Raw genomic sequence first — 72089 nt, 5'->3', positions numbered from 1 at the left:
GGCAAGATCTTCTTCACGCTGAATGTGAGAAGACCAAAAGAGAAACCACCAAGTTTATCTGTAGTTTCTACTAGGATGCAGGACTTGGAAAAAGTCATTCATTACATAGCCATGTGTGGGGATATCACTGTGCATGGCCATTCCTTGATGTATCAACTTCTCATTGCTGAGAGACTCACAGTGGTCCACAAAGCCCAATCCTACATTTCTTCTCAGGTCTGCACAGTCCTAAGCTCACCCAATCAAGACTTTTCTAGAATGAATCTCCCCTAACTACTCTGTTTTCCTAGGAGACTAGCTGTGCTACCAGCCCTTGTGAAAGGACCCAAGGTACAGCGCTGCAGACTGTTCATATTCAGGGGTCCCAGTATGAGTCTTGAGCCCACCTACTTCCTAGCCTTCAGACTTCAGGGAAGATCACCTCGGTAGGAAGGGTAGTGATTAGAGAGCATAGCATCATGGGAGGGAAGGCTGTAGGGTGAAATATCAGAGGAAGATTGGTGTTAGACTGCATGCATGGTAAAACCTGAGTAATGGACTTGAAGGGCATCCAGACACTGAGGACCTGGTCGCCATATTAGTCATCACTTTGCTGTTGTGACAAAGTGCCCAAGAGGTGTTGACTATAAAAGGAATATTATGGCTCATGGTTCCAGTTTGAAGCCAGTTGGCTTGTCGCTTTCAGACCTGGAGGAAGAGGAGGGAGCAGAATAGTCTTGAAAGATGTGACCCAGTGACACCTCCTCCAGTAGGTAGACTCACCCATGCGCTTTCTGTCACCTCCCAGTGGATCAACACATTTGGGGACTGGTACCTGATTCTGTCAGAGCCCTCACAGGTCAGTCTCTGCCCAAGGCCATCTCTGAGTTGTGCTTTATAGGGAACAGCTTTCAACACATGAACTTTCGGGGACATATCAACTCTCTATCTAGAGCAGTCTCTGACCACAGAGTTTTGTCATGGGGAGAGTCAGAGTTCTATCTTCTCTGAAAAGTCCCTGGCTTGATAATCCATTAAGGTGAATTTAGATGCTTTGAACATGACCGTTCCTGTGCTGTCCTAGTTTCTTTTTATTGCTGTGATAAAATGCTCTGACGGAAGCAACCTGGGAAAGAAAGAGTTTCTTTTACTTCATTGAGAGAGAAGTTAGGACAGAAACTCAAGGAGAAAATGGGCAGCAGGAACTGAAGCAGAGACCATAGAGGAACACCTTTTGCTGCCTTGCATCCCATGGCTTGCTCAACCTCCTTTCTTAAATAATCCAGAACTCCTCGTCTAGTATTGCTACCACCCACAGTGGGCTGAACCTCCCTAAATCAATTATTAATCAAGAAAATGCCCCACAAACAGGTCATTCTGATGAAGGCAATTCATCAATTGAAATTCCCTCTTTCTACATACATCTAGGTTTATGTCAAGCAGACAAAACCCAATGTGGTGGGATTTACCTGGGCTAGGCTTGTCCTTGTTCTGTCCTCTGGATCCCTGAGACAAGAAAACAGCTGTCTGGATGCCAGAACTCAAGCCTTATACAGTTGGGGGGTGTCAGAGGTAGCTCCAAAGTCCACAGGCGTATCCCCATCCTGTAACTTTTCCATTCCTGCGTTTTCATGAGGTCACCAGTTGCCTCCCGAGTATTCAGCAGGCAAGGTTTGCATTGCTAGTCAGTGTCACCAAGATTAGGGATATTTCTGTGATTCATGAAGCTTAGTCTTGGAACACTGACTTTATGCAGTGAGGGAATTAATCCTTTCCACCTCCCTGGGTACCAGGCATGTATATGGTCCCTACAGATGCACAGAGGCAAAACACTTGTAAATATACAATAAAATAACTAAGGCTAAAAGTAATTCTTTAAAAGAGAAAGAAAGGAAGGCAAAAAGGAGGAAGACAGAACGAACGAAAGAAAGAAAGAAAGAAAAAAAGGAAGAAAGAAAGAAAGAAAGAAAGAAATAGGAAGAAAGAAAGAAGGAAGGAAAGAAAGAAATAGAAAGAAAGAAAGAAAGAAAGAAAGAAAGAAAGAAAGAAAGAAAAAGAAAGAAAGAAAGAAAGGAAGGAAGAAAGAAAGGAAGAAAGAAAAAAAGAGAGGAAAGGAAGGGATTGTTGAAGTCAGGTGTGATGTGCATACTCTGATAGAATTACTGTCTTTGAAACCCAGCCTCCCAGGGTGTTTATTAGGTACAGTATAGAAGGAGACACTAGCTAGTCCGGGTAAGAGGTCTCTGAAGACAGGCTGTCTCCTGCTGTAAGCATCTGGGAGGAGGAAAACACTGTAGTTGCTAGTTTTTCTACACTGATCAATAAAGCAATAGTCTATAAATACTTGTAGTTGGACCAGAGGAAGAAGGTTTTGCCAACTTCAAGCTTTTCCCAATGTGGAACAGCTTTGCCAATTATCCCATGGGTCTGGTGCCTTGCTCTTCGTCTTGACTGTGCCCATGTTAACAACGATACACGTTTACTCAGGACTTCGTCTGCTTTGTATAGAACATGATGGTTTTCCTAGAGTTAGGGGTATGGTCTGTTGCATCATTCAGGTAGAACATATTTCTGAGAACCCATGGAAGCAATGCCAGCCAGCACCTTGTGTGCCCAGCATGCTCCACACCTGCACAGGTGAATGCCAAGAGAAGGGTGGTCTCTGACTTAGCACTAACAGTATTCTGGGCTCTGGATCTATTCTCTCATTACCATCCAGTAAGTCTTGTAGGACATAGCCACCATTCTATGAGACAGGGCGTATATCAGCTCAGACTCAAGATAAAGCTGGCTTCACTCTCATCTTCTCTCTTAGTTAGGGATTCCATTACTGTGAAGACACAACTTCTGCCATAGCATCCTTTGCTCTGACTCTATCATTGCTACTTTCAGGGATTGTAATATGTTCTCTACTTGTCTCAGGGCTCATGCATGCACTTTCACAGCAGATCTCAGTCATCGGGAAGGCATGCCACATCATACAATGGAGAAGGGGGGTTGGGATTTTATCACTTGCCGCAAGGATGCTTTACTCTTAGATGCCTTGTCCTTGATTGCACATCTTATAACCCATTAGTAGGAGCCTGCACACCATCTGAACCATGTGTGAAAAGTAGGTGCTTCAGGATGCTCTAGCCTCAGAGAGATCAGCCTTAGCTGCACGTCTTATCACCTATCATAGAGATATAGGGATAACCATGGCTTGCTCTCTCTCTCTGTCTCTCTGTCTCTGTCTCTGTCTCTCCTATCTCTCTCTCCTCTCTCTGTCTCTCTGTCTCTGTCTGTCTTTCTCTCTCCTCTCTCTCCTAACTCTCTCCCCCCTCTCTCTCTCCTCGCTCTGCTCTCTTCATCTTCTTCTCTCCTTCCATCCTCTTCCCTCTCTCTTCCTTCCTCTCTCCTTCCCATTCTCCTTTTCTCTCTCCTTTCCCCTCCCTCCCCTTCCATTCCCCCTCCTCATCCACCACTCTCTTTGCCAACTATGTTCCATGACTTTTTTCCTGTGAAACCATGAACAACTGTCTTTTCACCCCAGATTGGTATCAACAATGAACAAAGAAATCATTCAATACAAGTGCAATATGATGAATCAATAGAGTTACAGGAACATGCCTCTAAGTGTGTGTGTGTGTGTGTATGTGTATTATTTACATGATCATGAGAGACTCAACGTAAACGAAAGGCCTAGCCTAGTGCATGGTGTATGGAGCACCTCAAGCACTAGCTTTCTTCCTCCTCCTGTGTACACTGGAACACACAGGAATGGCTTTCTTGGACTTCACAGTACCAGCATGTCACTTTGCTAACTGCTACAGAACACCATCCCTACAGTAGGGTTTGGTGGCTTGAGACTCCCAGGGTGAGGACATCTCCTGGGGGTCTTAGCTGGCTCTGCAAGAAACATGAAGTCCCCATCGTGGCTATTGGCAGAGTCACGACAAGTAGGCAGGATGGTGTCTGATTTTATTGCCTTGCCTAGGTCAGCGGTTTCATTAACAATTCGAATTCTTCTTAATCATCGTTGCAGCTCGGACTCACATCTGTTGAGAGATATTCATGATCACCCATAAATCCGAACGCTTATTGAAGAAAAATACTCTGTGCTTGAAATTTATGACCAACGATGTAAGTTTCTCTAAAGCAGCCATACACTGCAGGGACACAGGCTAGCTCCATCTTCTGGGAAGGACTCAGAGCCCAGGAGCTCCAGACTGGGCACTCACCTTCTCCTCTGCTGCTCTCTTGTCAAAAGCCACTGAGGACACCATGGAAAGGCTGACTTCTAGTGCACTGTAAATCACTGTCTTTCCAGCCAGAACACTTGATCAGGGCAGGAAAGGACCCCTGTGTCTCCCCAGTGTTCAAAGGGGGGGGTGGCTTTCTGCATTGTCATGTTCCAGGGAAAATGGGAGACAAGAGGCGAGGTCTGTACTTTCTGATGATGCCTCTGACAGAGATGTGTAGAAAGTGTCCTGCAGATGGCTATCAGAGCCAATACAATCTCCCCTATATCTCCTACCCCATCAGGACTCCCCAAAGCTACCATCCTTCATAACTATACCTTCCTTTCACCCTGACTTATAGTGTGGTCCAGGACTAGATGTGGAAGGGTATAAATGCAGAACAATATATCGATGCAGAAACACTGGCTGGCGTTCACTCAAGTTCCATGGTACAGCAGAGACAGTACATAGCTTCTGTGTACAGAACTGGGAGAGAGGACATGACTTGTGCAATGTGCCCACACCATCAGGGCCACCAGCTAAACCATGCTCTGAGCTGGCTTCCTATCACACTGAACCTGTCTTTGTTGGCTGTGACATGTTTGTTTGTTTACATTCCTATATTTTATGATGTGTGAGGTATTCATCTCCCACCTGTGACCATGGTTGGTGTCATGGTTTGAATATGCTTGGCCCAGGGAGTCACACTAATTAGGAGGTGTGGCCTTGTTGGAGTGGGTGTGGGCTTTAAGACCCTCATCTTGGCTGCCTGGAAGTCAGTATTCTGCTAGTAGCCTTCAGATGATGTAGAACTCTCAGCTCCTCCTACATCATGCCTGCTTGGATGCTGCCATGTTCCTGCCTTGATGACAATGGACTGAACCTCTGAACCTGTAAGCGAGCCCCAATTAAATGTTGTCCTTATAAGAGTTGCCTTGGTCATGGTGTCTGTTCACAGCAGTAAAACCCTAACTAAGACAGTTGAGAAAGGAAAAAGAGCTGCAGGCCTGAGAAGGCAGGATGCTGGGCTATGAGCTTCTGTGAGCTCCCGCATATGATAGGATGCTTACAGCCCTCATTGCAGAGCAACCATGCTGGGGAAAAGAACCCTAGACTCAGGCTAGCTTTTCTCACACTGGTCCAACAGAGGCCAATGCTTATTGTGGGCCCAGGGCAGCTGCTGATACAAGGCCAGTGCTCCTCACAAGTCCCCCAGATCTGCTTTTTTTGGGCCCCCACGTGTCTGTGCTGAGCCTGCGGGGTGTGAAGGACCGTGATTCACTCCCTTCCTCTGGGCACAGTCAAGCTTCAGCTGATCCATGGGCTCTGATGCATTAATGATAATGTCACCAAGACATGGCGAGTTTGCCTCTAAAGCAGTGCTGGGTCATTTTTCATTAAATAACATAATTTGTTGCATTGGTATGCAAGGACAAATGGCACTGCCGAGCTGAATGCCTGGAAAAAAGAAAGAGTAATACAGTGTTGTTATTCATGGGCTGACGCCACGCTCCCAGAATATTCCTCATTTTGACTTAAATGTATCTTCTGCCCACTCAAAGCAAATGCAATTTTCCTTTTTATGACCGCCGGTTATTTACATGGAAAAAAGTTTAAATAAGGCTGGAGCTACCAACAGCTGCACCTTCCGCCACACCTGAAAGGGACCCCATGCCTTATAGCACCCAGAGCCCCCATGAACACGGCAGACACCCCTATAGCCTAGGTCAGCTCCCCTCATTCAACAGGGAACTCTTGCGCTCTCTTCTTTGCCTTACTTTCTCTCCTCTTTCAGTTGCTGGCTCCAAGTTTTCAATATCATATAACCAATTGTTCCTCATGGAGATTCTGGTAACTGAGGATGAGGGTGGCACAGAAGCAATGTGGACAGTCTATGTTGTTCCTCATCCTCAGAAACGGGGATGCAGTGTGCAATGCACATCCCTGTCCTTGGTGGCTGCTGCTTTCCTGGGAGTGTTGGTGCTGTAATGGCTGGGGCAGCTCTGCAGCAAGGCCTCACTCTGCAGACTCTGCCTCTGCTGGGAACAGGGAATAAGACAGAGGTGGGAATATGAGCCTGACACTGCCCTTTCTAGACATCTGCTGGATAACCCTGAGGACATAGGCACTCAGCCAATGTCTGCCCCTTTCTTATAAGACAAAATGATCCTCACATGTGACTGTGGGTTGTGGGCCAATTTAGGACAAAGAGGTAGTGAGTAAGGAGTAGGGTTAGCTGTTAACACACATGAAGAGCTCTTAAGTTACTGTCACTTGCTGTCTGTCGTCTGTCTGGGCTAGCAGCATGAGCAAGAACTGGAGACTTAAGTCTGGATTCAGGCTGAGATAACAGGACTCCAACTTAGAACTTAGGATTCAATACTCAGGATAAAAACTCTGATGCAGCTCTTAAGACTTGGAGACCAAGGGAGAGTGATTGTGTTTAAGGACACATCAATAGCCTTCACCAACAGTTGCTCATCATTATCCCCCTCAAGCTGAATGGAGAGGGACACATGAAAAGCCACCAGCTCAACATCCTCCTGGAACTCCACCGTGCTCCGGGTGCCTCAGAGTCACATGCCTGGGAAGGCATAAGTAGCCTGTCTACCTGTCCTGCTCAGCAGCGGGGGTGCAGTAGCCAGGGGCCACCGTGATATGACCCTTGTTCTACCTGCTTCTCCATCAGCTTCAGTAGCGTCTACTTAGCTGAGCTAGCATCAGCAGCACTGGGTCCTCAATGGTATATGGGCTTCCCTAGGCTGGCTGCACCTCACTCTTAGGTGTTAGGACCTATGCTTATGCTTCACAATTCAGAGAAGACTCAGGCTTGCATCTTAAAGTTAGGACTCAGTGAAGTGAAAACTTAAGGGTTCTTTGGAAAGTCGGTTGAATGGTGGTTTGCTGGGGCAAACACGTGAAGGAATGTTTAGCTGAAGTGGACACAGGTGAAAGACTGAGGCAGACTCGTGAAGGAACATTTGGCTAAAGCGGACACAGATGGAGAGATGCTCTGCCAACGCAAGCATGTGAAAGGACACATGATGGAGTCTTCGCTAACAATATGCTTGTATTGGTTCACCTTACATTGCGTAGTTGCGCTACATTGTTGGGACTCCATAGAGAGAAATGCACCAAAAATCTTCTGGTGGTTTGCAGAGATGATTTTTTTTTTTTGCTACTTCCACAGACGCAGGCTGATTGAGTGATGTCAGTTGAGACAGATGCATGCGCTGAGGCAAGACCGATGGGGGATACATGATGTTTGGAGGGTATAAATAGGACTCAGTGGATGGTGACAGAGGCTGAGCTTTCCTTGCTGGTACAGCTAGCTATGCAACACTTGTGGGTCTCATGTCTTTGCCAATCTTCACTTTCCTGAGAGAGGCACAGCTGAGAACTTCTCCTGGTGTCCCTCCAGGTCCCTCCTGCCAACTGTAGCTGAGGCTGAGGCCTGGCTGTCTCTGCTAGGTCATGTCACTGCTGTTGCTAACCTGACTCTACCGAACTGTACTCCTGGTGTAGCCATGAGTGTTTGCGAGTGGATCGAGCTGTTGCTGCCTGCTAACCTGTGAACTGAACTGCTGGTTTCCAAACAACACAGACGAGAACAGGTCCACTTCCGCCATATCCTTTCTTTCCTTACCTCTGGTGGGTGGTGGGCTAAAAGGGAAGATAAAGCATCTAAAAACCATCATTAAAAATAGGTTTTAAAAGAAATTAAAGTGACAACTCGGGACTCAGAACTTAGGACTCAAGTCCTGGTCTCAAGCTCAAGTCTCCAAACAAAAGACTCAGGACTCATGTTCAGTTCTCTGGGCCCAGGATTCCATACTCAAGTCTCAGGATATAGGACCCCAGGCTCACACATCCTCACACTTCTGTGTAGATCCAGAGAGAGCCAGAACATAAAAGCATCAGCACTCAATGGCCTTGCCCCCTGGGTATCCACAACCTGTAGTGACACAGGGCTTCATCATCATCATCACCACCACCATCATCATCATCATCACCCTCCTCCTCCTCCTCATCATCATCATCATAGAACCAGCACTATGGAAGGAATTCGAGATAACTGGATCCAAAGTTTCCCTCCAAAGCGATGGCTTTGTGGTGACTTTGGAAAGAGGTTCAGCTACCATGAGGTTCAGGGGTAAACCAGAGCAGTCACAATGTAAAGTACCTGTCAAATAGCCTCAGTAAGATGGAAATGCTTTGGACAAACTTTCTGAGGGTGATCTATGGGCAATAGCCAGTGGGGACCAGCAAGGGAGGGATGGAGTTGTCACCTGATCCTTTCTCTATGTGCCAGGCTCTGAGCCATAGCTCCATTCTAGTTTTATGAATTGTGGTGATTTGATAAGAATTGTCCCCTTAGGCTCATATACTTGATTGCTCAGTCATCAAGGAGTGGCACTGTTTGAGAAGGATTAGAACAATCAGAAGGCGTGGCCTTGTTGGAGTAGGTGTGGCTTTGTTGGAGGAAGTGTGTCACTGGCTGGATGAGGGGCAAGCTTTGATGTTTTAAAAGACCATGCCAGGTCCAGGCTTTCTCTCTCTATCTCTCTCTCTCCCTGTGCCTATGGATCAGGATGTAGCTCTCAGCTAGTGCTCCAGTGCCTGCCTGCATACTGCCATGTTTCTCACCATCACTGACAATGGACTAAGCCTCATAACCTGTAAGCAGGTCCCAATTAAATGCTTTCTTTCGTAAGAGTTGCCTTGGTCATAGAATCTTTTTATAGCAGTAGAACAGTAACTAATACAAGCATCAAGGACATTAGCCTGGGGGTGGTGTTTTCAAGATCCAGCTGCCATGGTCAACCATATCAACCCAGGCTGCATTGTAAGTGTGCGGGGAAAGTGACTAGGAGGATGGGTTTCAATTGGGACTTGTGGCATGACTTTGGTCCTCATTGGTTATAGGGATGCAGCTGGCATATAGTGGAGCCAGGAATGCTGGCAAATACCTCCATAGAATTCTGAGCCCCCAGAGAGCAGTGGTGGGTGGAGAAGGAGCTGCAGAGGGTCCCACAGCACAGAAAAGGAAATATTCTCTGCTCAAGAAAAGCCAGTATCCAGGAGGCTGAAGCAAGTCCCAGAGGGATATGTGACCTCCCAGCACCCCGAGGAAAAATGAACAGAACAGCCAAGGAGTCAGAACTGTTGGCTGTGGAGTCTGTGTGGCTGGCTTCCCTGAAAGCTTTGTGTGTATTCTTCAGAGACGGTGACGATACATTAGCCTCGGGACCCCTTTAAAATGCCACAGAAAAGAGACAGCAGGAGCTGTGTCTGAACATCATAAACCAGCGGGGGAATGAGAGTTCAGGTAAATTGTGTCTGCCTTACTCTTAAAAAGCACGTTTGGAAGCGTGCATGATGAATTTGGGTGACTCCCTGGATTCCTCTGATAAAGCTCCAGCTCTGAGATCCGGGCCGAAGATGTCAGATGTGTGATCGGCTTGATGGCTCATTTGTTCTTCAGGAGACCTTAAACTTGGTAAGATCAAGTTATCTTGCATTAATGCAAAGATAAAAGACAGAGGAGAGGAAATTTTTACCGTGTTATAAAAATGGGAAACACAGGAGATGTCAGTCTATCGCCTGAAAGGCAAATACTTCATGCTTTTCAAACAATTCTCTTGTCTCCTACCAAGACTGAAAAGACACTGTGCTGGCTGTGGGGCTCCAGACAGACAGACAGACAGACAGCACTGTGGAATCTCATATTTCTAAGTTTAGCATAAGGCTTTGGAATTATGAAGGAATTAGGAAATCAAGAATCCACTAATTAACATCAGCACTGAGGGGAAAATAACTCAGTGAGGCCTGGGAGTCTGTGTGTGGCTGAACCCAGTTCAGAGTGGCTGGCTACTCTTTGTCCATACTTGCAGCCAATGCCTGTGACTTCAGAGATGACATCCTCCCTACTCCACTGAGTATTTGAGTATCTTATACCCCATCTCCTCACTCACATCCATGACCCTCTGAAACATGTTTGGGATATCTCTCTGAGTCCGGCCAGGGATGGTTCTTTTAACCAGGGTTCCTGGCTTTCCAGCTGACTTTCTTATGAGATACTCTTGAGGTGACCCAGTGTCAAGCATTTTGGGTTCTGTTTACCAATGTGAGTGGCCAACTATGTCTCTCAGACCATTATCCCAAAGCTCTAGCCCTCAGGATTTTGAATGTAGCTGTGCTGGGAGACATAGCCTCTATGGAGATTCAAATGAAGTCACAGAGGCAGGGGATGTGTCCGGAAACATTACGATGATCTTATGAAAAGAGGGTCAGGACACACTGAGAGATGACCATGGAGGAAACAGGAGGAAAGTGGGAAGAAGACATCTACAGACCAAGAGGAGAAGACTAGGAGAACCAGCTGTGGAATACCTTGGTCTTTAGGTTCCCACACCAAGAGAGGTTAGATCTACTGTTGAAGCTGTTCTGCCGTGATTGCCATGGAAGTTGTCCAGTCTGTGGTACTTTGGGCTGAACCAGAGTGAATTTGCTCCCACTCTATCCTTCAGGGGAGCAAGCCTGAGTCTGAGTACCTGGTCTGAACATCTCCCTATCCATGCAAAATGGAAGAGTGGCAATTCACTGCAGGTGTGGGGTACCGCTGGGAGATTCTCATGAGGTCAAGGGCGAGGGACCCGCGTTTGGATCAGGGGCCATCCAAAGTGTTGGAAGTATGCTGTGAGGGAGAGAGGGTGACCTGACTTTGTAGCAGCTGTAAGTCAGTGGGGAAGGCGATGTGTCGGAGGTGCCCTCTGTGGGAATGCGTTAGTTAATTGTTTTACCTCTGAATAAACAGAGCCCATGAGTGGAAATGTCTCAGATCCCCACAGCTAATCATTCTGTGTATTGCCTTTTGTCCTTAAAGTCACTTATCAAATAGGAACTGCAGGCCTGACGAGCCAGTCTATGGGTGTCCCCACAGGCAGAGGTCCCAGCAGCCTGGGGAACTTCTTTATAGTATGACATAGTGGTCCAGGCCTGACTTGACTTGGATTGTTCAGCACATGAGTGTATATTGGAGGCGGGGGCAGGGGGGACTCTAGTTGTCAATCAAACATTTCTAAGGCTCAGTGCAAGACTTCTGATTCTTGAAAGTTCTGTGTTCTGAGGTATCATCTCTGGCCTGGGGAGTAAGGTCAAGTGTCATGTTTCTGATGATCTCTCAGTTTGGGGGAAACTAAGATGCATCAATACATAGGTTTGGGGCAGAAAGAAAGCAGAAACAGGAGTGCCTATGAGATCAAGGCACTGGTGTGATGGATAGGTTATCCACTCCCATGTTTGGATGTTGTGAAGGACCATGTGCCATTCCTGGCAGCAAGGTGGCCTCTTCCATCACAAGACTGGAACCAAGAGCTCTCTCAGTCCCTGGGAGAAGAAACTTATGCCAAGACCCTCTGAGCATGTGGCTGTGTGAAGGTGACTCTCAGCAGAGGACATTGAGGCTGAGAACAGACTGTTCACCACTGGAGCCTCTGATGCTAAAAACAAGGTACTCCCACATATGGCCAAGCCCTCCTTTGCTTGGTGACCCTCTGTATTTGGGACAGAATGAGATCCATTCTCTCCATATCCTTTCTCTAGAGTTTAATCCTAGCAACCTGTTCTGTGACCTAGATGGCATTGAAAATGAAGGTGCTCCCTTGAGACCCAGCCACGCCCGTGAAGACAACAGAACCTATGAGCCATGTCTCCAGGTCTCTCTTTTTTTTTTTTTTTTTTGTGAAAGCACACAGTACAAGCCACATTCTGTCTACCACAAACTGTAGAGGTTGGAGATTCGAGTCAGTCTTGCCTGCACAAAGCTGCGTACTGGGGACTTAGTTGGAGGTTAGTGAGACATGGAGGGCTGTGCATGGCACACCACATGCCAGCATCCTGCTTTTACTACTCAGTCTGCATTCATTGCCCTCCCTCTGGATTGACTTCTCAGTTCCCTTCTTCTGTCTCCTTCTTGGTTCCCCCCTTTTTTTCTCTGCTTCTGCCCACTTCTCCTTTGCCCCCTTCTTCATCTTCCTCTCTTTCTTTCCTATCAAATTTAGGAACATCTCCCTTCCTTTGTGAGACAGATGTAGACCTTCTGAGAACAATTCCTCTCTTTTACATATGAGAGAAGAATGAGAGGACTAGTGAAGTTACCAAGAGTATCGAATAGCCCCATGCCTGGCAATTGTGCAGGCTAAAGACACGAAGAGTCTAAGACCCTTTGATTCTCTTGGTTTTTCCCTCCACCCCCACCATCTCTCCTTCATCCCAGGCTGAGATTGATGCTTGTCACACCCTTGCTTCTCTTTAGTGTGGCTCACCCATTCCTATGTACCAGTGGTGAGGCAAATGTTACACTCAACTTAGCTGAGATGAGTACGCCACCTTTCTCAGGAGCGCTAAGCTTCTCGCTTAGTGTTTTCTTCTCTCTGCGTCATGTGCCTGGGTCCCCATACTCCAAGGTCCCTCATGTGGGCAGGAGAGAGTGGAGGTAGCTAAGACAGGATGTTGATGGAAGCTCATCTTGGGTGAGGATCAGGGTAGGTTGTTTTCTGAGGCTATTTTTCTGGAATGGGGGTTCTCCAATTTCTAGAGATGGGGAGAATCACACCTCTGCTTGGATTATGGCCAGTCCCTGTGTAGGGGTATGGGGGCTCATCTATGCTCGTCCCTTTGCTATATACATAATAGCTGGTATGGGTGCTATATACACAATACCAGCTTCTGGTAACGTGGATATGCCTAATATGTTTCTAAGTAAATTTTAGGAGCCAATGCCACTGGCAGGATGGGGCTGACTCTATCATGGGACACTTACACCCAAGTGAAAAATAGCACAAACCTTCCTGGTTCTGTCTTGTATTCACAAAAGTGCTAGCCCCAAAAGAACCTGGAGAAGTTCTTAGAGTCTTACAGGGATTGGGAAGGCTCCTGCCCACCCCACTCCTTCTGAACAATATCTCAAGGTGGGATCTTCACATCTTGCCCTGCGAATGGTGGACCATTCAGAGCGGTGGCCAGAACCAGGGTGCAGTTCCATTTGGTCTCAAGAACCAGCTATAGATTTCCCCAGGGTTGTTCTAGAAGTTCAGTTCCAAACAAGTACCACATGCCTCCAGATAGGTCAGAGTCATTGAGGGTTCACAAAAGGATAGAGACATGAAGTGTCCGAGACGCTGACCCCCCAGGACCATCAAAAGGTGGATGGAGGGCCAGAGCTGCTGTGGCTATTTCTAGTGCTAGAAGACCTCTAACTACATGTTCTGTTTTTAGTAAAGGTTCCACGGGCTGGAGGCATGCAGCTGATGAACTAGTTCATTAGCAGAATCTCTTGCCCAGATGAGACTACCTGTTCCTGGTCACCCCAGCTCATTCCTGGGTGTTCAGCTTGGTAAGATGGGTCAGGGGCCAGCATGAAGGATGCAGTGATGAACTTGACGGTCCATTTCCTCATCTGTACTACCTCTCCCTGGGCATCAAATTATGGGCTTGTATTGAATCTTTTCCCTTTAGTTGGAAGGGCTTCTCGGCATCTTTTATTTATATTTTGGGGCAAAATTAGATGAGAAAAAGCTCTCTGTGTATGACAGTCACTTCTGGAAGGAAAAAGCAAATGAAATTATCCCTGTGTGGCTCTGGGTCTCCTTTCACATAGGAAGAAATAAAATTTGCATGGAGTGTTTCCTCTCAGAGAGCAGACTGGCCTGCTGAGGACGAAGAATCCTAAGTCCATTCGGCCAACTCCTCCCTGCCCTAGAATACAGTCCTGGGGTATGTGTGCACATAGACTTTGTGTGCATCTGAGAAGGAATATGTGTGCATGCATGCTTGTGCATGCATACAGGTGAACTTGGGGCGGTGGAGGGAGGTAGTGGCCATAGCAACTGTGGTCCAGGGAAGAAGAAACCAGAGTTTGGTTTTCTTCAGGAAGAAGAGGTGACCAGTATAAAACAACTTCTTTTTATTTTTTTTAAGTGAGAGACAATAGAGGCTTTAAAAACATGTTGGGGAGGAAAACACATGTGCAAAAATTAAATGGAAACAGTCTCTGTCTCTGAGCATAGTCTTGCACATGTGTAAGGAGCAGGGCCAGATACTCAGGGGCTGTAAACTGGCATTTGGTCATAGAACCAGTTCCAGGTGGAGTGTGACCCCAAGGTCCATCTGTGGCTCAGAGCTGGGCCTCCAGAGATGGAAGAGCGTGTCTCCAGGGAATAGCCCAGGCAGTGTGCTGCTGGTCACCGAGATCAGAGAGCAGCTTATGCTGGCTTTGAATCATGATTGGGGTGGAAGCAGGGCACAGGGGTCACCAATTCTCTTCCTGCCTCCATTCCAGAGAGGTGATCACAACCTCTGCGTCCCAGGACTACTGCCCAGATAGTTGTGGCCTCTTGAATTGAGTGGAGGGCTGAGCCCAGATCACACAGAAATTGGATGTCTTAGCACCTCACACTGTATGTATAGGGAACAGATGCCCTGTGCCGTGTCCTGCCCAGCAATAGTCTGGCTGACTTTCCGACTTCCGTCTTCACTCTTGGGGTCCTAGTCTCTGCTAGGCAGCCTCAGTTCCAAGTCATGGACCCTCTTTCTCATCTGATTGAGGGGCCCTCTGGACTTTCTTATTGCAGCCTTCTTTGTGCTGCTGCACACTGGATGCTCATGTAGCTATGTGTCCCATAGTTCTGCTAATCTCACTGTTTGGTGTCCCTCTGTGGGTTCCTTGCCCACTTTCCCACTGTTCCACGATGCAAACGTGGCCACAGCATGATCTGCCAGGATCTTATCGGCTCAGGTGAACCTGTTCAGCCCTTGGGAGCTCAGGTGCCAGCCACTGGAGGCAGGGGGCTGACTGTACGGAGCATCTTCTTGCTCCGTCCTCAGATGCTTTGCGTCACGAAGGATGTTATTTTGGTTAAGGACATCTGCAGAACACATCTGTTAATTTTCTGTATTTGTTTATCCACAGTAAAAATCTGAATTAGTAACTGTTTCACGCTGCAGATCACAAATAAACAGGGAAAAGGCAACACAACAGAAAACCTAAGCAGAAACTCAACGAGGCTCCCGGCAGCCTCTAGGAAAGGACCGAAGTAGGGAGGGGCTTCCTGGACAAGCCTGCTTCCCTCCACTGGCTGGGTTAGATAGCCAGGGGGACACGGGGTCCTTCTCAATACCTGGCTCTTTATCATGGCTGCCAAATACTGTCAAGTACAGTCAACAGCCCAGAGATGGGGGTGGAGTGGGTGGAGGGGAGGCAGCCTCAGCACACGGGGACCAGAGCTGGCAGAAAGGTGATCTCTAGCAGGCAGTTTCCTTCCCGCATCAACTAGCTCCTTCTTAGCCCATCCAGGTCAGCCAGGGCAGTGGCTTCTTTGTGAGTCTTTGGATTTCCTGGATGAAAGATTTTACTCCAACTGTGTCCCAGCTCAGTTTCTGAAAGAGAAAGGGTCAGGGTGTGTGTGGGGTATCCTCCTGCACAGCTACTATACTGCAGTCTAGAGGGTTCTCTTGCTATCTCAGCATACCAGTTTAGAAATGAGAAAACTGAGGCTGAAGGAACAAATGTGTGTGTGAGTGTGTGTGTGAGAGAAACCAGCTACAGAGTGGCACATCGAGAAAACCCATATATACATATGTATCAGATACATATACATATGCACACAGAGAGAGACAGACAGGCACACACACACACACACACACACACACACACACGCGCGCGCGCGCGTGCGCGCACGCTCGCACACACACAAATGCACACATGGCCGGAAAGAGATAAAGGAGCTAAGCATTGCTGTTTGTCACAGAGATAAGTGTTGCTGGGTTGTCTCATGCGCTTGCCAAACGTCCTGTAGGGCACAGCAGCCTACATAGGTCACAGTTCTGAAATGAGACCAAAAGCCTCTCCAACTAGTGGAAGGGCACACCCACATTGAAGGAAGGGGACTCTGGCTTTCAGGGGGTGGGGACTGTCACCATCAACAAGTGACAAGCCCTCTCCTCACAAACCTATGTGGTGTCAGTTGAGCAATAAAAGAATCTCTCTCAATAAAGAATTACACATCTTCTGAGTTTAATTATAAACAGCCCTGTCATTGGGAGAGTAATGGTGAATGAGTCTCCCCCTCCCCCTTTCCTTTTCTTTCTTTTTTTAACTTCAGATGACTGCAGCTGAAGGAAGACATTCCCATTATTCTCTAGGACATGAAGACAAGCATTCGTGGTATTGAGGGCTGGAGGGGGACAGGGGTGTCATGTCTCAGCAGCTAGACAAGGGAGGAAGGGAGGAAGGTGACAGGGATGTTCCAAGGCACTGAGGTCCTCTGGGTCCTTGGGCAGTGAGAGAGACCCTCAGGCATGGAAGCCCCACCTGCCCGTTCCCCAGTAAGACAACAGTGACTTCAGGGAAGACTACAGTATGCCACACATACACAGAACGTTCTGGGAATGAGATCGCTTAATTCTTGTGGTGGCCCCGGGAATAGCTACCACTGCTCGCAGTACCCACCAGCCCCTAGTGAGTGCGTCCCTTCCCCTGGGCTGGGTTGTGCAAAGATATTACACGGTCCTCCTTCTATGTGATGTAGTCATAGTCTGACCTCAGGGAGATGCATTGTGTTCTGCCATATCAAGGCAAAGATCCTCAGCGCCGAAGGAGATCTTTCACAAGACCTGGAGACCACCGAATCCTCCACAGAAGGAGCTGTGCAAGACAGCCTCCCAGAGCAAGGTTATAGAGTGAAGGGGCCAGGTATGACCCACTGTGGAACAGATGTGTGGTCTTGTGCAGCCAAGCTCTGTGGCCTGAGAGAGTAGCAGGGACCTCAGAAATGTGCCTCTAATCTAAGCAATAGGCAAAGCACATAGCTACTGAAATACGCTTGGTGTTTGTGTTATTACGTGTCAAATGAAAGTAAAGCTTACATGCAGATGTTGTATAGCAGCACAATTAAAAGTAGCCCAAGTGGAAACTTTGCAAAAGTTCATACTGATAACGAATTGACAGAATAAGGCATACTTATGCATAGGCCTAAGGGGGGGGGGGGTAAAGAAACCAAACTTCCGGACACATTAATAGAGCCCGTGAGAAGATTAGCAAGTTGGAAGAAGCCGGTGTTAAAGATGGTAGGGTTTCAGCTGGACGAGATGTTCAAAACAGACACATCCACAAATAACGGAGAACGGGCTGGGGGGATGGGAGCAACTGTATAAGCTTCTCATATACTATAAAATACTATCAAATTAAGACTGGTGGTGGCTTGGTCTCGGGGGCTACAGGCTCTGTCATTCAGTTTTCTGAGGAGCCCAGGCCTGGCAAGGATTCCATCAGGGCTCGGAACTTCAGTTCTCAGACAACACACTATTTGTGCGCGTGTGTAATGGCAGCCTTTGAATTGCCAGATTGTAATATTGTATCTGGCCCCTGCAGAGATCGCATTATCCACTCCATAAACAAATAGCATGGACTCATTAAGTTATTAATATCGTACAGAGCCACAATCACCCTGTTTACATCTTCGAGCAGATTTATGAATAACACAACCATTAATCACCCCGGAACGGGCGGGCTCAGAGGAAGGAGGCCACTGTGAGCTTTCCCACCCTGAGCAGGAACCCTGAGTTCTGGCCAGCCTCCTGCCTGAGCTTCCTGCCCCAGTTCCCAGGCACTCAATAGACTACAAGTGTCCTCTCCCACCTGGCTGATGGTGAGTCCAGCTACTTCTGCCCTGCTCTAGATGTTACACTTGCACCAGCCTCTGATGAGATTTTTGAGGGAAAGGGCTGTGGGTCCCAGATGGGTGTGTGCATGGCTTGCTTATCAGTCTGTGAAGGTTGGTAATCGTGCCAGCAGTTAATCCAAAGTAAAGATGTAAATGACCTAAACATCCCAGTATCCCTGTGTGCTTCCCATCTCTGTGTGGTTTTGATCAAAGCCAGTTCCTGCTCCATGCTCTTCCAGCTGTGAGTGCCCTACCCCACCCTGCCCTACCCTGAACTGTGCTGGGTTAGGGAGTATAACATAGAATGGATTCTAGCAGCATAGTGTGCCCCTAGCTAGTCTAAATGTTCTTTGTGGCCAGTAGAAGACATAAAAACAAATCAGTCTCAGGAAATAATTTAACTCATGAAAGAAGAGGGGTTTTTTTTTTAAGTTTTATTTTTTAAATCTTTAGCTCCTACAAACTTTCCTTTCAGCATTACAATAGAGACAGGATCTCCTGTTCTGTTTTTGAGAGTGTTGGACTTTCTCAGTCTCTTCTTATCTATCTTATCTATCTTATCTTTTTGCTGTAATCTACCTATCTTTCATATCTACCTACCTATCTATGTATCTATGTATCTATGTATTCATGTATCTATGTATCTATCTATGTATATATCATCTATCTAGTCTATTACCTATTTATCTATCCATCAGTCATCTATCTATCTATCTATCTATCTATCTATCTATCTATCTATCTATCTATCACCAGGATCATGTATCTGTAGATCTATCTATCTATCTATCTATCTATCTATCTATCTATCTATCTATCTATCTATCTATCACCAGGATCATGTATCTGTAGATCTATCTATCTATCTATCTATCTATCTATCTATCTATCTATCTATCTATCTATCTATCTCTTAATAGATGTATGTATCTTTTTACCCATCCACCACCACCATCATCTTGTTATTGCTATCATCTATCTATCACCTTTCTTCTATTATTACATATTTACCTTCTTTAGTAGTACTGGGATTGAAGCTAAGACCTTGCACATGCCAAGCAGGCCACATCTTGTCAGAGAGATCTCTGTGTCTAATGGGTTAGTTCATTTCTTTGGTGCAAGATTGTGGCCAAGTCACAGAAGCCTGCATACAAATCCCCTGTCAAAGAATGTTAGATGATTGTATTATTCTTGCAGCCCTGTAAGATTATATCCACACTGGCAGAAGATGGGAGATAGCAGGATCGATAAAGGAAGAGGAATCAGCAGAGTGGTGTAGGACCAGGAAATGACCCGTGTCTGGGCCAGGACATCACCAGCCCCAAGCTTTATTTACAGATCTGTTGATGTCAGAATTACTCTGATGCACACCTTGCAGTAAACATTCACTTATTAGGACCCCTGTTCCAACAGGCAGTGGTGATTATAGCCTCTCCCCAGTTTACCTCGCGGGAGTCTCAGGAGGGCAGACAACTACAGGACACCAGCCCAGTCTGAGTGGGATGTGGAAGTTGGTAGGGATGGGAAGAACTAGCTTGTCTTTCTTGGCTGGGCTCCTTATAACCCACAGCTTCCCCAGGCAAACATTTGTTGGCCAGGTAGCACTAGCGTGTCCAAATCAAAGCAGCCTATCTCTGATCCCTGACATACTCCACAAAGCCCCTACTCAGGTCCTGTTCCCGGGAGCTTCATCCTGTGAGCACAGAAGTCTTCTGTCTCCAATTCCCTCTTCCCTCTCCTTCTGGCCTTCCTTCCTCCCTGACCCTTCTCTATCTGCAGGTCAATTTTCCTATGGAAAAACCAGATGCCAGATGGCTCTTTTTCATTGGAACACAATTTCACTCCAGGGCCACACCTCCTTTCTTTAGCCTCCCAATGCAAATCACCCCCTGAGCTAAGATTTCTACCTCTGGTTTACTCTTGCACTTGATGACTCTACTCAGTGGGATCTTTGGAAAATTCTGGATGTCTCACTAAAATCTTTGATGCCACTGTGCTGAATGTCAACTGTTCCCGGGGAACAATATAGACTACGGGCTGGGCATGACTGTGTAGACGTGTGGTAGGGTCATGAGTATGGTCTTGTCTCACTGCCTATATTTGAGCACTCCCAAGAGAAGGATCTGCAGAGACCAGAAGATGAAACAAAAAGGTAGGATGCTTGGTACCCACCCCACTACCGCCATAGAGACTGGAGCGTGAGGCTCCCCAGGGATGTTCCAGAGCCCTTTGCCCCTCACAGGGCATCTGAGAGGGCGCTCATGGATCACAGGGATGACGCAGAGAGCCAATTTAATTACAAAAACCTGATCCGAAGCCTTAATTAAATTTTTAAAAATGTAGTCTGTTCTTTCTGGGAGCAACAGGGGTCGTTTTTCCACCCCACTTCCTGCATGAATTAGCTCATCTGCTGAGCGAGCTCCCGGGGAGCCATTGGAAATGCAGATCACCATCTCCAATGTCCCCCCTGGCTCTAACAAGTCCTCATTATCTGGAAATCTCTGCACCCCTGACTGAAGCCTTAACACATACACCTTTGATAGGCGCTCAAGAATCAGGGACAGTAGCCCAGGAAAACTATGCTATTTGTCAATTTAATCTCCTAAAACCAACAGCCTGAATCTCTGTCAACAACCATTACGCAGGATCATATTGTGTTTCCTTTCTATAAATCCGACTCATTACCGTGCGTGGCAGATCTCGGCCTGTTCCTCTTGTTTGCCTTTCGTGGGCTCAGCCCCTTCTCTTCCTGGGAATGTGCTGGCAGGGAGCAGCGACTCATGGGATCGTGCCTCCTTGTAGCTTCTTAGAAATTCTCCTCTCAAAGCAGAGACCTCAGCTAGTAAGAGACCCTGGGTGGGAGGTGGGTGCCCCCAGCATGTCCCCCAGCTATCCTCTCACCCACCCTCCCTCTCAGTGCCACATCTGGAGGCTAGTTTCTCAGTCCATGGGCACAGACACTTCCAGTGCCCCTGGATGATGGCTGTGGCCAGAGATTGAGGGTTGGATGGGCCATAGGTCATTAGACTTAGGGGTTGGTCCTAGAGGCATTCAGACACAGTTACTTCTGTATCTATTCTGTTCCTGATGGACAGGGCTGGCTTTGTCAGGCTTGGCCCTGGCCAGTATGGGAGTACGGCACCCCAGGTGTACTTGACTCTTTATAAAATTTGGTTGTATCCACTTGAAGATATACTAGCTAGGCCTCATGGTCTCCAGCACCAAGACATGCCAGTGACCCTCCCATTGTCGCAGTACTCAGACAGGCCAGAAGTTTGCCAGGTCAGGAACGAGTGTCTATGTGGGCCTTGGAGTTTAGTCTGTCTTTCCTTGTTTTCCCAGGATGACTATGGGGGCTTGGAGCAGCCTGCAATCCTGGGGCAGCCAATGGCTTGGACCATGGTGTTAGAGTTGACATTTGAGGCAAATGGTAGACAGAAACACCTGCTGGGGACATGAGGTGTAGCTGGTCACATCCATCATGGACAATGGATGCAAGTAGTATTGGGGGAATCCGAGGACTACTTCTATGGCCACCAGAAACATCTGGGTCCTGAAGATGCAAGCAGAGAGTGGAGTTAAGTGAGGCAGCAGGGTACAGAGGGAGAGCTGAGACTTTCTTTTGACAGTCAGGTGCAGCATCACGGTCTCCAGATACGTGTACACTTAAAAAACACTACACTGAGGGATTCACACACATTATACACAGGCATACAGATGCAAATGTATGCATGTGACATACAAACACACATACACTGACACATACAGACACACAGAGATAATCACAGTCACATAGCATGTGCAGGCGTATACATATTCATATATGTCACACACAGATATTATACACACACACAGGTATGCACACCTTGCATGGACACATATATGAGCACTGCACTCACAGAGATGACACAGACACAAGTGCGTGAACACACGTACAACCTCATTAGTTCCGGCCTTTCAGGTGACAGTGGGAATCTTACTGTTTGGGGGAAACTGACAATGAAAGGGGACACTGGAAAAAGAGTGGGAGCGGTCGGAGCACATAAAGGAAGCTGTGCACCACATGGAGCCTAACTCCTCATCCTGTGCAGAGGACAAAGAAAACCCAAAAGAGGTCAAAGGTTTCAGCAGGGTTTGGGGAGGGCACCAACAATTTTCTAGGCTGCCTAAGGCCAAATCTTTCTCTGTGCTCCTGACAACCTTGTGTGATCCCAAACTCAGCTGTCCAAACAAGGTCAGCAGGTGTCTCCCAGGGATTGAGGAGTCTACTGCATTTATGACACACCCAGTACCATCCAACAGGGAATTGGGTTAATGGGTGCCTGGCTGGCCTTAGTACCCCAATAAATCCACATCTTTCCTGCCCACAGTAGAGAGCTGTCTGCAGGTCTCCTGGCCTGGGACCATGGACCTAGCAGATTTAGAGCTAGCCTGGGGCCAGCACTGTTTATGCTACAGTTTAGAGTTGTGGCTTTCAGAACTGTAAGATTTCAAACCTCATTGTGGTAGGGAGTATATAGGACATAGTCACTGTGCCCAGGAGGCTTGGTGGTGACTAAGCCACATACTGTCCCAGAGTCAGACTCTCCGCTCTAAGACAGATTCTGTTCCGCTGTTTATTGTCTCCCCATGCCCATGAGCTTGGTGCATTGTCAGCTCTGTGGTCATGGGCATCTGTGCCTGTTAGCTACATCACTTCTCCAACATCCTTCCCTCCTCCCCTGCATCCCCCTTCACACCCCGCCCACACCATCTGTGGATTACAGTGAGGGTTTCTGTGATGTGATGAGAATTCAGAGAATGGCCACCCAGTGTTAAGACCTACTAGGGCTTCAGTTTCACCCCATACTTTCCATTCTATGCATCCAGAAAAAGAGGCTAAACTGAAAAGCGGACTTCTTGACTTTTCATTCAAACTCTGCATTTCTGTTGTTGGAGAGAGAAGTCCTGCAAGCTCACTGAGCTCTCTGACCTAGGGCCTAAGATGGCAAGTTGTACTGTCACAGATGTGGTGGCACCTTGCATCAGTCATGGAGACTCACAAGGGCTGGGCTGGTACCTGATGCTGGACTGCACTGCATGCTGTGGGGACTGTGGGTGGAAGGCGGGTCCATCTCAGCTGGGTATGAGACCTTAGGGCCCTGTCAGCCTATGGGCAGTATTAATGCTACAAACCACACCTCCTTCTTGATGTGGTGGATGCTGGGGTGTATTGATTAGCTTTCTGTCAACTTTACACAAGCTAGAGTCATCTGGGAAGAGAAAAGATCACTTGAGAAACTGCCCCCATCAGATTGGCCTGGAGCCTTATCACTTGAGAAACTGCCCCCATCAGATTGGCCTGGAGGCAAACCTGTAGGGCATTTCATTACTCAATGACTAACAGGTAAGGCCCCAGCCTGCTGCTGGCCATATAGTCCCTGAGCAGGTGGTCCAGGTTATGGAGAAATAGAGAGCCATGTTACAAAGCCTAACTTCTCATCCTGTGAGTGCTAGAAACAAACAAACTGTGCAAGCCACAGGGAACAGGCAGTAAGCGGCACTCCTCCCAGGTTTCTGCCTTAGTCCATGCCTTGGCTTTCTCTGATTGTCAGCCCTATCAACCCTTTGCTCCCCCAGTTGCTTTTGGTCATGGAGTTTTTAATCATAGCAGCAGAAACCCCAACTAGGACATGGGGAGACCAAATGAGCTGATGTCTCAGAGCTACCCTGACAACGGTCAACCTGCAAGACCTGGTCCATGATGGAGATGTGGCAAACTGTGCAAGTCTCCATTCCCTATGGCTCTGTGACTCATTCATCAGGCCCCGAGTGACACTGACAGGTGCCCTGAGGACCATGGATCTGGAGCCTTCTGCACTGTTTTATCCCAGTCTCCATTGCTTCCTCAGTTTCCCTCCAGACAAATTCCATGGTGGTAGTTACTTTGATTTGGAAATGACAGACCCTTTTTCCTTTGTCAGGAGCATGTCCACTTAAGGCCATATCACACCCACCAGCTCCCATAGGCTGCCAGGTTGGGTTTACTTCTCAGCACCTCTAAATACACTGGGGCTGCCCTATCCTGCCTAAAACTCTCTATTTCTCCATCTCCTTTTTAAACCACCCTTCCTTCCTTCCTTCCTTCCTTCCTTCCTTCCTTCCTTCCTTCCTTCCTTCCTTCCTTTTTTTTTGTTTTTTTTTTTTTGTTTTTCAAGACAGGGTTTCTCTCTGTAGCCCTGGCTGTCTTGGAACTCACTCTGTAGACCAGGCTGTCCTCGAATTCAGAAATCCGCCTGTCTCTGCCTCCCAAGTGCTGGGATTAAAGGCATGCACCACCCCTGCCTGACTGAACCACCATTTCTTTCTCAGAGCACCCAGGAGATCCCTCCATGTCTGAGTCCCTGTGATCTGGAGGACTCCAAAGCCAGGCTTCAAGACTTGTGTCTCACAACCCACTCCATGCCTCTTTCTTCCCTAGGATCCTGGGTCCAGGTGATGATCCGTTCTTCTATTGTACCTGTCTGTGGCCTCTGGAGCAGCCTCCCTTAAAGAACCAGAAACAGATGTAGACACCAGCGATTGCATTTCACCACAACACTGACCCCAGATCTGCAGTCTAATTTGCATGAACCCTGTGCTCTCGAGAAGGAGGTCAGCCTTTTCTGCCCATGTAAGCTGTTTCAAGAGCCATTGTTGTGCTCACAGATTTATAGAAATCCATTTCATGTCAGCAGAGCTTGGACAGGTGGCCCAGAGTCCTATGAGAGAGCAGACTGAGCAAGCCCTGAGGAATAAGGCAGCAAGCAGAATCCCCCCGTAGCTTCTGCTTCAGTTCTGTTTCTGGGTTTCTGCTTTAAGCTTCTGCCCTGACTTCCTTTCATGCCGGACTATAACCTGTAAGCTAAAATAAACCCTTACCTCTCCAAGTTGCTTTTGGTTACGATCTGATCTTCCTTACAGCAACAGGAAGCAAGCTAGGACACTACCAAAATTTTGACATTTTTCAGTCTTCATAACTGCAAGGTCAGGTAAGCTTCTTCTCCCAGTCAGCCTTTGGTCATAGAAGGAAACTCTAGAGTAGACAGGCTGATTTTGGCTCCTGAGCCCAAATGCTCAAATCCAAGTTTACATAGTCCCACTGGTCTGGGTTTTTGCTCAGAGTGGCAGGGGTGCATGTCAGAGGGAAAGTTCACATCTCCAGCCAGAGCCAAAGGAGAGAGAACAGGTCCCCTCCCTCTTCAAGGCACATTCCAAAGACCTAGGAGTCTCCCTTTAGATCCTACCTCCTAGTAGAAGGCTCAAAACTCTGACCCATGGGCTTCATGTGGCCCTGGGTAGCTGAGTATAATTATGAACCTAGTATAACTATAACCAATCTCAAGCAAGAGCTTTGTATTGACATCATTGGGTTGCAATGCCAAAAGATTGGACATGGGTTAGGGCAATACATCATGACAAGCATGAAGATCATTTAGATCCATTCACTTGGAATCTCAGCACTGAAGAAGCAGAGAATTGAGGATACCTGGGGTTTGCTGACCATCTAGCTTTAGCCCATTCAGGGAATTCTCGGCCAACAATCAGAGACACTAGCTCAAAAAAAAAAAAACACCAAAACAAAACAAAACAAAACAAACAAACAAACAAACAAACAAAAAACCAAGGTGGACAGTGACTAAAGAATGCCTTTGTACACATATGTACACGGGTACACAAAGGCTGGACACACCAGTGGGAATCTATTGCTTCATGGAAGTATTTTCCTCAGGAGTGTCTACAGGATCAAGCCTTCAACACACAGCCTTTGGAAAGCCTCCACGGTCAAACAATTGTACTTCTCCTTTTTAAAAAGGTAAAAACACAGTTTTTAAAAATGTGTTTCAGTGTTTTACCTACTTGTATTTATGTAGGCAGTGCCCACAGAGGCCAGAAGAGGACATTGGCTCCTATGAAATCGGAGTTACAGATGTGAGCCACCATGTGGATGCTGGAAACTGACCCGGGTCCTCTGTAAATGCATCAGGCACTCTTAACCACTGAGGCATCCATCTCTCCAGCTCCAAACGACGCTTCTTTTCCGAATACGCCACCCATCCATCATTGATTTTCACTGATGTTGCTGTTGCTAACTTTCCATTAGCAATCTTGAGGGGCCACCCAGCTGTGAAGGCAGAAGAGTGCCACGCCCAGTATGGAATCAGAGGGTCAGAGACCCCTCCTACAGTGGCTGCACACCCGGGTCGGGGTTGGGTTAGGGTGTCTCTTGGCTTTTGGCAGCTCTTCCCACCTGGAAATGGGCCTGCTGTGCATATTGCACTCCCACAGAGAGACTCAGGAAAGCTTTGCTGAGTCACAGGGCTTCGGAGGGAAGGTTCAAAAAAATACATGCAGGCAGTCCTGAAGTCTCAGAACTCATCCTGCGTACCTAGACAGAACACACTGTCTGCAAGGTGATGTGTCGGAACACTTGCATCCTGACGCACAGTGTGATGCTTCCCTGTCTCTCTGTCTCCACACACTCAGCCCTCTTCTAGACCCTGCGTCTGCGGCTACACATACACATGTGCGCATGCGCACATCAATCCTGCTACACAGTGACGCTTGGGTGTCCTGTGTCTCCGTCTCCACATACTCAGATCCCTTTCCTCCACTTCATAAATCCAGCAAACAGTAGAATTTCTGAAAGTGTATAAAGTAGAAATAAGACTCCCTCCAGACGGAATTGTGCAGTAAAAATGAAGTTCCTTCTACTCTGGCCTTTTATGAGAGCAGTTGGAGGCCTGGCCGCAATCTATTCCAAATCGCAGCCTTCCTCCTAAATCACTTCCACACTTGAGACCGATGCTGGAGGTATTATTCCAGCACTCTTTCCAACGAGATGCAAAATATGTGATAATCATTATTCTAACGTCACCTGGGGCCTCTTGGTCAAGTAAAGATATTTCAAACGCCGCGTTTCCAAGTCAGAGATGGCTACAAAATATTTAGAGAACTCCACCAAAGAATCGCCAGGCCATGAATCAACAGCTGCACACCAAGAGTCTTTTCATCCCAGACCGGGCTGGAAACTCAGAGGGAGATAAATTTTCATCCTTTTCACTAGCTCTATTAACCACTCCAACTGCAGTGCTAGGCGCTCTGCCTTCCCTGGCCCTAGTCCCAGACTGTTGACCAGGTGTCATTAGCAACCCTGTGGGGCCACCCAGCTGTGAAGGCTGAAGATGGCCACGCCCAGGCTCCTCTTTCTGCGCGCCTTCCCTGGTGTCTTCCGTTCCCTGGAGGCAAATGCACATACACTGGTCTGCGGCTGCGTGGGATCTGTTTCTCTCTCTGCTTCAGAGCGAGTGTGCTTCAAGTGGAACGTCCTCCACAGGCTTGTGCATTTGACTATCTGGTTCTCAGTTAGTGGCACTCTGGGTGAAGTCTTAGTTGTTGCTGGAGGAAGTGTGTCCCTGAGGGGCTTCTCTGTTTACTCTCTCTGCTTCCAGCTTGCTGGTTCAAGATGTGAGCCCTTAGCCTCTTGTTCCTCTTGTTCCAGATGGGTTCGTATCTCTCTGGAACTATAATCCCAAACAAACCCTCTCATCTATAAGTTGCTTTGGGTATGGTGTTTATCACCATGATAAAAAAAAAGTCAAGAATACAGAGTGATGTGGACGGACATGTGCCCCGAATGTCACACATTCTGTGCATCATCACCAAGGCATCTCTAGAGCAGAGGGACAGCAAACTGAGGGTCAGTTGGCATAGCCTGGCTCTCGTCCGTTTTTTTTTAAATAAAGTTTATTGATGTACTACTTTCTAAACTATCTGCACTGGATGGAGCTCTGCAGAGACAGAGTTGAGGAGTTGCCACGGAGACCATTTGACTGTATATCAGGGGTAATGTTTACTCTCTGGACCTCTGAGGAGCAAGTTCTCACTCGTGCTCCCCATACCAGGCCCAAGGATGTATGTGGGAAGAACCTGTCAGCCCACATTTGTCACCTTGCCACGCTGATACATACATTTATCCTTTCTGTTTGGTTTTCCATATTCGGAAAAACAAATACAAAGTTCGAAATACTTCCACAGACCAACAACCTTCATGAGCAAATGAATAATAACATCCCGCGAACTGCCAAGAAAGTAAATAAATTTTGAACTAAAGTTCAACTCTTGGAACATCTGAGAAGTTCTCACTTTTCTTTTGAAGTAAGAGAGACATATGGACTATCCACTTTATTTATTTCACAATAAATATTGCTGGTAGAAATAACACTAAACAAATGTGGTGGTGAAAAAACTTTCACACAAGGAAATGTATGTTATTGTTTTTCATAAAATTTAAATAAGGAAAATATAACTAGAATATGCTGAAATATGTAGAAATCTATGTACTTAAAAAGGAAAACTGGGGCCAGTGATATAACTCATCTGGTGAGGTATACCTGGTAAGACATTTCTTATTTTGCTCTTTCAGAGGACCTAGGTCCAGTTACACATATCAGGCATATCAGGCATATCAGGCATATCAGCCATATCAGACATATCAGGCATATCAGGCATATCTGTCTGTAACTTCAGCTCCCAAAGATTCTGGTGACCTCTGGCCTCCAAGGATATCTGCTCTCATCTGCACCCTCCACACACAAAATTAAAGATAAAATGAACTCTATTTATTTTTCTAAAAAAAGAAAATAGCTATTTTATTTAAATTATTATTATAATTCATAAAATCAGGCATGATCAACTATTAGATTAAATCTCTATACATTTCTGACCAAAATAATTGATTCCTACACAGTTAATTTCAGTAAAATAAAAATACCCATTTGTGTCATTTCAAAATAATGAAACTATGGTGGGTTTAAAAGTTCTATTTTGACAAACAACGTACAAAATACAATTTTATTTTTAACATTTGTATTTATTAAAATTAAATCTGTCCATAAACTCTCTTCATCCGATGAGTTCACCATTCAGTAATGCATCTAAGCACTCAGCCATGAATCTTTAGTATTCTAAAGTATTCTTCCATCCACTAAGCACCCATTCATCCATCCCCCATCCACCAATCTACTCATCCATCCATTCATCCATTTACCCAACTACCCACTTGTCCATCCATCCATCTATCTGTCCATCCTACAGCCTTTTCAGGGAGATGGAGAATTAACATCTGCCACAAACTGGGACAGCACCAACAGACTCAGGTTCATGTATAAATGAGTTTATTACATATTACTTATCAAGCAAAGGGTGATGGTAGACAATCCCATTTTCCCCAAAGTTGTCATCCAACCTGACAAAGATCCTATTTTATGTGGCTCCAAATAGGTAACATAATGATTCAAACTTCAGATGCTGTTCAAATATTTAAGGCAGTTATTTGTTTATTTATTTATTTATGTTGCTGAAGTCAGGCCTGTACAAAAGATGGTTGGCTACAAGACAGTTATGTGGGCTTGGAGTTGGGGAAATAGTCTTGCTCTTTTATCTAATCACACTTAAGCATCCATCCATTCACCCATCATCTGTCTGGTAACCCAACATTCATGTATCTATCCATCCTTGAACACACACTCATCCATCTACCACCCACCATTAGCTACAGACCACCTACTCTTAGACTTACCCATTCATCCATCCATTTACCTATCCATTTATTAGGTACTGTTTACTGATCACCTATTTTTCCACCTGATCATGCATGCATGCATCCATCCATCCATCCATCCATCCATCCGTCCGTCCGTCCATCCATCCGTCCATCCGTCCATCCATCTGTCCATCCCCATTGATCCAATTATCTAATCTCTAATTCATTCCAAAAAATTGAAATCATTTAGATTAAAATATATAATAAAATAACTAGAAAAGCTAGAAAATATATGAGGATTGGAGATCAGACCATGGGGAAACTAGAAAGATTTTAGGTGTCAGGTCCTGTATCAACACCAAATTGAAGTCGCAAATTAAGCTCTGGATTTTTTTTCCCTAAATCTTTAATGAAATTAATTTACTTCTCCACCTCTCTCTCTCTCTCTCTCTCTCTCTCTCTCTCTCTCTCTCTCTCTGTGTGTGTGTGTGTGTGTGTGTATACCATATTGTGCATGTGGAAGCCATTTCTCTTTTTCTACCATGTGGGTCCCGGGGATAAAATTCAGAGCATCAGCTTGGTTGTAAGCACCGTTATCTATTCAGCATCTTACCAATCCAACAAATATGAGCTTCTTAGTGAAAAAGCCAACCCGGCCAGTGACACATCATTCTTATCTCCTAGAAGACATCATGGCACACCCAAGGCCTACACACCTTGGCTTAGCGTTCAGGTGTGAGGTTCTCCTGTGCTACTTGATTTTACACAGGCGCAGAGCAGTGATGACATGTTGGATCTTCCCTGTGGGACTTGTTTGAGACATTTTCAGCAACTATTGAAGACACCATTGCTTGGCTGGCAAAGATATGCAGACAGATCACAACTTGAGAGGGACAATTTCCACCCTGCATGGATAGGCTTTGCAGAGCTCAAAATTGCAAAATTGTACTTATTTGCAAAACGCCGTAATTCAGACTGTCGGGTCACTGAGAGCAATCATTTCAACAGTGAGTCAGAATCTGTGTGATGAGGCTGGGTTTGTTACTGTCTTGTTAAATCTGATTCAGTTGTGTATAACTCATAGCTATTTGTAGAATGTTGGGAAAAGTGTCTGTGAAAAAAAAAACACAGTGGATCTCAAGATGAGACTATCATGTAGTATCTAAGCAAGTCCTAAATTTGATGATCAGGGCCCTAGTACGAAGCAGAAGAGGAGAGACATGGAGAGAAGAACACAGGAAGATACAGTAGAGAACAGAATGTTGTTTCTATGAAAAGCCCCAAGGAAGACAGCAGCCACTAGGTACCAGAGTGAGCCTGGTCCTGACTTGCCTTATTCTTTTAGGTGTCAGTGTCCGCACACACAGTGATCCTGGATTTCTGTCTTCTAGAACTCTGTGGTCTTGGTAACTTATTATGGAATCCCTCAGTAGTTTGAGTAGCCTGCATGGTATGTGTATGTGTGTGTGTGTGTGTGTGTGTGTGTGTGTGTGTGTGTGTTTAGTAATATCACCGTGGATGGAAGAATGTCACCTTTGGAATCAGAATGTTACTTTAAGGAATTCATGAAAGAGGAGACTCTTCATCTGAGGGACTCACATGTAGAAAGCAGTAGGTTGATAAGATGAGAGATATTTTATCTACTGACTGAATACACATTTCTTCTCCTTCTAACTCCAGTAAGATCAGCAGAACTAAGTCAGGAGAGAATAAATATCTTCCAACTCCCTGAACAGAAAGAAATGATTCAGCGTGATGCCACACCCCTTCATCCTTTAAGTATTCTTGGTGTTTTCTGGGTATCAGGTGATGCTAAGTGAGATGGGTACATCGCCCCATCAGTCTTAGGTCTTCCCAGAAGCCATCCTTGTAGACTGAGGTTAATGAAGGCCTGTTGGGGTGGTGGTAGTGAAGGAGAGAGCTAGTTTAGTGTTGTGGGTGTTCCTGTCCATCAAATTAGTCTTGCGACATGAATTGGGGTTAAAGTATGGTGAATCGGAGTGAGGCATTTTAAGAAACTGACAATTTTATACACATGTGGAGTGAATTGGAGCCATTTTGCACCCCCTCCCCGGTGTCATCTCTCATCTCCCCCCTCTCTCACTGAAGTCCTTTCCCTAGGGATTCCCACTGAGTTTTATTATGATTGCTGGGTGAGCACAAATGTAAATTTTTTTTTTTGTTTCCTGTTGGAACATAGACAACTTACCACCCACTGAGGATACTGACAACCCCTCTCTCTGGACTTGATAATTGTGGAGTGATGATTTTGACAATAGCAGCAACATCACCATGTACATTACAACATATCACCTCCATCAGTCTATTTTGGGATGGTCCCAACATTCTTAAGGCTCCCCCTGAAAAACCTAGTCACCAACTTTTAGAATGTTTCTTTTTTTTCCCCTGCCATTTTCCTGGTCCTTAAAACAGAAAGTATAGTTTCCTCTTGGCCAGAGATCTAGCCCTTAGAACCCCGAATGTGCTCCTTCTATCCACTGTTCTCCAGAAAGGTCGATTCGACTGCCTCAGGACTGCTTTTTCTGGAACCTTCTAGGTTTGTTGTGAAAATCGTGCTTGGCTATTCTAAACGTGGTTGGTAAAATTAAAATTCTATTCCTGAAGTCCATTTTCTTGTAAAAACAGCCCTTTGGAGCTGGAGAATGGCTCAGCAGTTAAGACCACTGTCTGTTCTTACAGAGGACCTGCATTTGATTCTTAGCACCACAGAGCCTGCAACCATCTATAATGCCAGTCACCTGATACCCAGAGGATTCAATGCCCTCTTCTCCCTTCATGCACATCTGGCACACATGTGGAGCACAGACATGTATGCAGGCAAAACACCCATACACAGTTAAGAAAAAAAGAAGAAAAACAGCTAAAGGGAACTGCAACCCTATAGGTGGAACAACAATATGAACTAACCAGTACCCGGGAGCTCTTGTCTTTAGCTGCATATGTATCAAAAGATGGCCTAGTCGGCCATCACTGCAAAGAGAGGCCCATTGGACTTGCAAACTTTATATGCCCCAGTACAGGGGAACGCCAGGGCCAAAAAGGGGGAGTGGGTGGGTAGGGGATTGGGGGGGTGGGTATGGGGGACCTTTGGGATAGCATTGAAAATGTAAACGAGGAAAATACCTAATTAAAAAAAAGTGAAAAAAAAAAGACATACATATATATATGAAGATAAAAAAAAAAGAAGAAGAAAAACAAGACACATGTGCAACATTTAGGGGAATCTACCTTGCCACAGTCACATGCTAACCTTTATTCATGCCAGAGTTAGAATTGGTAGTTTAGAGTTCAAGTTCATGTCTCCAGTGGTAGTGGTGGTGGTCTTGGTGGGGATGGTAGTGGTTTGTGAGCATGGTAGTGGTGGTGGTGGTGGTGGTATGATAAAGAGTGGTGGGTGGGGGTGGAGGTGGTCTCAATGGTGGCCTGGCTGACCGCCATTGCTTCCCAGGGAAATAGAACCTTCTTGGACACTTTCCAGGGACATTCCAGAAGGAGAGCCCAGAAAATGGGCTTGCTCCTTTAATAAGGTTGTGAATCAGAGCACGGAATGACCCTTTCTTAAAGTCTGCTGTGTTCATTAGCCTTCTACAGGAATCAAGGCATTCAACAATTTGAAAAATTATCTTAACCAGGAACTCATCACTCACCCATAAATACATATGATGCGGTATGCCTGCCTGCTGCCCACAGAAGCCAGAAGAGAGCAATGGAGCCTCTGGGGCTGGAAATACAAAAGCATTGTGATCACACCTTGTGAGTGCTTGGAATCGAACGCAGGTCCTCTGGAAGAGCTGCCAGTTCTCTTAACTACGGTGCCAACTCTCCAGTCCCCATTTGCCCATGCTTTTACAGTTATACACACTGACACAAACCAGTGTCTGTGGTGATACTTGTAGGTAGTTGGTTCTGTGGGATGCACTTCAGGCAGCCCCTCTTTCATTTTGCATGTGTGTTCTCCCTCTGTCTGAAGTTGGAAGCTACCAAAACCTCCCAACCTGACATAGCTATCTTTATGAAAATATGTTTGCCGTATAGGTTACTGCCTTGAGCTCTTTATATGTCTCAGTCTTTAAAAGTCTTTTTTAAAGACTTTGTGATGGAGCACAGAGCATTGGAAAGAACCTGTGGGGGCCTGGGGGATCTTCCTGGTCCCACTCTACTCCAGACACCCAGGGAGGATCTCTGTGGATTTTGAATTACACATAGACATTTCTCCTTGGGGGAAGTGGCAGGATGAAGAAAAGGGACCTCGCTGTCATGATTCCAGGGCTCCCGGGAGTTTCTCAGAGATGTTAAACCACTGGGGGGCAGGTGCTTAGATTACCCACTAATCCCTCAGCTGCCTCACTGCAAAGGCAGGGGTGAGGTGACACCTCCCTCAGCCATGTTTTAAAATTAAGTGAATGGCCCAGAATGGCTTCCTGCCGGCAGACAGCACTCAGCACGCTGCACAGCTCTCTGTTATCGATTGCTTCTGCCTGCTTTGCTCTGGCCCGCTTGATGGATAGGGGGCTTTCCTGGTTGCCGTGTATATTAACTTGATGGAGTGGCCCCCTTTCCCAAAGCCCTCCTCCCATTATACCCGAAAGTCCAGGAGGTGTCCTTAGTCTAGGAGATCATGGAAGCCAGTCCATCCTTAACTACCAGAAGGCATGCCCAGAGCCAGGCTATTGGATCCAGCTTTAACTTTGGCCACATCAGGTATGCTGATTTTGATTTTTTTCTTTGTCTTTGTGTCTTCCAGCTTCTGGATGCAAGCAGGCTATTGCTGGGTACTTATCGTGCTGTTTCCATTTGCATTCTTGTTGCTTCACTCTTGACTGCTTGCTCTTTACCATATACCCCTCACCAAGATGTCAGTCCCCAGGCCAGGGTCAGAAAGTCCCGCTGGACATTTACAAGGGATTCTTTGACCAGTCAATGTGCTAGTGTGTAAGTCAGCACCCTGACATTGGCCTACCTTGCAGAGGCTATTTATTGCAGTGGTCACAGTCTCTCATGCCTGATAGTAAGCTGCTGTTCTCTACAGTGTTAGCCTTTGTACAGCACTGGCTATGGATTTGTCTGATGGACATGCAGATATATGGCTACCATAAAAGTACACATGTCCATTAGGCTGGGACTGAGATCAACCTGAACTGTAACCCACAGAGTATCTGTAATGGGCAGAGTATCTGTAATGGGATAAGGCCACCAGACACTCATTCTCTCCTCCCTCCTCTTCCTCCTCCTCCTCCTCCTCTTCCTCCTCCTCCTCCTTCCCTCCCTCTCCCTCTCCCTCTCCCTCTCCCTCTCCCTCTCTCTCTCTCTCTCTCTCTCTCTCTCTCTCTCTCTCTCTCTCTCTCTCTCATTGTCTTAACAAAACTCTAATTTACTAAGTCTCTTCTCTGTATGAGTGAACTTGGTCTGTGTGTTACATGCTTGGTTCTGCGCTCGTTGTACTGGGAAGTGGTGAGACTTTCAAAAGGTGAGACAAGGGGAGGTTTTAGATTATTGTCTCTGTGCCCTGGAAGGGTATTATGGGGTTCCTGCATCTTCTTCTCTCTTTGTCCTTTGGATGTTGTGATTTGAGTATCTTGTTCTGCCTCCTGTGCCAGACACAATGTGTCCTGTGCTGCCCTAAGCACAGAGCAACCACGCCCCAGACTATGGCGTGGCCCCAGACTTGGAGCTCAGAAACTGTTAGACCCAATGAAGTGTTCCTCTTCCTAAATTGATTTGTATCGCTCCTTTGGTAACAGGAAGCCCACCGATACAGTGTGCCAGCCCCATGAGAAGGGCATTGCTTTGTGCTCTAGAAGCAATGAGATGTGACATAAACAGCAAGTCCCAGTCCCACAGCCTCTGAGTTTTGGAAAGTGGGGGACAAAGGTTACATTTACAGCAATGCTTGCATTTCTGGTTAAGCAGATGAAATCTTGCAAGCTACAAACAAAAACTCACTGGAAGTCTCCCACATTCTGGGTGTTTCTAAGGCTGAAGCTTGGCACTGGAAGCATTGATGTAGGATGTGTAGACTCTGTAAACACTTGACATTGAATTTGCAGCAAAACAATCAGCCCGGCTCTTTAGAGAACACTGAGACAGGTATGCATAGCTGTGGGGTTTGTAATTCACAGCTATTAAGTCCCTTAGAGAGGTGATAAAACTTTTTCCTTGGGTAAGAAAGTATGAGAGGAAATGAAGAGAAGTGTAAAAACACTTTCCAATGAGGGGCTTTGATACAGTTTGAGGATGCTAAGTGATGAGTAGCTATCAGCTTGGGATTCACACCTAATCAGTTCAGCAACTAGTTGTACCAAACAGGCTCCAAGCCTGCCAGAGTAGGAGATGCACAGAGGCAGGCTGGGAAGGCTCTAGTCTCAAAGTATATTTTCACTTTAAGGGACACAAGGAAATGGTTTTTCAAATGCAATATATCAATATCTCTATCTATCTATCTATCTATCTATCTATCTATCTATCTATCTATCTATCTGGCTGTTTAACAAATCATTTAGTTCAAAAACCTTATATTTGCATTTAGAAAAAATTCTTTGCAGTTTTCCAGAGAGAAGATTAAAATGGCTTAGCCTCCTGTGTGAGGTTCTTGGAGAACATGCCCTTAGACCTACCAGGCCCTGCCCTCTTCTTCCTGTCCATTTTCTGATCCACAGAAGACATAAGACCTTCTAAGAGAGCAAGCCTGGACGGCACACATTCCTAGTTGCAGAAAGTGACTTCCCCCAAGTCTAGTTGGTAAACACGCTCGCTCTGACATGAAATACATTTTTGGATTTCTCAGAAAAAAAAAATCTCATCAAAATGCTTTCCCGGGGCTGGAGAGATGGCTCAGCGGTTAAGAGCACCAATTGCTCTTCCAGAGGTCCTGAGTTCAATTCCCGGCAACCACATGGTGGCTCACAACCATCTGTAATGGGATTCGATGCCCTCTTCTGGTGTGTCTGAAGAGAGTGACAGTGTACTCATATAAATGAAATAAATACATCTTTAAAAAAAAAAAAATGCTTTCCCATAGAGAATGCCACCAGGAAGCATAATTTAAATGTTTCAGTTTTTACCTGAAGTCTCTGTGTGAACAAAGGGGGCTCTGAATACGCGCTCCGTCGTCATTTAAATAGTTCTCACTCACTGAGAAGCAGTGTAGAAGCAATGTGCTCTTACAGACAATTTGAAAAGTAGTTATCATGGAGACAGAGGAAGAGCTTTAATTTTTCGATCCTTTTATCTTGCAGGTTGTCACGAAAAATCCTTGCAGGGCTGCTACTGCTTCATACTTCAGATTAAGAAGGAAATGTGTTTCGAACTCCATCATGGACTATAGAGACCCTAAATAACAGAGAAAAGGAAGGTGCGCCTCTGTGACTGATAGCTGACTACAGTGTCCTCAGTGCGGCGGAGGCTCTAGCTTAGCCAACTCAAATGTGCCAGTACCATGGCTGGAAGATAGAGCCTTCCAGTTTTGCTGGAGACATAGGAAGGGTGTTAGGGATGTGGTGACATACAAAGTACAGGGAAGGCTCTGCTTATGCAGAGATCTGGGAGTGTGATCGCATGCAGGGTGCACGGTGCACGGTGCAGGGTGCAAGGGAACAGTATGCATGCTGGGTGCTGGAGAAGCAGCTGGAGTCCATGCTATGTGTTAGGGAGACAGTGTCTATGCTTTGGGGTTCTGGGAAGTGGACACATGTAGGCTTCATGGGGGCAGGCAACATCCATACTAGAAGAGCGATGGGTTGTTTGTGGCTTCATTCCTCCTCATGCTGTGGTTCTGCCCTGCAGTACCAGGAGCCTAGAGTATATAGGGAATGAGACCTGTGAAAGTGGGAAAGCAGGATCCCGATCCTACCTGATGAGTGTAGACTGCGATTCAAGATCCCCACACTTGGATCGTTGTACTAATGGAGCAGTTTGTCAAGCACGGCCAGTCCGAGCTCTTCTGATGGTCAGGGCTAAGCCAGTTTCTGATTATCTCCAAAGAGACAGAAATAATTACAGTTCAAAGGTGTGGCCATCTTAAGTGGGTCAGAAATTGTGGTCTGCTGGAGTCCATCTCTCTGGCTCTCAGAGAAACTCTTATTTAACTGCCCTCTGAAGATGTCATCGGACTAAATGTATCCTGTACATGGATCTCTGTAACTCACTATGGTGACCAAACTAACACGTATATGTGGATGTCTCCAACCACAGCCCTGGGCTTCTCCAAGGATGGGTGCTTGAAATTGATTATGGCAGTGAAAAGTATATATTTCTACATCCCACCTCCCTCCATAGATCATCACATGGCTTTAGCCTTGGGGGAGAAAATCTAATTTGCATTTCCACCAGCAAGGAAATACTTAGCCATTTTACTGCACCTTCCTTAACATCAAATATTATGCCGCTGAATTGCCAATTTGAAAGATGGGAAAAAAAATCATGTATTGTTCTCATTTGCATTTTAAATCACTGTGTGCCTGAGTGCTTCTGATATGTGACTCATCTGCTCAAACACCTCCCTTCGTGGTCGCTGAGCACGGCCCACATTCTGAGGACGTTACTGTTTTCTTTATGTGCTGCTTGCTGATCGCCTCAAAATGCACCTAGCCTTTTTAATGTCCGGAGAAAGATGAAAGCTTGACCCTATGACAATAAGTAGTAATGAGCTAAACTCTCAGTTAAATAACAGAGACTACTGGATTAGAGTCGAGCACCCATTATAATAATGGGAGACACATGTGGAAGGGCAGGGTGATGGGATGGCAGAGGTACCACTCACCAGACATTAGTTATTGGATGGAACTAGGCTTCCTATGGAAACCCTTTAGCATGGTTTCCCTCTGCAACTTGTCAGGGTCTACTGAGGGAACTTTGCAGATGAGATTTGTGTGTGTGTGTGTGTGTGTGTGTGTGTGTGTGTGTGTGTGTGTGTGTGTATGTGTGTGTGTGTGTGGTGTTTGGAATGTGCACATTTCTATGTATGCCTGTGGAAACCTGACCTCCTTCAACAGCTTTCTGCCTTATTTTCTGAAACAGAGCCTCCCCATGAACCTAGGACTTACCAGTTCTGGACCAGGTATCTTCCTGTCTCCTCCTCCTGAGTGTTAGGACTATAGGTATGTACTAAACATTCTCAGCTCTTTTCACATGAGTTCTGGGGCATGAACTCAGGCCCCCATGTCTGCATATCAAGTGGTACATGTACTGGGCTTGGCCCCAGTCCCGGTAGATAATGTCTGTACCCCAGCCAGACCACGGACTCATAGAAATTAGTCTATGTTCCCTGCTGAATTGCTAAGTGATGGACCATGAGTCTCATTGAATTATGACCTCAATCCTGTGACTAACTTTCATCACCTCCAACTTATAAAGTGAAGGATCTAGCTGAGGAATGGGACACCTCCCAGGACCTCATGTTTGCTGGGTATATAATACAGGAAGAAAGGAAAGAAGCCTTGGTGTGATTGATGACCAAACACTGCCCTGAGTGAAAGTCCAGGATCCAGAAGTTAAAACTGAAACAAAGGAATACATGCAAAAAAGAGTGGGGACGCATGCCCATTAGTGCAAACAACCAGGAAAGTTCAAGGCCATGTGCATTTAATAGACAGAGATAGAGAATGTTTACTGATTAAAAGGATCTTGCTCAACAGAGGAGAATAATTTTTGAATACTTTTGTGCTAAATAGCACCATCTAAACAGACTCAAAATCATCCGTAGCAATATGGACACAATTGAGCAGAAAACCATTACAGAAGAACATGTGTCTCAGACTTTGTCCAGTAGACAAAGAATAAATGAAGCACCCGACGAATTTGGATAGTTTAACTAAAAATGTATTCACAAATTTCTACGCAAGATTGCATCATATGAAAATTTATATTATCCTTTCAAGCTGTTTTGAAATATTTTCAGACTAGTGATTACATGCTAGACCATAAAATAACATGAATTAATTCTAATGCAATAAAGTAGAAATGAAATTTTAAAAATACATAGAGAAAATTGCTCTGTTAAGTTAAAATAATAAAACACTTAGCAGAACGACTATTGAGTCCAAGATCCACACAAGCAAGAGGAGGAAACAATAAGGTTTTGGCCAATCATGGTGAAGTCCCAGTGCGGATCCCCAGGGCACAGCTCATGTGTGGCTTGGGAGATGGAAGGATCCCTTTGGAAGCTTGATTCAAGGAAGACACTATCTCTTACTGTTTAATGTGGCTTTGGTGCACAATTCTATGTCTCAGAGTAGGGAGCAACGGTCTCATTGGAAGGCTTGCTTACACAGGTCCTCTATTCCTTGGTATTGTTTGAAGTTATGGGTGAGTGCTTACCTACAAGACCTTAAGTGTCAGTGGAAGTAGGAAGATTGCTGTCTACCACGCTGTCCTAGGCTAAGGACAGATCTGTTACAGCAACTGATGCTTAGTCAGTTGTCTTAGTCAGTGTCTTATAGTTCTGAAGAGACACCATGACCTAGGCACCTCTTATAAAAGAAGGCATTTGATTGGGGCTCATTTACAGTTTCAGAGGCTCAGTCTATTATCATCATGGCAGGGAGCATGGTGTCAGGAGTGGCTGGCATGGTGTTACAGAAGTAACTGAGAGCTACATCCTGATCTGGGGGGGGGGGGGGAAGAGAGAGAGAGAGAGAGAGAGAGACAGAGACAGAGACAGAGACAGAGAGACAGAGACAGAGAGACAGAGAGACAGAGACAGAGAGAGACAGAGACAGAGACAGAGAGACAGAGACAGAGAGACAGAGACAGAGACTAAGCCTGCCTAGGGCTGTTGAAACCTCAAAGCCCCAAACCAGTGACACACCTTCTTCATCAAGGCCACACCTCCTAATCATTATAATCCTTCTTAAATAGTGCCACCCCTGATGATCTCATAATATTCAAATATATGAGCCTATGAGGGGCATTCTTGTCCAAACCACTAATTTCACTCCCTGGATCCCATTGGCTTGTAATCTATGCATTTACTCCAACTTCAGAAGTCCATATAGTCTATCACAATCTCAACACTGGTTAAAGTCCAAACTTTAAAGTCTTTTCTGAGACCCATAGCAATCTCTTAATTGAAATCCTTGTAAAAGTCAAAATAAAAAAAATCAGATTTCATACTTCCAATGAAAAATGGCACAATATATACATTACCATTCCAAAATGAAAGAAAGAGTATAAATGTAGTGAAGAAATACCAGACCAAAGCAAGACATAAACCCAATTGGGTGAAGTCCTAATGTTGCATCTCCATGTCCTATGTCAACCAACTCTGCTCAGCTTTGTTGACTACAACACACTTATTTCTTTTGGGCAGCTCCAGCATCTCTGGGTCTTCAAGGTAATCCAGGCCTTTCCTTTAGAGTTTTATGCAATGGCCTCTCTAGGCCTCCATGCAGAGTCACCCCTGACTCACATCTGACCTCAGTGACTTAGCCAGGAGGGAGATTTCAAAACCCATTTCTTGTATTCCTGATTCACAAGTTAGAGCCATGTTGGCAAAGCTGCCAAGTTCCACTGCTTGGTGGATTGGAACTCGGACCCTCTTTCAATTTCAGTTCCCTTAGTTTTCAGTAACAACTGCCTGAGTATTCTGTTGCTTAAGCTTTTCTTTAATTCCTTTTCATTATTTGGAAGCTTAGCTCAGTGGGGTCTTGACCAGAGGTCACCACTCTCTTTACTAATTTAGCATGAGGGTTTTCTTTTTCCTCTGGAACACAGAACTTGGCTCTGACATCATCTTCCTGACACTCTGCTCATTTCCTCACTCTGTTTTGTGTTTCTCCTTTCCCTTCTTGCTTCTTTTCATTATAGATCTGAACAACAGTGACTACCTGCCAATGCCATTAATTCAAAACTCTTTAATTTAGCCTCAGGCAGATTTTTAGGACAAGGGCAAAAACAGTTATATTCCTTGCTAAAATGTCACAAGAATGGTCTCTAGTTCACTTACTAACATTTTCCCCCTTCTGAATCTTTCTGAAATTGGTCACCACAGTTCAATTTACCTTCAGTACTGACTTCCATGTTCCTACTAGCACGGCTCATTAATCTTCACTTGAAGTGTCCAACTACTTTTCTAGTCTAAAGTCCCAAAGTCTTCTATATTCTTCTAATAAACAGCAATACTCCAATTCCAATTCCTGGTACTGATTTCTGTCTTAGTCACTGTTCTATTGCTATGAAGAAACCCCATGACCAAGGCAATTGTCTTTTACATAGGAAAGCATTTGCTTGGGGCTGGCTTACAGTTTCAGAGGGTTGGTCCATTATAACCATGCTGGGAATCATGGCAGCTGGCAGGCATGATGTTGGAGCAGTAGCCAAGAATCCTACAGCCTGATCTGCAAGGATAGAAAGAGGCGATGGGCTTGGCTTGGAATTTTGAAATCTCAAAGCCCATCCCCAGTGATACACTTACTCCAACAAGACCACACCTCCTAATCCTTCTCAAATAGTGGCACTCTCTGACAACTAAGTGTTCAAATAAATGAACCCATTGGACCATTCTTGTTCAACCCCCCCCTACACACACACACACACACACACACACACACACACACACACACACACACACAAGAGGTCCTTCCTGACCATCTCTGCTTCCTCTCAAAGGACTTTCCTCAGGAGCACAATCCTGGGCATTATGAATCTCTAGAACCCAATGAAAAACTCCCCTCCACCCTCAAGGCCTAGATGATCTAAAAACAACAACATATTTTATCTGCATCCATCAGAGAAAGGAGTACCAAACGGGGGTGGAGAGGGAGAGAGAGAGAGAGAGAGAGAGAGAGAGAGAGAGAGAGAGAGAGAGAGGGAGAGAGAGAGAGAGAGAGAGAGAGAGAGAGAGAGAGAGAGAAAGATTAAAAGAGACACAGCTAAGAACCATTTCCCTGCAGCAGGTGCCCCTGAAGCCATGCCTAGGAAGGACATAGAAATGATGGTGTTGATTTGGTGTGGGCTGCTCGAGAGTGAAGGGTGTAGGGCATTTGGTTTAGAGGAATTAGACCTGCGAAGACTGTCCCCTCAGAAGCCTCACTAGCCAACTCACATTGAAAACCAGAGGACAAGCCTCTGGGACCCTGAGCAGTGGCTAGGGTAGAAATGGGAATCACGGAGAAACACCAGATCTAGGGCAAAAGACCTGGCAACCACTCAGTTTATATACTAAACAGAGTCCTAGTCAGTCTTCCAGGAAAACATATTAACAAAGAGACTCCATCCCTTACACAGAAACACAGAGTGCCTGGATCAAACCAGCCATATGTAGAGTGAAACAGGGTTACATAACTCCAAAACTCAGGACAAAGCTTTCAGGGCAGATAAATACAGCAAAAGAACAGATGAACCTGGAGCTGGAGAGATGGCTTAGCTGTTGAGAGCAATGCTTGAGAGCAACCCCTTTTCCAGAAGGGATGGGTTCAATTTCTAGCATCCATTCAGTCACTTACAACAGTCTGTAACTCTAATTCCAGAGATGTTGACATCCTCTTCTGACCTCCATAGGCACCAGGCATGGGTGTGGCACACAGACATCCATGCAGGCAAAGCCCCCATACACATAAATGCACGATAAAAATAAATGAAATGAGTAGATGAACAGAACATGATGCAGCACCCACACAAGTTGTCAGTGGCTTATTTCTGTTTGATTGGTTTTGACAAAGATACACAGGCAATTTAATGAAAAAGGCTATAATCCCTTCAGCAAGAGGGGTTGGACCAATAGGAAACCCCACTGGAAGAACAACAATAAAAACTAAACAGACAAGGAATCAAAGCAAGCAAAATGTATAAGAAATGACAATCAGCAATAGTGCTCTGGTTTCAAGTTGTTTTCCATGATGGGGTATGACTGACATTCTAGTATCAACATAGATGCATGCTGGGAATGAAAGAGGGGGTAAATGGATGCCAGTTCTGTGAGCTGAGCTTCCAACATGAGAGCAGGGACTTGTAGGTCATTGTGGTTTGAATAAAAATGGTTCCCACCCCCAGAGGTCCATAGGGAGTGGCACTATTAGAAGGTATGGCCTTGTTGGGATAGCTGATGCTTTCTTGAAGAAAGTGAATCACTAGGGGTTGGTCTTTGAGGCCTTGGAAGCTCAAACCAGGCCTAGTGACTCACCATCTCTTCCTGCAGCCTGGGATCCAGATACAGAGCTCTTGCTCTTACTACTCCACCATGTCTACCAACGTACCACCATGTTCCCTTCCACGAAGATAATGTGCTAATTCTCTGAAACTGTAACTTAGTCCCAATTAAATGTCCTTCATAAGAGTTGCTGTGTGGTCATAGTGTCTCTTCACAGCAATAGAAACAAACAAGCAAACAAACAAGCAAACAAACCCTAAGACAGTCATCAATGCAGTATAGATCCAGGTGGTAATTGGAACCTGGAGAGATTGGTATGATTTCCTCCCCCCAGCCCCCACGCTTAGATCATTGTAAACATGAATAATCACACATGAGTAGTTTCCTTAAGTGTGTTCTTCTACATGGATCAGAACACAAATGGCTGTCCTCTTGCTGTCAGCTGAGAAGGAACACTGGTGACCAAGGGGCAGCCATAACACATGACCAGAGTTTAGTTCATGATGTCATTTTTTTTTAAACAACCAGAGCCAAGGGAACCAGCAGATGTTGAGTCTGTAGCAGGAAATAGGCCAGATGAGTACAGAGCAGCCCATAGGGCCGGGGAGTAAGGAAGCTTCCAAAACCAGCCAGCAAGGGTTGGAGATGGAAGAAAACCCAGAACCAAATGGAAGAGATTGCCCCTAGTGGCTCAGGCCAAAAAGATTTCAGTAGCAACAATAAATGAGGTTGTTATGGAAGTTAATTTGACAGTCAGCTGTAAACTAGGGGTTGGCTAGAGTCACCTAGGAGACTAAGCTCTGATGGGGTGGGGGTAGGGGTGGGCTCTGTGAGGGAATTGCTAGATTAGGTTAATTGAGGTGGGAGGAGTCACCCTGAACATAAGTGGCAACAGTCCATGGGCTGGAGGAGTCCCAGACTGAATAAAAGAAAGGAAAAGGGAGCTGTGTTCCAGCGTTCATCCCTGTCTCTGCTTCCAGACTGACTCTGCAATGTGAACAGCATCTGCCTCCATGACTCCCCTGCCTCAGTGAACTCCAGCCTCAAATTGTGAACCCAAATAAACCCTTCCTTCCTTAAGTTGCCTTTGTCAGGGTTTTGTTGCAGCAGTAAAAAGTGTCGCTAATTGTGGTAGTATTGACTTACAACAAAGTTATCAGAGAAACATCTAGCATCAAAAAGAATGACTAAGCAGGAGAGTTACAAAGTAATGATTAAACACACAAATAAAGAACACACAAAAGACTCATCTCTCCTGCAGACAATTGGAAATAATTTGTGTAATAGTCTAAGATGCTAGAGGAAGACTTGCCTAGAGGCTAGGAGGGAGTGTGTAGTGTGGCTTGTGGCTGGAGAAGCTAAGTGCAAAGCAAGCTATTGATTGCTTATCTTGTAAAAGAAAGCAGAAGACACAGGAACTGGTGGGATGTGGTGTGCGTGCGTGCGTGTGTGTGTGTGTGTGTGTGTGTGTGTGTGTGTGTGTGTGTGAGTGAGTGTGTGTGCTGTGAAATGCCTTCCTGGACATGACATGCCTATTGCAGGTTTCAGGGATGAAGTCCGACGAGCAGGATTGCTACTGGGGAAACAGGGACACCAGTGTCCACAGCTAGTGCACACTGCAGAAGGCTCCAGGACAGGACACAAGGGGTTGGTGCTTTCCCTCTGTGGGCCCCCCTCCCCAAAATCTCATCTTACTGACTGTGAGATGAATATCAAAAAAATCCCAGTGAAGGAGGCTCTGAGAAATCTGTGCTTTGGACTCCTGAAGACTGCCATCTTAATCGCAAGTACAGTGTGAGGGGATGTGACTAGTTAGTACAGTGTGAGGGGGTGTGACTAGTTAGTACAGTGTGAGGGGTGTGACTAGTTAGTACAGTGTGAGGGGGTGTGACTAGTTAGTACAGTGTGAGGGGATGTGACTAGTTAGTCTATATAAGGAAGTCCTGTGTCCTGTGGATGGGATCCTGGAGCAGAAGAAAAGGCAATAGGAAACAAGGAGATAGCATGGCACATGAGTTGTGCTTAGGACTATTGTATCCAAGCTGGGTTGTCACTGTTTAATAACATTGTGTCGACCTTCTAGATATCAGACCTTATTAATGATAGAAATAGACCTTGTGTTTTGGGAATTCTCTGTGCTATCTTTTTCTTTTCTTTTCTTTCTTTTTTTTTTTTTATTTTTTGTGTATCCAAATCATTTCCAAAATTGAGACTTTGCCAAAATGTTTTCTAAAGGGTGAGCACATTATCACTGTGCTATTTTAATTGCCCCAAAGGATAAGCTCTACATTAAAAAAAAACCCAAAACAAAAACAAAAAAACAAACAGACTTCACATTTCATAGATTTCCACTGCCCTTAGCCTTGGTCAGAGAAATTTCTTGTCTCTCTCTCTCTCTCTCTCTCTCTCTCTCTCTCTCTCTCTCTCTCTCTCTCTTTCTCTCTCTCTCTCTTTGTAGCAGGTGATGGTTAGCACGGAGACTCATTAGCTGGTCAAAGTACTGAAAATAAGATGCTTTTGAGTGCTCGGCTCTAATTGGGACATCAATATCATGCTCCCTTCCGAAGAGCCATGCTTGTAAGAGAGGATAGAAAAAAGGCAGGAGTCAGAGGATGGGCAGGAGGGAGGTGCTCTTCTGGACAAGGCGTGATTATTGCATGCATTAAGCCATGGCAGCTGTGTTTAGTGGTGGACGATCAAGCTAGGCGACATACCAGCCTGGGTGAGGAAGGAGTGCACGAGGTCCTCCTGCAAGCTGGGAATTAGTAGCTGCTGCAGGGAGGGTAGTCATTCTCCTTGAGTTGGTAGAGCCACGATAAGTTGCCCACAATCCAGTAAACAAACCTGTAACCATCCATGGTGCCAACCCTGAATAATCTCAGCAGGTCATCAAAAAAACCACAGAGTAAGAAAGGGATGTGTCAGGAGAAAAAAATAGGGCCCAGAAAGAGGAAGAGAATAAGGGTCAATTCTGATCAAAAGAGATTATCTACCTGTGTGAAATTTGCAGAGAATAAATAAAAGTATTAAAATGAAAATATTATACAGACAAACATTTTTTTCCCATCAATAGGAAAGATTTTAAAATAACTGTGCTCCCATGATTCTTTCATTCACGTGGACCTGTATTGACTTGGGTGTTGATTGTCCCTCTTGCTATTCAGATGTGTGTGTGTGTGTGTGTGTGTGTTACTGACCATTTAACCCGGGCCCCTTTCATTTCTAGGTAAGTGCTTTGTATATGTGTACGTGGAAAGCCAGGGGACAGCTGTGGCCTGCTTCCTCGGGAACTCTTCAGCTTTCTTCTTAGACAGGGCCATTACGGGGACCTGAGCCTTCCAATGAGCATAGACCAGTTGGCCCGGAAGCCCAAGGAGGTCCATCTGCCCCCACCTCCCCAACATGGTCATCACAAGCAGGTGCCATCACACTAGGATTACATGGGATCTTGGAGTTGAACTCGTCCTCAGGCTTCGCAGCGAGAACTTCACCAGCCAAGTGCTCTATGGAACTCCTAGGCTCACTTTTTTTTTTTCTGGAAAACTCTAAAGTTCAGCAATATAGTTGTGCTCTATTGAGTAACTCTCACTATTACATACAACACAATGGTAAACATCTCTGTGGGCTTTTCCCCTTCTACAGAGTTGCTTCTCTGACTACCACCTTTCAAAAAGAGTTTTCATTAGTTCTTTTTAAAGTTATTTGCATTTGCATGTGCTTGCAGGAGTTTGATGCACCACGTGTGTGCAATATCCACAGGGGCCAGGTGAAGGTGTCAGGTTCCTTGGAACTGGAATTCCAGGTGGCTGTGAGGCACAGGGTGTGGTTCCTTGGGACTGAACCTGGGTGGTTTGCAAGAGCAGTAAGGACTCTTAACCACCGGATCATCTCTCCAGCATTCAGACCACTGCCTGTAAGTTCCACTTCAGCGTCAAACAGTTCGTGCCTTAAAACACACGAATAAGATTTAAAATATACAATGACTCCCTGGCAAAGGCAGATGAAAAACAGGAAGTTACAGACAAGTGCGGGCATCTCCAGGCTGGATACTCTGTGTGTGTGTGTGTGTGTGTGTGTGTGTGTGTGTGTGTGTGTGTGTCTGCCATAGCTCTCATGTCACTCTGTCAAATATTTAACAATGGATTTCTAGCTTCGTTGTGACAGTGTGTCTCCATTACCTACTGGGTGAGCCCATCGCACTTCTTCCAAAGCATTTTAAATGGATGCCGGAAACTGAACTCAAGTCCTCTGGAAGAGTAGTCAGGACTCTTAACCACTGTATATCTCTCCAGGCTTCATATTTGTATTTTATTTCTTAGATGATGTTTGGGTCATGAGTGGACAAGGGATGGTATTGATTTTTATTGTTTTAAAACTTAATGTAGGGCCATAAGATGACTCAGCATATAAAGGCAGGTGTTGCCAAACTTGACAACCTGAATTCATTCCCTGCAAGTCAGGTGGTAGAAGGAGAGATTTGACTCTTTTGAGTTGTACTCTGATCTCCATATATGTGCAGTGTCATGTGTATAGGCCATACCCAAAATGTAAGTATGAAAAATAATCTCACATTAAGACTATATAATTTTTTTTTGCAACATGGTGTCTTTGCTTTGGGGCATTGTATAGTGTACATGAGCTTCTTCTAAGGATGGCTGTGTGTGAATATACCAATGACTCTGCAAGCATCCATTAAGTGTACTTCATACTGTCTCCTCATTGGTTGGGATGTGTGCTTCTTTGCATTTATGCTATGATCCCCAATTGCTCTTTGGCCACAGCTATGGGATGTGCTGTAGTAAACACTAGGGTCGTTTCTAATTCATTATGGCAGGCGTCTTCATAGGAAGAGGTGGTGGGACACAGAAATAGAAGGAAGGCCTGCAAGGACACCAACATCCATCCACCAAGGAAATGGCTTCAGGAGAAAGCAGCCCCGAGAGCCCTGGTCACGCCTGTCTGTGGTGCCTGCAGTCGCTGTGGTCTAAGCCTCCTTAGCTGGGATCTTTGCTATGATAGCTGTGCAATGCAACTGTCCAACTAGTCCTCAAGGTCCTGGCCACTCAGCCGAGAGCAGGAATCACTGTGGAAGATGCTCACTATATTCCAAAGCTCCACAGAACTCATTTCCCAGCCTGGAAGCCATAGCTCAGCTTAGGAAAAACTGGCTTATTTGTAGAACAAAGCAGTATGGGCCATGGAGGAGAGAGACACTACCTGGGTCAAATAGCTTGAGCTCAGGTCTGCCTGTGCCTCCTGCAGACCCTTCCTCTTGTGGTGATCCCATGTGTTTGCAGAACCCCCAGCTAGGCACAGTGCATGGATGCAGCCCTCCTGGAAGATTGCATCAGAGTTCAGGTGATGACCATGTTCCTGTGACAAGCTCCCAGGGACCATAATAGAAGCCCAGACAGATGTGCGAGATGTACCTCTTGTTTCTCTCCTTTTTTGTTCTTAAGCAAGGGACTTGGTTTTTTTTTTTTTTTTTTTCAGGGCATGGCTTTCCCCTGGAGGCTGAAATGAAGAGATTTCTGGAGCTTGAAATGGCAATAGTCATTAAATTAACCCGGCTCCCCTCAGAGCATTTTCTCGGTTTGTCCTGAAAATGACAAGAGGAGAAAACAGACAGAGCATTGGTCCTGGGGCCTCAGGAGTCAGACAGCTTCTGGAATCTATTCCATCATCTAAGACTCACAACAGTCAACTCTACCCTATGACAGGATTTACCTCCTCAGATAAATGGTCGCATTTTCCCATCGCTTCAGCAAGACACCATGGCAAATGAATGTGTTAGAGAAAATTAAATCCCGTGGGTTTATTTATATATTTCACTGCTTCTTCTTCTTCTTCTTCTTCTTCTTTTTTTTTTTTTTTTGCCCCAAGTGGGTAACGATAATAAATGTGAATAAAAGCAATCAACATATTGCACTGGATATTAGAATTGATGTTGCTAACATAATTAAGAAACTCATTTCATTAAGATTGCTAATTATAAGATGTTTAAAAAAATCACCCCAGACTGTATATAATTCAAGATAGGACTGGAATTTATTAGATGGAAATGGGTTGAGGGAATCTGTGAACATGTGGCTTGAGATGATACTCCGAGGTGATGAGGAAGGTCCAGGTAAGTGGAGCTGATGGGCTCTGTGGACTGGCAACAATGGGGCATGAGGCCCCAAGTAGTTGAGTTCCATTGTGGTGGGGGAATGGCACCTGACCCACTATGCCAAATAACCACTTTATCCGGAGTTCACCTCTGACCCCGAGGTAATGCTGCCTATCACAGGTTTCCACCCACACATGTGGAACATCACTAAGCATTGAGGAGCATGTTAAGAAACCCTCAGCAGATGCACAAGCCTCTGACAGAATCCCAGGGCCAGATTTCCACAGGGACAGGAGTGCCAGGTCTCACTGTCAGCCCCAGCTGAAAGGTCTGGCACAGGGACCTTGGAAAGACACTGGAACCTTGGAAGGACACACCATTGCTTGCCCCTCTAAGAAAAAAAAAAAAAGGAATGATTTCTATCTATGGTGGTGGTTAAAGCAATAGAAGCTTTGTTTATTTTTGTAATTCTGGGGGCTGAACACGAGCATGCTAAGCTGGTGCTGTAACCCTCAGTAACAGAGTTTTTGTACTCTAAAGAAAAGTGCATTAGTCAGGATATTATGTATGTCTATGTATCATCAGGGTCAGGTTTGTGTCTGTAGAAGTCTCTCTGAGTCCTTCTTAGAAGCTACCTTAGTTTGTTTTGGTGTTGCTGTGATAAAATATCAGGGCAAAAGCAAGTTAAGGGAGAAAGGCCACAGTTCAAAGTACAGTCCAGCATTGTGGGGAAGTAAAGCTTGCAGGAGCATGGAACAGTTGGCCACCACTGAGTCCACTGTCTGAGGAGAGCAATACATGCATACTAGTGCTAAGCTAGCTCTTTCCATTTTATACAGCCCAGGGTCCCCAGTCCAGGGGATGCTCCAGCCCACAGTTAAGATGGGTCTTTCTTCAGTTAACATCATTAAGACAATCCCCCTAAGGCAGGTCCAAAGGCCCATCTTCCAGGCAATTCTAGTTGACATTTCACACTGACTAGCACAGATGACTTTGTTCCTTCTCAGACAATATTCACAGAGCAACTGCCAGGCTCTGAGTACCAAATGGTGATGGATGGTGCTGTTAAGATGACTAAAGATCCTAAGAACAAACAAGAATAAGAGTGACGTCACAGCTGAAACCTCCTGTATCCACAAGCCTGTCTCTCTCTCTCTCTCTCTCTCTCTCTCTCTCTCTCTCTCTCTCTCTCTCACACACACACACACACACACACACAGACTCACTCACTCACAACTAAAGGAAGGACTACCTTGGGTGCTTTTATCCAGTGGTAGCTGATATGACCCAGAGGGAGCCAAAACTGGCCCTACCACTTAGCAGATCCATCCCTTAACATCCCTTAATATTATGCAGTTGATGGCTGTCTTAGTTAGGATTTCTGTTGCTGCATAAAACACCATGACCAAAAAGCAAACCATGGAGGAAAGGGTTTATTTGGCTTACACTGCCATATTGCTGTTCATCATCAAAGGAAGTCAGAACAAGAACTCAAACAGGGCATAATCCTGGAGGCAGGAGCTGATGCAGAGGCCATGAAGGGGTGCTGCTTGCTGATTTGCCTCCATGGCTCTCTTGGCCTGTTGTTTTAGAGAACCCAAGACCACCAGCCCAGTGATGGAACGACACACAAAGGGCTGGGCTCAATCCCATCAATTACTAAATTAAAATAAAAACTTCTACAGCTGAATATTATAGAGGCATTTTCTCAACTAAGGTCCCCTCCTTTCAGATAATTTTAGTTTATTTGTCAAGAATATCCAGCACAGAGGCACACATCCATTTATGACGTCATTGTGCTAGAACCATCAAAGCAGAGCTCAAGTGCTATCCGACTAGGAGTTCTGAGGGTGTATAGGTCTGGAAGAATTAGAAGCACCAAAGGTGAGACTTGGCCAACACTAGGATGCATGGATGATGAGACAGAACAAATGGTCTTTCTGGGAAAACAGAAAATCAGGTGAGAAGGTGTCCTCTGCATATTAGCATAGTGGGTGACACAGACACGGTACTTGTGGGTCTGGGTTCGATCTCATGAGCAAGTTGCCTACAAATGACACTGTGGCATGATGGAGAGAGCTTGGAACTTAATTCTGGAGCACTGGAGGGTAAGGGTATGGCTAAGCCAGTATCCATTGCATGTTTAAATATTTTAATATGGTCCCTGGAACCTGGGGGATCTTTTTACTGTTCTCTGAACTGAGAGTTTTCCTGAGGCTAGATGAGCAAGGACATTAGTAATGCAGGGAATTGCTGTAATGGAGATTTCTTCAGTAGGGCTGATTATAGGGGCTGGTAAGATACTTGAATATCTCCAAAACAAGGAGTGGAGAAAAACACATTTTGCAGGAGGCTTTGCCTGTGCATGCATCTGTGGAGCAGAGTAGCACTCTGAGAATAAGGCACAGATTCAGAGTTCAGGTCTGTCACCTGCAGTTTTTCCAGGGTTACCAACCCCCAAACAACCATATGTGAAAGCTCTTCAGTGCATTTTGTGATGCCCTACAGCAGTCTTGTTGGTCTAGATATGAAGGCAGAGGAAAATCTAAGCTAGGTCTTCCTTTAACAGAGAGCAACACAAAGAGAAAATGAGATTCAACCTATTGTCAAAAATGAAAATTCCTCAAGTGTGGTTGTGCGGCTTAAAATTAGCATATACTAAGAGAAAGGGGAACACTGAAAGTGTTGCTGGTATGATCTGTTTAACCATGGTGCTAAGCCCACTGAACCAGTTCACTGAAGGCAGTGAAGGATATGGTGACAGTAAGGGGCAGGGCTAAGGCATGCTTAAAGCAAGTTTCACTTTTGGTTGTATATTTTCTTTTAGTGTAATAAACATTCATTAATGTCTTAAGCATTCATATAAACTGTTAAGTTTGAAGTCAGAACTCCAAAATGTTTGCCCAGCAATATTCATTTGAGTGTTTAAAGTGCAAAAATAAATCAGAATTAAAGCTCCGAGTGTGGATTTAACCTAATTGATAAGAAGGCGAGAAAAGAGAGAAGCTAAGGAGCAGGGAGACCATGCAGGAGTATTTGTGCTGTCTTTCCTGAAGGTCTCCAGCATAAGAAAAGACATCAGTAGGACAGGGCCACTTTTCACACAGGATACTTTCTGATGGAGCAATGACATGAGGGAATAATAGCAAATTCTAAGCTGTGACATCGGCCACAAAGGTAGAACAGATGGATGAGTCGCCTGAGGTCATGGGTCTGGGATGGGATTTCCCTCTGCTTTTCATGATCCAACACTGATGTCACGGCTTGGGGTAGAAATGAAGTTTCTGTTTTGGAGTTAAGCCTTGTGTGCACACAAGGAGCAACAAATTTGGAAAGGAGTCGGTTCAAGAAGGAGGCAGGCTAGTGGAGTGGGAAAGCCTCATGTTTGACAAGAGGGTCAAGTAGGGTGTCCACTGACTGTCTCAGTGACAATAAAGAGCATGGCTTCCATGGAGCAGCTCAGTGATAGTCAAGACCCATGTAACCATCAACTAGCTTAATAACAATGAAAAGAAGTAGCACCACTGACTGCCTCAATAGCAGCGAAGAGATAGGTGGTCACGAAGCACCTTAAGTTCAATATTGAGCAAGGCAATCACTGACCAGTTTAACAACAAAGGAGAATATGATGCCCATCGATCAGATCAGCAACAATGAAGGCCCAGGTGACTATCAACTACATTAATAACAAAGAAAAGAAGAGCCACCAATAACTGTCTCGGTGTCAATAGAAAACATGGTGCCTGTGAACCAACTCAGCAGTAATAAAACCCAAGGTGATTGCCCCAATTTCATTTCTGTTACTGAAAGAAAATTACCCTGACAAAAAGCAAACCAGGGGAGAAAGGTTTGTTCATCTTTTAATTAATTAATAGTCAATCACTTCAGGGAAGTCAACACAAAACTTGAAGCAGGTAGTCACATCCATAGTCAAGAGCAAGGGGAAATAACTGTGTACATGCTATTGATTAGCTGGCTTTCTCTATTCTTATGTAAATCAGCATCCAAGTCCTGAAATGGCACTGTTCACTTTTATCTGGGCATTTTCACATAAATTAACAAAGTTAAGACAACTCCTAATAGACATATCCATGGGTCAACCTGATCTAGACAATCCTTCATGTATACTCTCTACCCAAGTGATTCTACATTGCCTCAAGTTGACAATTAAAAGCAACAACTACATTGACCATTAATTATCTCTATTGCAATAAAGAGAAAGATAACTCTTATCTGCATCAACAGCAATAGAAAGCCAAGAGATCATTGACTGTCTCAACAGCAACAAGAAGCAGCATGACCATCAGACCATTTAACTGAGCTTCATGAAGAAGCCTTGGCACCCCTACTGTGCTCTTAAATTCACCAGAATACCCAAGAGTACTGACTAGGAGTCTATTACTTTCGGTAGTTTATGGAGTATTTACCTCAAGTCAGAAAACTGGCAGATATAATTCCAGTCTCAGTGGATTTAGTCCAATGGTTAAACATATCTGTAAAGGCCTGCTAGTAACTCGCTATATAACTTGGCCCAGCTATGCTAATCTTGTTAACTCTCAACCGAAAGAAAGGTGTCTATGGTATTTTTCTGAAGACTGTAGCGGGGACCAGAGGAGATCATATAAGGTCATATGTTCGATGAAGATTCTTCTGCACAGAGGTCTGTTAATATCCAGGTAGAAGTTAGCTACATGAGAAGAACGGCATTTTGAAATAAGTTATACATCTACTATCTATAGTTCTGTAGTGATGTAAATGTGCACCTACTTTGGGTAGTACAGAATAACATATATATCTGTTGGCTGGGTTGGGATAAATCCAAACACTGATGGCTGGAACCATGTATGTGTGGGCAGAACAGCTTAGCTTCACAGTCCTCCATTCTCCTATACAGCGATGGCTGGGCCTGGCTTAACTGAGTATGTCAGAGACAAAAGCAGACAAAACTAAAGTTCCAAATACAGAACAGTGGCCTCATTCTATTGGACAAAGAAGTCTCCTGGCTGAGACCAAAGTTTATATGTGAGGAAAGAAATCAAATGTTGGATAGAAATTCTGGAGTTACATGATACAGGAGGATACAGAAATCTAGAGAAGCAAGGCTCACTGTGTAATATCCATGGATCAAGAGCAGAATTCTCTTATTTACCCAAATATGTTTGTCTGCCATGAAATGCCCGTGGGCTGGGAGCTAAGGCACACCATGAGCACAATCCCTGTCTGCAGGGAGCTGAGACTCTCAGAGGGAGACTCTAGCTGACACTCTGACTATGGGAAAGATGCATGGGCTTAGGGCCAGCATCAGTGAGTGGGAGCTGGTGCCTAGTGCCTCGTCTGTGGGATGACTCTTAATAGAACACAATGCACGGGCAATGCCAAGAAAAGAGGCAGGGTGGTGTCAAGGCAGCTGAGGGTGTCTGTGGCATCATTATCTATGGGTCAGGATTCAGAGTGAGTCCGGGCCTCTCTGGATTCTATTTCCTCCTCTGGGAATGATGAGGAGTTAGACCTGAGTCCTCTCTTATACATTCGAGGAAATCGTTGCCCTATTTCTCAGACCCAGACTCTATGGCAGAGCTGTTTCATAACCCAGGAAAGGTACAGTCCAGGCCCTGCTCAACTTTCTCAGTACAAATGAGCTTTCCGGGCTGTGGCAGCAGTTCAGATGAGGCCCTGGGCCTCAGGGTCAGAGACCAACCAGCCTGAGACATGTGATCATTCCTTGCTATGTTACTCCATAGTAACTTGGGTTCTCTGAGCCTAGTGCCCATCTGCAGAGAGGTATTCTATTGTTCCTTGGCATGCCACTGCATGGGGAAGAGAAGGTCAAGCTGACCATATGTTAGTCCACAGCTGTGAGAGATCTTTCTCTTCAGGGGCATTCTTTAACTGGATTCCACCACACCAGGGAAGTGCTGACACACTGAGTATTCCTTTCCTCTGAGGTCCAGGAGGCACAGTGGCTCTTGTCCCAAATCCCATAGAGAGCAATGATTCATTGGAGGCTGGGTCAGGGGCATTGATCCCAGCACCTCCCGTCAGAGCCATTTCCTGCTGTGTGGTTGTAAAACACGTGACTGGGCGCCATTCCTAGTATTTCTCTGGTTCACAGGCACTTCAGGTTCAACAGCAGTGCTCTCTACAGCCTGTCTCTCATTCTCTGAATTCTCTTCCCTTCTTACATCATTCTGGTTTGATCAGTAGTACTTCGGACACTTTTCTGAGAGCCAGAGGGGAGGCACACTCACCTAGACTGGGTGACTCACAGAGCCAGCATCTGCCTCACCAGATTATCTTGACTGCAGTGGTCTCAGAGTCGGTGCTGGCATCCTAACCCCGAAAGTACCTCACATCTGCAAAGACTGGAGGTTGGTGGCCTGGTCTCCAGAAGCTACTGAGTATGACTGAGTATCTTAGGGGCTGAAGTCTTGGGGTCCTCAGCAAGATTAAAAAGGTGAGTGGAGAAAGCTTCTCTACCTTGGAGCTCTTCTCATTCAGATCCTTCTGTAATCCACTGTGGGCTTTCTCCCATGTGTCTGGGTCCCCAAGGCCAGAGTTGCATTACTTAGAAGTCACATAGGACCTGGAACTGCCTTGTACCCTTAACATTCTAGATAGAGATAAGCTTAAATCCCAGGATGCTCATCCAATGCTTGACCCCATTTTTACAATATTTCCCTATCATGTGGCAGTTGGATTCATATAACTTGGGGTCAAGTACAAAAAAACTTCTTCAAAGTCTTGCTGTGTAGGATGCTGGGAGCTTCTGGAAGGCAAGAAGATATGAGGTAGAGGGAATGGACTCGGGCTTTGAGTGCAGATTTACCACAGTGCCTACCCATAGCATATATCAAAGGAGCCTATGACTCCCCAAGCCTCAGCCCTCACTCTTTGCAAGCCAATGTGCTTATTTTAGCAGCGGTAACTTTAAAATGAATAATAATAACCTTAAAAAGGGAGGCAAGATATGTTCCAGACACCAGAAAGCCAAGCACGACCTTCACCTAAAGACCCATGCCACCAGAATGCTTTAAAAAAAAGAAAAATTTCTTTGAGAACAAGGAAAATAACAGGAGATTGGAAAGAAAATCTATGCAAAGTAGTAGAGACAAGGCAGAAATGGAACCACATTGTGTATTAACAATTTCTATTACCTCAGTATTTTATCTTGTAAACCAGCGATTCTCAACTTGTAGTTAGCAACACCTTTGAGAGTCCAAAGACCATTTCATGGGGATGACATATCATACATCCTGCCTGTCAAGTATTTACATTACAATTAATAACAGTAGCAAAATTAAAGATAATGAAGCAGTAACGAAATGATTTTATAGTTGGGAATCACCACAGCATGAAAAACTGTACTAAAGGGTTACAGAATTAGGAAGGTGGAGAACCGCTGGCGTAAACAAAATGTGGCATTGGCGCTTCATAGCATCTGCAATTGAAGTCTTAACAGCAGTAGGCAGGCGAAGAAATGGCTGCCTGCCTTAAGGTTTGCCTGCCCAGGCCATGACCCACCTGCCAATGAGATGTTGAGTGGTGGGTTAATGGTGTGAACCGTAAACCTCAAGCCACTGCCGACCTGATTACTCAGAATTACCAGTGGCATGCTGATAAAGCAGGAAAACACTCACCCAAACTCACAGCTTATATCTTTAAAGGGTAGAAAATAATTTTCAAACATGGAACAATGAGGAAGCAGGAAAATCTAAACCCGAGAGAAGCATGATAAACTCAGCCTTGTGACGTTACTAGTCACCCTAACATTGATGCTAATTAGTGGGGCCTTCACATTGAAAGGCTCTCATCTGGGCTGGGGAGACGACTCCCTGGGCAAAAGCACTTGCAATGGAAATGCAAAGGCCTGAGTTCTCATTCCAAAAGCCCACATAAAGCCAGATGTCGGAGCACACATCTGCAATCCCAGCACTCTTAAGGTGAGATGGGAGGTTCAGACAGGACAGTCCCCAGAAGTTTGTGGACCAGCTGACCTGAAGTATGGAATGGTAAATTTAACTGTTTCAGAAAGTCTGAAGGTGGGGAAGAACTAACACCTTAGTTTGTATTCTGACCACCACATACACATTGTGACATGTGCATATCTGTGCACATGCATACATACATACGTACACACACACACATATGCACACACACATGCACACACACATGTGCACACACAAATACTCAAATAAATAAATATCAAAGTCACAGGTCATCACATTCACATATAAAATGACTCAAACACATGCTGGTTGCAAGACACATATTCTCAGATTTTAAATATCTCTACACTTTAACGTAATAGAAAGGACAGCCATAATAAAATATCAAAGGAGCTTATACAACACGTATTTCTCGCTGCTCACAGTCCAGAAGTTGGGCATCAGGGCTTCAATGACAGCTCCTTTATGGCTTTCTTCCTGTGATCTCAGACAGTCCTCCTGCTCATGTTTTCTTCTTCTCACACGATCACTCTATAGCCCTTTGGGACTACTGCCCACCCTTATGTCACAACTCTACCATTATCACTCTACTGCCACCCCAGTCACACAGATGTCTTGAACATGGGGATCTAAGGTTGGGAGGATAGTGCATAGCCCACAGCATTACCTAACAAAGGCCATTAGGAAAGATGAGAATAACATTAGACAAAGTGTTTTTGATCAGAGACTAGCTTCAGGATAAAGGCTATTGTGTGGTGGTGACTCTTGGGATAGGAGACACAAGATCTTTCAACATGTATGACTTGAATAAGGATGTTTAAGAGTCCTGGGACTGATTCTCTACTAGCCTGTATGAGCTGATCATAGGATTTACCTTGAGATACAGTCAGAACCTTGGAACCCATCCACCTCATAATAATGTCACCAGCTGGGAACCATTCCTGTGACACATGAGTCTGTGGGACACATGTTACATCCAAACCACAACATTTATGGAAGATGATAGACGATCAGTCAATAGACAAATAGAGATAGATAGAGATCTGATAGATAGATAGATAGAAAGATAATTATAAATGGTCAATTAGTGGGAAGATAGAAAGACCAAATATCTATTCCTATATCTACATAACTAATATCTACATATCTACAGACCTACATATCTATACAATCAATATATGCTACCTAAGTATCTCTATATGTACCTATATATAAATATTAGATAAAATCTACTAAGCTAGCTGTCTATCTATCTATCTATCTATTGATAATAATTATAAGTAATAGGTGATTAATTGATAAAAAGGAGATAGACAGCTATACCTATAGATCATATATATATATGTCTGCCTATGTTTATATCAATATATTGATAGTTATCTCTAAATTCCTAATATATTGGTATCTACATACTGATATATATGTAGAGATATCTATCTTGATATCTATATATCAAGGTAGATAAATAAAAATAGATATATAAATGTATATAATATAGATATACCATCTTTCCAACTTTTTGTCTACTGCTTGACCATCTATAATATGTCTATATCTATCCACCCATCTTTCTATCATCTCTCTATCTCTGTTTGTCTATCTTTATCTCTCTATATAGATATAGGTAGCTAGGTAGACAGATCTAGATAGATAGGCAGATAGATAGATTGGTAGATGGAACTATTGATCTCTATACACACACACACACAGACACACACAGACACACACACACACATACACCAATAGATGGATAGATACAGATATAGTCTACCTGATAGATACGGTATCTAGATAGATTGATAGATATGGTATAGTCTATTTTTCTGTCTATTGACTGACAATCTATAATATGTATCTGTCTGTCTGTCTGTCTATCTAACTATGAGCCTTCTGGCCTGGAAAGGGTTGTGGCGGGAGCACAGAGCAGGACTGATGCAGTTTTAAAGTCTGAGGGTCTCCACTGTTCTTGCTCTCTAACTGTACTGAAATGCTGATGATAATTTCTAAAACGTCCTAAAAACTTTATTGCTCTGAGGGTACAAAGCTGCTGGCTTAGGGGATTGACACCTGAAGCCTAATAGCAGGGGATCAAGGAATGTGGCCTTTGTTCTATCTCAGCAGGAACTGTGAGGCTCTTACTTTTGGCCTGCTAGTCAGAAGTTGCTGGAAGGAAGAAAAGGGGACACTTTGAAAAGTGGTTATAGAGTTTATTACTAAGTTGTAAAACAGTTTCCTATGAAATTTATCTAAGGGGAAAAGTGGAAAGTTCCTAAGTGAGGAGAGGGAAAAAAAATCTAAGTGTGGAATAGGCAAAAAATTTTCCTAAGGGCGAAAAAATTCTGCTTTCTTCTCTTTGTCCTCAGTACTTATACATCTCTCAGAATACGTGATCACATTATAAAAAGTTCATCACAACTTCACACACACACACAAATCAAATCATAAAATGAATTAGAAGTTTACAACAGAGAATATTTATATGCATATCCTTTAGAAGTAATTATCTGACTAAACATCCATCACCTGTCTCAGCTCCACAGGTTTACTGAAGGTTTAAAACCATAACTAAGTTATTAGTGAAGTTTTGTATAGATAAACCCAGTCAATATCTTCTGTTCTATCACCTATAATAAATCATTAGTTCCCTTTTTATGACCTTTGGTTAATTGTTTTACAACCTTTTGAAATGTGTTCTGAGTAGGAGAAAGTCTGGTTACTATCTAAGAGGCAATTAACTGGTAACACATGGGAGACTGACAGTTCTCATTGCAGTTTTGACTCTCAGAAAAAGACTGAATAACAGTCCCACTATAAAAGAGTTTAATAATCACTGATATAATTTTAGGAATCTTATAGGATCCTCATAAAGTCATAAGAAGTCACCTGTTTCTCTATATAGCATCACCACAAGACAGTTCATCTTTGTAGTTCTGCAGAGATCTGCTCAAAACGTGTGGGCTAATAACCTAGTTATTGTTATATATGTTTAATAATAACAGGAAAAACATATTAATAGCATGAATCTTTCCTAAAATGAGTTCTTTTAGGCCTTGCCTAGGTAATAGATGATCAGTGGATAGAAAGAAGATAGATCAATAGCCAATCAACAGATCATCAAGAGATGATGATATATAGACAGGTAGACATATGACATTTATTTATCAGTAGATAGATATAGAAAGATGACAGGTGGTTGCTTGATCCATTAATTGATGGCTAGATAATATAGAAGATGATAAATGATTTATCAATGGATAGGTGATAGACATATGGTTATAGATGATAGAAAGGTGGGTCTCCTTCCTGTCCTCCCTAGAAGCCATTTGATGGTCCTCTCTGTTACTCATGCATTGACGTCTCCCACACTTATGTGGGTATGCTTGGTGACAGAGAACAGAAAGACAGAGAGAGACACAATTGATGCACACTGTCTCCGCCAGGTGACCAAGGCCATCCTTAACAGAGACACATCCTGCTGCTTGCATGTACCCTAGACACAATGTGCTAATACTGTCTTGCCCCCCCCCCCCCCGGCAGTATTTGTTCCCAGCCAGAACCAAATCTGCTGTGTGACCCTTGGAGAGACTCAAATTGAAGGCAGCTGCATGATTTCTTAGGAACACTCTTAAAGCTGTCAAGGTCACTAAGTGAGGGGACAGAAGCTGTTGAAGCTGGGGCTGTCTAAGCGGATGGAATCTGATGCCATTTCTGGCTGGGATACGAGACAGACAAAGGGCATTTGGAAAAGGCTGGTGGCCTCCAGAGTCTGGGCTGGGGTCATTACTTTCATGTGAATACTGGTTCATTTTCGGAGACAAATCCAGTGTCATTTTTGAAGGTGTTAACAAGAGGGGACTTGAGTACAGGTGTGTGGTAACTTTGTATAATGTCTTTGCAACTTTCTCTAAAGTCCTAGGATGAAATAAATCTATTTAGGAACTTGCTTTTCAGCTCCAAATGTGAGAAATCACAGAAGTAGCCACTTCCAATTTACAAAAAGAAAAGAAAATCAAACATCAGAACATTAACAACCTTTTTGACCCATCAGAGAGATAAGGTGTCAAGACAAACTGCCACATAGGAGAGACAGATACATACATATGTCTCTGCTGAGGCTAGGTCACCCAGTGTAGACACAGCTGCAACTGTGACAAACATATGTAATTAGTGACCTGGATATGGATTACCAGGGCTGTACAAAGCATGGGTTGTAGGCTATGGAGTCCCCACTTCTGTGAGGTCTTTTTGAAGTCTTGGAGGTCTCGATGATAAAGAGCCAGGTACCATCTGCAGGTCTTTGTGAAGTTCCATGTAAGTCACCTAGAAGAACTCTTCACAGCAAGGCTCTCAGGCATCCACTGCGGGCTGACAGGAGGGGAATTACCTGATCTAGTTTCTTCCATCTCCTCACCCCTCTCATTTCACTCAAAAGAAGAAAGAGAGAGAGAGAGAGAGAGAGACTGAGAGAGAGAGAGAGAGAGAGAGAGAGAGAGAGAGACAGAGAGACAGAGAGAGAGACAGAGAGACAGAGACAGAGACAGAGATAGAGACAGAGAGAGACAGAGAGAGAGACAGAGACAGAGAGAGACAGAGACAGAGAGAGACAGAGATAGAGAGACAGAGAGAGACAGAGAGATAGTCAGGAAGGATGGGACCTGTCAGCCAAATACAAGTTGCTAGGTTCTTTGAGAAATGAGTCAGTGAAGCTACACACAGCAGATAAATTAAGCAGCTTTTTATTTAGGAGCAGGTGACAGGGGGACACTGGAAGCCTGGATTCACAGGGGGCCGGCCCTCTGCAGTACATGGAAGCTGCCTGGGGAGAAGAAGATTGTGTTTAAGGCATGGCTTGTCCTGTAGCCTTATCAGGGTGAGGCATTCTATGCCATGTGGCTTGGTGGACTGGAACCCTGGAGAAAATACAATCTAAAATCTTGTTTCCATGGGTAATGGGAGGATGGTCAGCTAGTTTTTTCCTCCTCCCAGTAGGTCATGGTCCTCTAATGGTCAATCTTTATTGTCAATGTGGGTGTGTTGAGAAATTCCTAGGTCAGTGAAATGCACCCACAGTGTATTTGAGAGAGCATTTTTAGGGAAGATTAACTAAGGATGGGAGACCTGTCGGGTCCAGATAGAGTAGGAGAGGTAAGCTGGGCCTGGTGGAGCAGGTTGTTTTTCCAGCTACTTAAGAGGTGAAACAGAAGGATCACAAGCTTTCGGCCAACCTGGGCTACAGAGAAAGTTTAAGGCTAGTCTAGAAATGTACTCAGACCTTATCTAGGATCAAAAACAGATGAGAACTGGGATTCAGCTCAGTGGTAGAATGCTTGCCTAGCATGCATGAAGTTCTAGATTTCATGTCTAGCACCATAAAAAACAAACAAACAAACAAAAACCAAAACAACAACAACCAAAACATAAGAAATGAAACAAGAGCTAAGAGTAATGAAGTGTGTGGACGCACTTACAGGTGACCCTAGGAAATGCCAAAGACAGGCCTGAGAACAAATCAGGAAGCAGAGGAAGTAAGTGGAAGCGTTAGGGATCTTACAGTAGGGAACATATTTTTACAACCCAGGTTTTAGAAAGCACAAGCACTATATGGCTTCGTGTTCAAAGTACGGAGAATTAAAGGCAAAGAAAAACCTTCCTGAAAGAAGCCGGGGGACAGAATTGTATTCTCAATGGGATGTGCATGAGAATCATCTTGGCCAGCCGGGCGTGGTGGTGCACACCTTTAATCCCAGCACTTGGGAGGCAGAGGCAGGCAGATTTCTGAGTTCGAGGCCAGCCTGGTCTACAAAGTGAGTTCCAGGACAGCCAGGGCTATACAGAGAAACCCTGACTCAAAAAAAAAAAAAAAAACCAAAACAAACAAACAACAACAAAACAACAACAATTTAAAAAAACAAAAAAACCAACCAAACAAAAAAATCATCTTGGCCTTGTTAGAATCATGGAGGTGGAGGATGGCATGCAATATTCAGAGTCGAGGAAACAAAACAAAACAAGATGCCTGACATAAAATTCTTTGTCAAGCAAAGCTATCCCTTGAGTGAAGCAGAATTATAAAACATTTTCAAACCAATAGGACCTGCAGGAAAGTTCCAACCAACTCCACCCAGGAAGGAAAGTCACTGGTTCAGGAAACTCAGGACTGCAGGGGAAGGAGGGAATCAGGGAAGAAGAGAGGAGTAGGAGAAGTGGTAGTTCTTATTTCTCATCATCAATTGATGTAGTAGACATGGAAAGTGATGTGCAAACCACAGAAAGGGTGAGTGGGGCCTATGGAGAGCAAACAGAAAGGAGGTTATGTTTGAAGTGTTAGAGGCCAGCCATATGACCACTGCTGTAAGAAGTATATGCCTTATGGCCAGGTGTTGGGATGATCTTGGATCATCTGTGAGCATGTACTACAGACCCTAGGGAATTCTTCATGGCTGGGAAGAATTGGGTTGGCCATGAGAGTATGTTATAAACTTTACGGGAAATCCATCATAACTGAGAAAGAGGTTGACTGATTTGTTCAGAAGGGAGAGAATGAAGAATACTCCACTGAATCCAAAGTCAGACAGAGAAGGGGGAAGGAGAAATAGCAGTAACAGCCAACAGATGGTAATCACAACCATGTTAGCTGTGAATCCAGGCATATAAACAATCACGTTAAGGAGGAATGGCCTGATGTACCATTAGAATAAGGACTGCTGGAAAGAACTGCAAAAACCTGAGCTGCACACTCTATACAAAAGAGCAATCTCACTTGTAAAGAAGACAGGCTACAGGAAAAGATGGAGAAAAGCACACCATGGTAACACAAATCAAGAGAAAGTCAAAGCCTGCACATTAATATTAACTAAAAAGACGTCAAAGTACAGAAGCCTAGCAGGGATTACAGAACATCAATCAATGAAGTGTCCATTGTTTAAAACAACAGCACTAAGACAATAGCAGGCTACAGCACTGGGTTGATATCATCAGTAACATCATTAAACTCAGTTGAATTCTATACACCAGCTCTGAATATTTGGAAACTAAAATTAACACAGAGCAATATGTTCAACAATACTAGACACAGCCATTTCCTTATCTGAGACTTTATTCGTGTCCTCCATGGGCTCAGTTATTGTCTTTGTTAGGGTTTCATTGCTCTGAAGCATCACCATGACTAAGGCAACTCATACAAAGGTAACCATTTCATTGTGGCTGACTTACAGTTTTGGAGGTTCAGTCCATTATCACCATGACAGGAAGCTTGGCAGCAAGCAGGCTGACATGGTGCTGGAGAAGGAGCTGAGCATCCTACATCTTGATCTGAAGGCAGCCAAGGAGGAGTATCTCTTCCACGATGGGTGGGGCTTGAGCCTAGGAGACCTCAAACCTACCCCCACAGTGATGCACTTCCTCTACCAAGGCTACACCTCCTCCAATAAGGTCATATCTCCCAATAGTGCCACTTCCCATGGGCCAAGCATATTCAAATGATCACAGTTATCCAGGGGCAACTGTCCTCCAAAATATTAACACCTGCCTTGGCTCTTTGGAGAGAGCATAACCACATGGCTTCAACTACAGTGAGATGTGATGACAGTTGGATTTATTAGTTATTGTAGCTAATATCATCATCGTATTGAGCTGCTCTCATCACGCCTTGCTCACAAATTATAATTAACCCTAGCTGTGCACACACTGGAAAAACCATAACAGACATAGGGTTTTGAAGGGACTGGAAATATCAGGCACTCACAGAGGCTCTTGAAATATATCTTCACAGGTGGGTGGAGTACTATACACCAAGGCCCCTAAATACTTAGCTATGTTTAGTGGAATATACAGAATCCAGGTCTAGCATATGATAGGACTCTAGTGAAAGAGATCTGAGCAAATGGAGAGAATCTCTGAGTTTTTTTAGATTCTAACAATGAGACTCTAAAATTGATGCAGAGGCAGAAGTCCAAATGTAGCCAACAGGACGTGAGAGGAAAAACTGGAGACTTGTGTTTCCCAATGCCCAGAACTACAGGGAAAACACCAGAAACGAGGCCATGGTAGAGCTGCTATAAGAACAGGCAGAGATACCCAGGGACCAGGACAGACAGCCCAGAAATAGAGCATCACAGAGCTAGTCAGCTGGTCCCTGGGAAGAGAACACAGGATTCAATGAGAAAAGTGTAGTCAGTCATCGCAGGGAGCTGGAAAAGGTGTAAAAAGAAAAAGAGAATCTTGACAGAACAGTTAACTAAATATGTGTCATCGTTCTAAATGTAAAACTCGAAACTGTAAGCCTTCTAGAAGCAAATGGGAATTCTAGGGGGGGGGGGCCTGGGTTTAGAGAAATTTCCTGCGGAAACAATGAAAGCTAATCTGCAAAGAAGCTGGTAACCTGGTCCCTGATTAATTTATCGTTCTGCACAAGATAATGTCAAAGCAATAAAAAGATAAGCCATGGACCAGGCAAAAGTATTTATCATGCATGACTCCTAAGGGATTCCTATCCCAAGCATACAAAGAAAGATTAGAATCCAGTGACAGAAACACAGAGTGGCTAAAAAAACAGACAAGTCTGAACAGCTGCCTTGCTAAGAGAAGATATGTTGGTGTCAAACGTCATCTCTCATTGGACTATTGCAAATTAAATTAACAAGTGAGCTATAAGTACATGCCCGTTAGAATTGCTAACATTGAGAAATGAAAGTCCCCCACCCCCACTAATGAAACAGCAATCGCTGGTGGGGACATGGAGGGAATGTGAGGTGCATTGGCATCTGAGAGACATTTTTTTTAATACTAGAGAGAACGTTACCAAGCAACTCAAAAACCCCGCTTAGAGGAATTTTCACAAAAAAATGTGTAAACTTCTAAATATGTGTATCTGAAGTACTGTGACCACCAAAGGCCAGAAACAGCCAGATTTTCTGATGAGCACGGGTGTACATGGTCAGACAGTGGCATGTTGTTAAGCAATAAAAACAAAAGGGAGATATAGTAAGGAAGGTATGTGTATTAATACAGAATAGATGTGCCCAGGCATGTGGATTGATAAAGAATGCATGTGCCCAAGAATAAAAGGGGAATGCATGTCCTACAGAAAGAGAAGGGGATGAAGGAGGAAACGATGGAGGAGAAGGAAGAAGAGATACCAGGCTGAGAAGCCCACGTCTGGTGTGATTCAAATGATAGGACTGTCTGGAAAAGATAAGAGTAAAGGGAGATGATAGAAAGGAATTCATACCTGGTATTGTAGAAAATACCCGTTAAAGTCCATGACTAGAGAAACCATAGACTCAAGCGGAAGGACACATTGATGGTGATTTTCTCAATGATCATGTCGTCAAACTGCCTTCTAAATGTTGATGTCTAAACCCATAGGCATATGCTCCCAACCTTGGCCATAGAAGCTTCTGATGGCAATGGGTTAACAAGAGACTGTCCTGAGTGCTGAACAAAAAAAAAAAGCAATGGTGAAATCTAAAACATGAACAGAGTATTTACATCAGCCCTTACCAAGGCTCAAGTAGCATCATAGAAGATATGGCAGAAAGAATGTAAGATGACACCCTCTGAGCCCGACTTGGCTATGGTTACCCACACAAACCAAGCCAGTGAAAATGCGAGGCATGGAGCTGGGAGGGGCTCCTGAGTCTCACCCCTAGTTGGGGTGTCATTGGTGGTTAATGGCTGCTGGAGGAGTGGAGTCAATTTTTTTTAGGTGTGTGGCCACTGGAAAGTTGTACAGGTCCTAGAGGAGGACCCCACAGGTATGGGCAGCATCAGGTGGACTTGGTGGGTCAAACAAATAATTATAAAATCAAAAAATGTCAACTGCTGGAGACTGGGGATGAAGTGATAGGGCTGAAGATGAGGAGTACAACTGGCCTCCCTCACTACTCTGCACAGTTGCCATGCCGATTCATCCCATGAATTATTCCTACATGCACACATGGCAGAAGATAATATTTTTTTCATAGAAAATATTTTTTCTTAGGAGGTCATCTTGCACTGTAAGATCTATTGTCTTATAGCAGTGGACCTTCATGTGCAGATTTAAGTAATCTGCTGTGAGGTGGAGGGATCCTGGAGAGACTGGGGCTGTGACTAGAGGCTCAGACTGTGTTACATATGTGCTAAGAGCCACATGGTGGACATTGACTTTGGTGGCCAGGAGCAGGTCCTGGACCAGGATTTCAGCAGGAAGAGTGGATTACAGCTTCTTTTTACATAGTTCAGCTTTCGAGTTGGGACAAAGGCACCCTCCCAATGAATCGCATGACAGACAGGGCTATGTGCTTAGGGGACATGAGGACACTTTGTGCTGATTTTTTTAAAAATCTGTTTGTATCTATAAAACTTTTCTAAAATAAAATCTATTGTATTAAAATGATCTATTTGTATTGTTCTATAATTTCATATACATATGATGGTGTCATACATGTACATAACTAATTTTTGTTAGATTCAACCTCTATTGCTCTCTCTGGTCTCATTTTCTTTCCATTCTTCTTTCTTGTTTTCCCCTTGCCATTTTTAGGTCTTTTTTTGTGACCTACTGAGTTTAATCGTGAGCTTATACATGCACAAGGTTGGGCCCATCAACATCCCATCATGCATGAGAGATTCATAAGCTCCCACCTAGCCTTAAAGAGATATTGGCAGCTAGTAGTTGCCAGATGATGGAAATCTACTTTCATCTGTGTTGTGGACACTGGTAAGTTGCCAATAGTCCAACAAACAGTCATTCATCCTTGTTCTTCCTTGCGATTCTAACGAAACTCAGTGGGTCCCAAAGAAAGAAAAACACATTTAAAACATCCACTTCTTTAATTGAAGGTAGTAGGTGGCCCAGCCCACATTTCTACCACATTCACAATAAGACATTGATGAGTTGAATTTTTAATTCAAGTCAGACCCAACCAGAAGGCATGGAATTTGGGTCTCTGTATTGGTTACCTTTTTGTTGCTGTGATAAAATAACATGGCCAGAAGCAACTGATGGGAGAAAGGATTTGCTTGTCTGTAAAGTTCCAAAGGGCTAAGTGTTCCTTGTGGTATGAAGGCATGGGTGAGGCATGGTAGTCAGAGTGGACAGTCAAAATATACCATCTGCAACCATAAAGGTAAAACAGAGACACCCCCACAGTGAAGTATTTCCTCCAGCCAGAACCCACTTCCTAAAGGTTCCAGAACTTCCATAAACAGCAGCGCCAACTGGAGACCCCTTGTTCAAACATCTGAGCCTGTGGAGGGGCATTTCTCATTTACATCACTTGTGTGTGTGTGTGTGTGTGTGTGTGTGTGTGTGTGTGTGTCTGTCTGTCCATCCTTGAAGTCCAGAGCAGGATGCTATAGGTTCTATTCTTATCACACTCCAACTCTTCCCTTGAGGCAGGGTCTCTCACTGAACTTGGAGCTAGCTTGCTGGTCAGCAAACCCCACAGATGGTCCTAGCACCACGCATCACAGCAACTATCAGCTTCTCACACTGTGCAGCAAATGTGTGTAAATAAAGTTGTCCTCTGTGCTCAAGCCTGGGTTTTTCTTGTTATTACGGACTCTGGGGGATTGAACTCAAGTCCTTGCTTTGCAAATCTATCTCCCCAGCCTAGACTCAGTGCTTGTGGCTTTGCTTGTCTGGGTCACAGCACTTCCTCACTTCCTGTCCACTCACATACTTATGATTAGGCAAGCCTTGTGTCTCCGTTGGCCATTTCTCCTCTTTGGCTCATGAGGCGTAGCACTCCCGGTACCGAGACATTGCTGCGGTAGTGGGGTTGGGTCGTGTCAGCTTCCAAGGACAGTCTTCCCGGGGATGGGAGCATGCTCCTGATTCTTTCATGGTGACTCATTCTCATTAGGCCTAATCACTGCAATTAAGGCTCTGTGACACACGGTAAGTGATTTTAATATCCTGAAATATTTTCTAAAATGACTGTTTCTACAACAATGGAAATGCCACATTGTCCCGGAGACTAATTTGGGGAACGTCGGAACGATGCTGTATTCATAGGGTTCATTCTTTTCAAACTTCCGGTGACGCCCCCTTTCCTTACTTTAACCTTCTCTATTGCATGAGCCTTCAAGGCAGAGCTGGGTAAATGTGTGGCAGACTTCTCCATACCCCTATCTGCCTGCAGCGAGGAGCTGAAGCACATATTCCTTAGCCTCCACGAATTGCGACCCACCCCCCATCTCCTGCTTCCCCACTCTTGCTAACTCCTAGGTCTGGGTGCAAGGTGTATATCACCTCAATGTAGTCCTGGCTCCTTGGTGGTCACCAGGACAGGAGACTCATCACAAGTTCCCAGTGTGCACCATGCTCCGTGCACCTCATAGCCCACCCTTCCTGTCAGGAGCCTGTGCAGATTCATCTCCATGGCGGAGACCACAGACGCAAGCCAGATCCAGTGCAGACAGGCCGCTTCTTTGACCGTGTCACAGAGACCTCAAGGGCCTTGGCCTTTTCTCGGTGAGCTGCTGAAGGGTCTCTACCCACATGAGCATCCAGTTCCTTCAAGCCTTCTTAATTCTGTGAGGAAAAGACATTTGTGGTGAGCAAGTGGGAAAGGGCAGAGGCTAGACAGAAACCACAACCCACCCAGAAACACAGGATGCATGCCCGAGTTTAAAAGGGATTCTGAGCCATATGGTCCATTAGGGAAACAACTGCATAAGTGCCCACGCATCTCCAGGTCAGCAGCCAGTCTCCAGGGCACTATCCCATGGCTCCCTAGAGGTTTGTGGCTTCCCCCTTTGCCCATCTTGAAGCAATTTCCAGGGCTGGGCAGTATGCTGAGTGTTTTGAGTCTGATTGGATTTTGTGCCCCGCTGTAATGAGAAGTTACTCACAAACTTAGCCCCAGGCCACACAGCTTTCCAGGAGCAGACTGGGATTGCTGGCTAAAAAGTCAAGTGGCTGGGACACATTCCTCCTATGACTGATTATATTCCTATTGAGGCCTTGGTTCCTGTATCTGCTCCAGCCAATGGCAGCATAGTAGGGAACCTGAGATATGTATGTATTGTAGGTGTTGATGTTTTCTAAGCTCTACCCACCATTGTAGTGACGATTCCCAGGTACTAAAGTAGACCTACCTCACTTTCACAAATGACAACCATTCTGCCTACCTGTCTGACCCATCAGATCCACAGCCCTCTTTGGCTGGCTTGGCATAGCAACTTTGTCTTGCTTTACCTTGTCAGGGTTGACAGACTGTCTTGTGTGAAGGATGGAGACAGGCTGTGACCTGAGAGGATGCTGAGGTCAGATATGGCATGTCCCCTTGAATGACAGGCCCACACAGCTCCCAGCTCTGGCCAGAGGGAGCAGAAAGTTGCCTCGCCAGAAGCCAGGTCTTTCTTTTCTCTTGGGTAGCAATGTCTCTCACACAGCACTCTGCAGCCATGCTCCTAAGCACCTAAGCTGGAGACTATGACAGACTCGGACATGTCCCTTCAGGGTCCAGCTGGTCTGTGTCTGCCCCAGCTTGAGGCTCTGGAAGTCCATCTGTACGACAGAATCCACCACCCACACCACCCACATGTGAGACATGACAGGGGGAAATAAGGACTGCGAATTGAAACTGTCGAAAAGGGGCATTTATGCAGCAGAGCCTGGACTTCTACACTGATATTAAGGAGAGCTCCCTGGCCATGCCAGTAAAAGGAGAAACAAGATGAGGTATGCCATGCTGTCCCCTAGAGTCTGAAACACGAAGCCTATTCTTTCTATTCCTGCCCTCTCTGACTCCCAAGAGGAAGGTGATGCCATTGAAGAAGAGAGAAGGAAGTTTATTTGGGCCAGCTCTGCTGGGTGTCTGAACGCTGCCTTAGAAAACATTTGGGATATTTGCAGTAAGCACCGGGGAACAGCCTGGGGCCAAGGATGCCTTTTGATGCTCTGATTTCCCCTTTAATATTAAGTCGCTTTGATGAAGTTACAGGGTCTCCTTGAGCCCTGGCATTTCTAAAGAACAGACTAAGGTTCTTAGATTGAGACTCTACCTTAAAGGTTGCTTTATTTAATGAGAAATTATATTTGAAAGTGCTTCTTAAATTGTCAAGCATTAGGAACATGAAGGCAAGAACAATTCTATTATGCTTTTCATCGAAGCTGAGTATGTGTTTGAGGTGAGGGTTTGGAGGAGGAGGGTTTGGAGCACGGAGGATCACGGAAACCCACCCAAGGAGGACTGCAGGGTTGGCTGGGCACCACAGCCAACATTCTATGTTTTCTGAAGCTTGAGGGGTATCTCATTTCCACCGAGCCCCAAACATGAGGTCCAGGAGAGGTAAGGGCAAGACATGAGCCTGGCAGAGACCCTGGCCAGTCTGCTGCTGCAGAACCGGTGTGAAACGTATCAGAATCCAGGTGGAGTCATCCATGTGTCAAATCCTAACAAGGGGATGAATGAAGCCAGGCACCTCACACACGTGTGGTCATAAGTGCCTTC

The 72089-nt window shown here is 45.0% G+C and overlaps 1 long non-coding RNA gene across 3 annotated transcripts; it reads left to right on the top strand.

Moving 5' to 3' along the window:
- Window positions 1–33878: 33878 nt before the first annotated feature.
- Gm35422 lies at window positions 33879–49523 on the top strand. 3 transcript variants are annotated; one of them, XR_875544.2, is made up of 4 exons: window positions 33879–34208; window positions 36743–36858; window positions 38523–38602; window positions 49084–49523. It is a non-coding gene; the product is annotated as a predicted gene, 35422 (long non-coding RNA). The 3 variants fall into 3 exon arrangements; XR_384321.4 differs by lacking the exon at window positions 49084–49523 and adding an exon at window positions 46817–49057; XR_875543.2 differs by lacking the exon at window positions 49084–49523 and adding an exon at window positions 44571–49057.
- Window positions 49524–72089: the final 22566 nt, after the last annotated feature.

Source organism: Mus musculus, chromosome 15 (assembly GCF_000001635.26).
Source record: "Mus musculus strain C57BL/6J chromosome 15, GRCm38.p6 C57BL/6J".
Lineage (NCBI taxonomy): Eukaryota > Metazoa > Chordata > Mammalia > Rodentia > Muridae > Mus > Mus musculus.
Note: the sequence above shows the minus strand (reverse complement) of the source record. Positions and strands in the feature narration are given on the sequence as shown.